Raw genomic sequence first — 71,254 nt, 5'->3', positions numbered from 1 at the left:
AGAACCGAGTATGTAGATTTATGGCAAGCATGATACACAGCTCCATCTGAAAAAAAACAAACCCAAACACGTAAAGAACATTAACGTAAAAACAAACAGAGCCATGCCAAATTTAAGAATGTTTACATTTTCATTCAGTTCTAAGTCTTAATCAGGGATTATAATCATAGTCAGATTTAGATTAACAAAACCCAAATACTGTCTGAATAGAAGTTCCCTTTACTACACAGGTTTCTAGTGCAATCAAAAAGTACAATATCTAGGTAGGTAAGGCCTACATTTACCTTTCCAATTGTATTGTTTTCCTAAGAAAAATCACAGTATGAACGAAATACCTATAGGTTTCACCATTAGAGCATATTATTTATATATGCAAAGAACATTACCTTATGACTTAGAGGGAAGATCATAATTTCATTCATAGCAGTATTTATTATAAAACACAAATTTGTACTTCGCTCGCAGCTGCTATATATGTTATACAAAACACAAAACGGTAACATCTTCGCTGCTGTAACACTACAGAACTTTACCCCTTGCCCCAGGTTCCTGTTGCTCCAAGGAAAGCAATTACAAGTAGTAACGAAGGACAACAGCATCTGCGACTGTCCTAAGTGGGCTGAGAGAAGGGATTATCTCCCTCAGCACCTGTTAGACCACATCTAGATAATATGGCCAGTTTGGAGCCCTTTAATAAAAGATTAACTAGAATGAGTTCAGCAAAGGCCGGCCAAGATGGTCAGGCACCGCAGCACCTGCCCTGTGGGGAGAGGCTGAGGGGCCAGAGCTGCCTCAGCCTGGAACAGAGACAATTTTGGGGAGATCAGCAGCAGCCCCCAGCGACTATGCATGAGGATGGGGGTTACTGAGGAGAGGGAGCCAGTATGTTCACAGCAGTGCACAGTGGGAGGACATGAAACGACACCTGTATGTTGAAACGAGAGGCTCTGACTGGATATGCAGAGGAACATTTTCCTCGTGAGGACAGCCAACCAGCGGGACTGGGGCCCAGGCAGGGCTGTGCAGTCTCTGGCCTTGGAGAGTTCAAAGACCCAGCTGGACAAAGCCCTGAGCAACCTGGTGTAATTGCAGAGCTGAGCCTGCTTTCAGCAGGAGTTTGGACCACAGACCACCCAAAGTCCCTTCCAACTGAGTTTTCCCATGGTTCCATTCCCATTTTTTCATAGAATCATTTAGGTTGGAAAAGACCTTTTAACATAAGGTGTTAAACAGTAACAGTTCCTTATATAGGAACCATACCATAGGCATCTTGCCTTCCACAACCATGTAGGTATGCATGCCTAAGGTGAGCCTGGGAGGTGTCTGCAGTTGACTTCTACTGGCAAACCCCCTCCTTTACTGCTGGAACCTGACAAAAATCCACATGTAAGTTTCTGAGCCCAGTGAAACCCCCCACAGTGGGGCCTGATGGGATCCACGTGTCCCAGTGGGGAAAACACATCTTTGGGTGTAAACTGGCAGGACTGATCGAGAGAGCTTTAAACTAGAACTGATGGGGCAGGGAGATACGACCAGGATTGCAGCAGGTAAGCCAAGGGTTGGCATGGCATCACCAGGGGGTGGCAATGCTAGTGGGAACATTGAGCACGGAGGGTTCAGGAGCATATCTGAAATGCTTGTACAGCAACACATGCAGTATGAGAAACAAATAGGATGAACTGGAAGTCTTGGTCACCTCCCAGAGCTACAGTATCATTGGTGCTAGTGAGACTTGGTTGAATGAGTCCCACGACTGGAGTGCTGGGATGGAGGCTACAGGCTGTTCAGGAGGGCTAGGCAGGGCAGGTGGAGGTGTCCCACTATACATAAGGGAGAGGTTTGGTTGCACAGCCCTTGCAGTTAGCGATGATGTGGTTGAGGGTTAGGGGAACAGAAAACAAAGGAGTTGTAGTGGGTGTCTACTACCAGTCGCCCAGCCAGGATGTAAGCACTGATGACTTATTCTATAAGCAATTAGGAAAAATTTCTGTATCGGTAGCCCTTGTCCTTATGGGAGATTTCAACTTCCCAAACATCAACTGGGAATATCATCCTGCTGTGATGAGCAGGTCTTGGAAATTCTTGAAGTTTGTAGGAGATAACTTATTGTCATAGCTACTCGGTGAGCCGACTAGGAAAGACGTCCTCCTAGACTTGGCATTTGTGAATACAGAAGGACTCGTGAGGGATGTGATGGTAGGTGACTGTCTTGGCCACAACAGTCATGAAATAATTGAGTTTTAAATTTTCAGTGAGAAAAAAAAGACAGCAGGGTTGCTCCCCTGGACTTCAGGAAAGTAAACTTTATGCTATTCAGGGAGCTGTTTACCTGAGTACCCTGGGAACTTGCTTTTAGGGGCTTAGGAGTCCACAAGTGCTGGTCAGTCTTTAAGAGCCACCCTTTAGAAGCACAGGAGCAGGCAGTTCCACTGTGTTGTAAATCAATCAAACAGGGCAGAAGACCAGCTTGGCTGAACAGGGATTCAGATTTCCAACTGAAATAGTCTATTCTATTCATCTACCACTTGAAGAACTGAATTACAATCACAAGAACTAAGTCATAGCACGTTCTGAGCCTTCTGTTTTCAAATAAGTCATAAAAAGGTTTCAGCTTTTTTCTGACATGTCATTTTGTGTAGACCATCTTTAGTTTTAATACAACTAGAATTCTTCTTGGCTGTTCATAATGAAGGGGGAGAGCATCCAGTGTGTCAAAACTAGGACAGCTGAAAGAACTAAGAAGAAACTTTTGTGTAGCTATTTTCCTCTCAGAAATATTTTACATGTAAAATTCTAAAATTTAAATCTAAATATAGCTAATATATTTAAATATGTATTTTATATCTAAAATTCTTAAATTTAGAATTTCTGTTAGCACTTCCATGATTCAGTTTTTCCAATTAAACCATTCTTAGTTATTAAGAAGTTGAGTTCTGGTAAAATATTACTGCAAATAGTTTGTATTTGTTCCCCCTACTTGCCCACTAACCTCTAAAATGTAACATGTCCATCATATTTTCTCAATTCCTGACTTTTCTACCACCTTTACTATCTCCCCTACATCTTTCTATTGACATCTAAAACACGGACCAAAAAAAAAATCTAAGAAATAACATTGCCTGTTTTCACTTGTTGTCTGTTTACGTTAAGTAATGAGATTTTACCGCAGCCTTTTCTCACCGCTGTTTGTAAGTCTGAAAAAAATAAATTTAAATCTTCAAATATAATCAGTGGTAAGGGAATTGGTATTTACGAGCTAATTAATAAATTAAAGGAGCATCATATGTGGGGCATGGAAGCATTAAAAGAAAACAAACAAACAAATCAGGATATGCTTTAGTTATTAGCAGAGAACATGAAATGTAAGACTTGATTCTGTTCAAATACAAATTCACTTCCATGCTTCCATTACTTTAAACAGTACAGGAAAGAGGCTCTGAAAGAACAAATTTTAATATAGGACTTCTACAATTTCATCACTACTTACTCTGCAGTGGGGCCTGCTTACAGGTTGCTACTGAACACATCCGAAGGAAACCGGACCACACACTTCTAAGCGATGTTGCCATGCTGATAGCAGACAGGAAACCAGTCCTGGACAAGGTAGAACTCAAATGGACACTGTATCCTTTTTTTCTGCAGAACACTCTCTGAAAAAAAACAGTTTTATAATTGTTCGGGGTATAAAAGACTGACAATTTAATTTCTTGAATATCTTAAAGACAAATAAAATTTGTGCAGTACAATCCTCATTATCTGTCAGTTGTTTACAAATGTAGACGTTAAGATACTGGCACCTGCCTCCTTAATAGTAAAATGTGGTACAAGACTATTTAGTGAAAGTACTCTTTGAAGGTATGTTATTAACTTTAAAAAAGTTTCCAAGCTTGGGTCTTCTCACAGTTTTTCTACTGGTACTCACCCACCTAAGTTCTGCATCCTTCCTTCTGCACACTCCACAGAAATATTGCTGAAACATGCTTTCAGAGTTCACGATGTAAATATCATCGCCCAGTATAAAAATAGAAATACTTATAAATAACATCTGCTGTAGTTAATAAACTGTCTAGACGCAATTGGTTTCATCCATCTGAAAACTATGAAACACCATTCAGAATACCTTAAATATTACCCCCTCTTCCTACGGCCCGTTTCGGAGGCCTACCTGGCGGTTCCCCTCCATCAGCCGGGCACGCTTTGTCACTAACTACAAAAACGAAGGGGGCAGCGCTGCAGATCGCGACCCTCAGGCGAGGCGGCCCTGCCCTCGCCGGCGGCCCGCGGAGACGAGCGCTTTCCCGACGCAGACACAACAGGCGGCCCCAGCAACCCCAGCCAGGAGGGGACCCCAGCCAGGAGGGGACCCCTGCCAGCCTGCCTGCCTGCCTCCAGCCGCGACGGCGCAGCAGTTACCTGTGCAGACGCCGCCGCCGCCGCGTCCCCTCAGCAGCCCGCCGACAGCCACAGCACCGGAACCAGCACGGAAGACGATTCCGGTTCCGCCGGCAGCTCACTCCGTGGCACGCCGGGAGGCGTAGTGCGGGCGGGCCGGCGGATGGGGCCTACCCCGGGCGGGGTGCCCTGCGGCCACCTCCCTCCCTCCCTCCCTGCCTAGCAGCGCCCCAGCCTCGGCAACAAACTCTGAGACGCTTCGAAACAGGGCTGCGGCGGTGGCGAGCTGCCCTTCGGCCGTAGGGGTGGCCGGCAGGGCTGGGTCAGGGGGGAGCGGGCAGACACCCACCGCTCGTCCCCGCCCTTGGTGCTCCCCGGCGGTCCCGGGGCGGGTTTCGGGGGGCTGCGAGCTGCTCGGGCACCCGCAGCGGGGGCAGGGGGGAGGGAAGGGGGCATTGGGGCACCCCGGCGTTGGCAGCAGCTGTTCCACCGGGGGAGAGGGCGCGAAATAGCCCGCAGTGGGCAGCAGCACCTGCCCGTCCGGGGGGGACGTTTCTGGGCACAGAATCTCAGAACGGGTCGGGTTGGAGGGGACCCTAAAGATCGTCTAGTTCCACCTCCCCTGCAAAATTGCCCGTCTAATCCTTATAGTGCGAAGGGACACTTCTAACATTACTGGTTATTTCACAAGCTTGTGAGCATAGCCCACTTGCTTTCCAGGTTAAATTACACAACGGCTGCAGCAGCTGGCTCAGTTCGGCCTGCCAAACCTTCACAGTACCTGCAATATCTTTTCATGGGGAAAGCTGGGGTTTATGCACACCAACTAGATTCTGCAACAACTGGTGCTGCTGATGCTTTTTTCTACTGAACTGGTTGCACATTTCGGGTATTTAAGGCATGCAGAGAACCCACCTGAATGCCCCAGGCATGCTGCTGCTCTGGGGCTACTTGCTTTGCTTCTTTTGGAGATTGAGTCATAAAGCATTTCAAAGACAATGGTATATTTATACAACATTGATAATACACAAGAAATAGAGACAGAAGTCAATTATCTGACCTGCTGCTCTAGTACCTGAAATGGCTCTAGCACCATAAGCTTTCACGTGCCCACAAAGCATCTCTAGGTCACATCCGCTGACTGTGTCTCAGTTCCTTTCACAGAATTACTCTTTTGGAGAGTCTTGGATAATTCCTCCTGAAAAGGCTGCAACCTCTGCTGGATATCTTCAAACTATAGCGTCTCTTCTGGTCATTGGCTTTGGTACAGCAATTTCATGTAGGTGTCAGTAGCAGCCTCACAATTTAAGCAATGTCTAACTTTGTTCTGTAGCTGCAGAGTAGGAGTTACACATAATTTGCAGAAGTGTAGCAGAAGTGTAGCCAGAGATCACTAATCAAGAGCTGATGATTTCCATTAGCACTGGCAAACGTTTCTTTTTGGATGTTTTTCCTGACAGTGGAAGATGGAAGAGATCCACCCTGGGTGTTCTTGCATTATTAGATTCAGTAAGCCATAGAGAGAGGGGGCAGAGCTGGGCCAAAATGTCTTACGTACTACTTGGAGAGATGCAACCAAGGTGGGAGACCACATCCCCATTACAAGAGTCCTCCACGTTTGTGGAGATCAGCTCTTTCCATCGTTCCCATCAAGTTTCTGCGTGCAGCTACAGAGGGGCCAGAGCTGGGCTCAAGCACCAAACAGGAACAACACAGTTGTACATATCTTCTGCTTGTGACTCCCACAAGGAAATCCTTGTACTAGAATGAGGTCAGCTCATGGATGAAGAACAGCCTTTTGAAGCTGAATACAAGCGAGATAGTGGTTATACTGATGGACAAGGAAAACACGTTGAGGATTTTAAGCTCAAGGACAGTGTTGACAAAAATAAATAAAAGGTTATAAACTGTCTGAAACAAGTGTGGTCTGGATATTGAAAGGAAGGACTGAAACTGCATTTAAGGAGCGAGCTTGAGAAATGTCTTGTCTATAGGCATAGTGAGGATAAACAGAGTTACTTTAAAGTGAGTCTTGCCGAGTTTACGACCAGGAGCAGATTGTGGCAATGGGGGAACTGCTGCTCGGGATTCCGGCCTTTCTCCCGGCGGGCTGCAGTGTGATACACCTGTATGCGAATGCTCCTTGCTGCGGTCCCTTAGCACAGAATGCTGTCACGTGTGCTACGTGTCTGTGTGTGAACCTGTGACACAAGCACATTAGGTCTTGTTCTAGTTTTCTAGGAAATATTAAGTAAAATGAAGGCTTCTCTGACCTACCTTGACTGTGCTCATGACTTAGTTGCCATAGCTTCTTTAAAAGATTGCCTAAACTCAGTGATGATGATGACTGTGGTTGACATCTCTGATTCTTAGCTGCCTTTTCAAAAGGATATTGTTCATCCACGCAAGAGACAAAAATCCTTTGCTGTCCAGTGGAAACCTTGAAATTAACTCCCTTCCCAGCTGGAGACCACTGCAAATCACACCTGCTGTTTTCTCCAGTGTAAGACACTTCCTTTTTTTTTTATAACTTATCTTCTCTATATTGAGCAGCATCTGTTAGAAAAATCAATTTTTAAAAACTCTCACTAGCCCCTTAGAAAATTGCCTTCTCCATAAAAAATACTAGATCTTGATATGCTTGAGTATATTAGTCATCAATGCAGTATAAGCCTTCTGTGGTGCTCCTACATTGCTGTTTCCTTTATCAATTTATTTGCTTTTATCAAGACAGTTTTTTTATTCTTCAGTGCCATATGTATTTTCTGAGGACTGCTTACAGACACATACAGGTATGCGTGCTCTCTCCTCAGACACAAGTTTGAAAAAGTAGAGTTTCTGATGTTACTGATGAATGTGACCAACAAGTCTTCTAATGGTGGGATTTTATAGGCTGGTGGTATTCAGTTGTGAACAGCTAAGGAGCTAATTCATCAATGACACTGTAAAGAACAGCAAAAGATCTTTCTGAAGTTGTTTGGGGTTTTGTTTGTTTTATAAATAAATGTTGTACCACCTGCCAGTCTGTACTGTTTGTTTTCAATTATTGTAATTTTTTTTCCATGTAGCAAATGCTACACGGGTCTCTGGGGGGGAAATTTCTGATTCCAGACAGGAGGGCAGCCACTGGGAGGATTACTGGTACCTGTTGCCTGGTGCTACCACATCTTTAGTCTTTTCTTTCACATCACTGCAACAGAGTATTGCTTGCAAAGCTCATCAGAAATTGCTAGCAATCTTCTGTTCCTTGTGTGAACTCACAGGGAACACTTGACAGCCCTCTGGAATCTTGATTCACAAAACAGCCTTCACTAGATTTTTCAGGTTTCCTCATTTTTGTATAATTAGTTTTAAATTAGAGGTAATCTGTGAGTATTTCTGTAATGATTTTATTCTGGAAATGTGTGCTTTTAAAACATCGCTGTAATGGCAAATCTTGTAACTTAAATCCTGATTCTAAAAGGTTGCAATTGAAGGTACTGCAGAACTTTAGTTTTATTTTTTAAAAACTAAACCACATCCCCTGTTAAGCTTCCAGGCTATTTTTAGACGGTTTCTATAAAAAGAATTTTTAGGAGACAGTAGATGAGGTCTGCCCCCTCCCTGACACATAATATTCTGCGAGTCTATTCTTAGAAGCATGTTCTGACGGATTACAACTTTCTGGTAGGGAGACGGGAATTGCTTAAGGACAGCTCAGAAGCGTGCCTACACACTTCTCCAGCATGTCTGGAGATGGGGTTATTAATAACTGCCAACCGCCTTGCTTGCTTCAGCAGGTTGTAGGCAGCAAAGAGGAGAGCTGCTCGCTCTGTATCGGCTCAACAGAAAGGAGGTTGTTCTCGCCATTAACTGCGGGGATACCGTGGAGGCACTAATGGCGATGAGTTGCAGACCTCTGTGAATTCGTGTCTTTGAAAACCTGGAAAGTTTTGTTTCTAGGTTGCTCTCTCACTGAAGAAAAACCATCATCTGTTTTTACTCAAAGAATCAGTTACAAACTTCTCCAGGAAATACTCTAACTAATAAAACAGTTGCCCTGTAACTAGTCAACAAATGCTGTGTAGTAATGAGGGTAGGACTACGCTGGTTGGCTCTGTTTTAGAAGAACAAATTTATAAATCAGAGCTGGCATGTGGATCGGCATGGGTTTTGTGTAGGTAGTTGCACACACGCACCCTGCCCCCCTTGTAAGAAATGGAAAACGGGGACTTGGCTGTTCTAGCTCCTTTGCTGCAGCAGCATATATAGGAAATTGTTTCTCAGTAAAATCATTCAGGCTGCTTATTAGCAAAATGAACATAATAAATATTTATTTTTTCATAGAAACCAATGTTTCAAAATCTTCCAGGAATAAGCATTCAGTTTCCTTTGTTTCCATTAAATTTGGAGTAGAAAAGGTACTACACAATCATACCTAGAAGTGGAACTGAATTTGTGAATGGATAGGTTTGCTTTATTGCAAAGATGGTTTCTTCACAATGGAGATGGACAAACTTTCATGCCTGAAATAGTGTATCTTAATCTTTGTAAGATTGTTCTATAAATTTAGGATACAAATTTCTAATGAGACAGTTTAGTTTAGTTATGGTCTTAATTCTCAAATCTTCTCAAGTTATGCTGTAGCCAGACAGATTTCTATGTTTTAAGTCAATCTGTAAACACCCAGAGTAAACACCAACGCCTACATCAATAGGCTATCTTCATTCTAGCAGATCTCACACCATCTCATCACTGGTCCATCCGGTTACTGGTAAGGAGTCAAGCCGTGACTGTAAATAACAGATGACAAAATTAAAGTGCCTGTAGTGGTCATATGCAGTCCTGTTGACTACTGTAGTTCAAGTAAGCCATATTATGCCTCTATTCAAGCAGCCACTTAATGAAAACAAAACAAAAAAATAATCAAAAGTTATTTGCCACAGTGAAGGCTCCTACTCACAGCATCCCATTCTGATGTCCTAAGTTGGTAAAACACATAGCTAGTGGGTTTTTTTTCTCCTCTCAGTACAATTTCACCCAGTACCGCCAGTTACAATCATGCAGAAATTGTCCAGTGCCTCTTACAATTAGTGCGAAGTGAAAAACACTGCACTTCCGTGCCTCAGTTTCCCCACTTGTACATAATCATAATAACTCTTGTAAAATATTCTGGGATTTACTGAAGAACATTTTTAATATAAAATCTAGATGTTACTGTGAGAATTCATTCTGTAAGCATCCGTACACACATCTGTTTTTTTGCAGACTTTCTACAATACTTGACAAAAATATAAAAATTCTTTTATGCAAAATAAAGCATCTGGGGTTTGAAATAGAGTTGTAATTGCAGTGAGACTTTTATAAGATTGCAAAGGGGGGTTAGGAGGAGGAAGTAAGATTAGTCAGCCACAAGCTCAGCTGGCCTGGATGCACCCACTCAGTGAGTAACTCAATGACAGCAAAAGCTGTCATAGGAAGATGGTCAGCAGCTGTGTTGAATTGTTCTGGGAGTATTAATTGCATAATTGCAATTATTTATTTACCTTTTCTGCCTGCAGTGACATTATAGAGCATTTGGTTGGTGAATAAGGTGGTTGCCTAACGTGTTCTCAGAACCGCTGTAATCTCAGTGATGATGTGATGGTTATGGATTTGTGGGAGGAGGATTGTGCTCTCCATCCTGGCCTTCATGTTGGTGTGGTGGGACAAGATCATATCAGCCAACAGAACAGGTCACTGTTGCTGGAAGGGGTAATCCTGCATCTGCCGCATCTCACTCTGCTTCCTGCTGCTTCTCTTGTGCCAGCTCTGATGCCTCGGTGAGCTGGTCAGAAAGGTAACTCAGCCAAAAAAACTTAAACCCATACCCCAATAGATATGTTCCAATGGAAGGAGGGGATCAGGAACTTAGGGCAGAGTGCAGGGAAAGGAAGCAGGAGCTCAGTGTTGCCTGCAGCTTCTCCAAAGGCATAAGAGGCATCTGAAGTTGGGTTAATAACGTGTGGATACTACAAGGGGCAACTTCACTCCCACTTCTGTCACCTTTTGTTGTCTCTGGTGCTTGCTAGACCCAGCTGTAAGCCAAATCAATTCACCAGTCCAGCAGAAGACCAGACTAAATGGCTGGTTTTGTGCCAAGTTAGTGAATCAAGCCCCAGGAGTGAACGGTGGGGGAAGTGCTGTGCGTGAGGAAGGAGAGTAGGAGTGAGATGGGAAGGGGAAGTAAGAAATCTTCTTTTTGACAGATTGACTCAGCCGTCTGGTATAACTTGACCTCAAATATGTGGCTTCACACTATCCCTAATGCAGTGAACAAGAGACAGTCCACTTCTCACGCACTCAGGTACAGGCTCCTGTCCCCCTTCTTGTGCCAGACCCGTGCAGCTGCGTGACTGCCTGTGGTTCACATCAGCTCGCTGCTCACCCAGGAACTCTTCACACTTTTAATCAGCTCGTCTTCTGTGAGATCATGATGTGAGCTGAGGGAGCAGTGGTGTGTGGCAGAGGAGGAGGGCAGGAGCCCTCTTTAGCAGCAATGCAAATACAAAGTGGCGTAACCCGGCCATGAAACTACACCTAAATAACCGCCGTGGAGGCAGGCCTCGCAGGAGCTGGGCTGTAGGATTTAAATGGGGACTATGGGTGACACCAGTCTGACTGAATGTTGTACCCAAATTTCCTCTGAAATGCAAATATAAATGTTGCTTTATAAAAGCCAACCAGCAGCAACTGTAGCATGACAAGATCGCTTTTCTAAAGTGAACCTGCGTTTTCAGGCACTCTGAATTCGGGAGCAAAGCATCAGGGAGCAGCACTGTTCCCTCAGGGCAGGTGAGCTGGGAGCCGAAGGCACCCTGACACAAAGCTGTAGAGTCAAAATAGCAGCTAACAAAGCCTTTGCTGATCTAAGGGCAGTACAACCATCCAGAGTCCTGTCTGATATCCTTCAACTGTTTATCAGCATATATCTGACAAAATACAGGCATATAATATTCCCAGGTTTCCTCACATTCTGCCTGAGGTGCAGGGTTTATTTCAGGATATGAACGGAGCAAACAGTAAGCAATAACAACTGCTAAGACAGCATCAGACAGAACTCCAGGCAATGAGTCTAATGAAAAAAATAGATTTAATTTAAACAAAAATATAAATCTAAATTACTTCCAAACACATTGCATCTAAATCTTACAGCCTAGCAAAAGAAAAATACCAGATAGAGTCAGGGAGGGCAGCTGTCTAAATAAGGATGCATGACTTCATTAATTACAATACTTGGGATGAAAGCAGAATGTTTTTTCCCATCAAACCTTTATTTTACCAAAAAAAAAAAAAAAAATGCTGAAACCCTCCACAAGTTTTGACAAAGTATACATGTAGCACTGTGGAAAGCTAGTTTTTTTGGATCCATTTTTTCTTCTCTACTTTTCTCCTCTCTGTCCCCCTCCCATGCTCTCCAAAAAACTTTTAGGTTTTCATCTAGGTGGTTTTAATGGCATTGTCTTATGTTTAATGGTATATGTGGCTTTGAAAAACTGTATGAATAAAGAGTCCCTGTGCCATACTTCTCAAAATATATAATCTAGCAGAGAAAAATAAATACATTTTAGCTACAGCCTTGAACTCCAGAGCACAAGTGCTGAAGTACTGTTCTACCCAGGGAAGCAGAAAGAAGAAGCATGCTAGGCTGGATCACCCGTGGTGCTTCTCCAAGGATGTCTTCCAAGACACATGCCAAATGGAGGATATGCACACAGAGCGGTGCAGGCTGCGGTCCAGAACCCAGTTACAGTGGCAATAATGGCTGAGTGGAAAATCCTGAAGGACAGGAGTAGACACTGGAAGGTCGTTGGGTTGGGGAAGGACCTGGAAGATGCAAGAATCTCCATGGGGTGTGGCTAGCTTGAGGAGACAAAGCTCCTCTGGCACTTAGGTGTCTTGTTCCAGCTCTGCTTCAGAGGATTAAGTTGCCTCCTTTGGGAATTTGAGAATACTATAAAAGAAGGACAATTTTTACTATAGCTTCTCCTGGAAGATATCCCTTGGCGCAGAGTGAGCACAAAGAAACAAAGTCTAAAGCCAGGGTTCTGGAGTAGCCAGTTTGGATGGCTTTTCCAGCACCTATAGGGATACTCAGGGATCTCTGCAGCAGTCCTTGTAGGAGCTAGAATGACTTAGGGGAACGACCTAAATCTTTGTAGATATGACAACAGAAAACAATGGTTTTGCTCACTGCCATCTCCTGAGCAAGGGGACTTCAAAAGCCTCTTCCTAAGAGGAGCCAGAAAGAGAGGTGTCATGAAAACTGCAGCTTTCCCAGCATGTGGCAGGCCACTTGCTGAGCAACAAAAACTGTCAAAACATAATAGTTTGCCAGACTGACTTGCTGCAGCTTCAGACCGAAGCAAGATTCCTGGTCTACAACACCTGAAAGAGGACATTGAATGCAACATTCATGAACGTTTGTTTGAGACAACTATGCTCCACTCTGTTGTTGCATCTCACAGACACAGGACAAGGTTCACAGAACAGAAGTTCCAGCCCTTTCAAGAAACTGAGTGGCATTTTACTCGCATTGAGCCTAAAAACATCTTTTAGCCGTGTTTTCTTCCACTTGTGCCAGTTCTTTAATGGACTGTATTCCGAGAGAAGGGTAAAATTAAAACAAACAAACAACAGAGTAGGAGAAGGCAGAAACAAAGAAAAAGAATTCTGCAAGCAGTGTAACAAAATGCATTGGTTTCCAATTACTTTGGTCTTGAGGATATGGCCCAGTGAAAGTTATTTGATGTCTAATAAAGTGTTGGAGTCATGGAGTCCTCCTCCTAGTGGGATTATCAGCAACATTTTTTTTCTTTTGTCTTCTTACTTTCATAATATTCACAAGGAATTGCTATCTTTCACGAGGAATTGCTTCACCTCTCCAGCTGTATCTTCATATTTGTTTGATGCTGGCAAGGGCATACGAGGGTTACTAGCATAGGACAGAAGGGTGAAAAGGCATCATTTGGTTTAAGGACCATTTCTGGTCTTGGTCCCTAAGCTGCCTATTGTATTATGTGAAATTTATATAACATGAAGAGAACAATTTTAAAAATAACCTAAATATTTGCATTTTTTCTACATATGTCAATATACCTGCTAACTCAAAATGAAGGCTCCCAGTTATTACTGGGTGTCATAGCAACATGATTACAAATATTTTCAGCTATTCACAAAGTTTCAAGATTATATGAATGGTAATTTCCTCTTTTCACTAACCTTCTATCCTGGTTTTTTTTTTTTCTTGACTCCCTAAGTAAAGTTCACTGTAACCCCATTCCTGAAAACGAATTAGATTCTCTGCCCCACCTGCACACTGCTCAGTGGTAAGCAGTTATTTATACACAGGTCTGCACTGCATTGTGGTCATCACTAGATGTTGTTAATTCATTTATACCAACCTCACTGCTCTCCCAAGTGACAGACAACTTGAGAAGGCATTACTGTATTTATGCCTTGTAAAATTTACTGCAAAGTAAGCCTTCATTTGTGAGGATCTGAGTTCTAGAAACGGGCACCAAATACGACCTGAAAATTCTTCCAATTGAACAAGGATTGCTTGAGAGTAATTTTAGTACCACACAGGTTCTAACTGCCGCGTATGACCCCAGGCCTGAGGTTTACATTTGCTCATACAAAGAACATCTCGAATACTCTACTTTTCATTTAGACTATTTGTTCCTGCAAAAGGGATGGGAAGCTGCGCTGTAGTCATTTGGAAAGGCTTTGCATCTCTGTGTGTGATCTCACCTATCTGAAACCCCCCCCCCTAAAAAACCCAAAGCAACTAACTAGTAAATCACCAAGGCTGCCACCACCAGAATTAAACAGTAAGACACTGTGCATCCTTAGGAGAACCCTAGCAGCCCAGATTATAATTGTTTATTCTAAGGTACCAGATGTGCTATACTTCATTATCTGTGAAGCTAGGGAAAAAGAGGCTGACATGCAGCTGATAAACACATTATCTTACAAGGGTTTTTCTCCACCTTAACAACTTTTTTTTCTAGAAATCAGCATTTCACCTTTTTTTAGGTTAGATGGCAAGTACTGTGAAGGTGCTGAGTACACAAAAGTATCTACTCAGTCTTGTTTAGTCGTAGCAACAGGTTGTAATAATTAAGTAAAAAGAAAAATCCGTGATTAAGGAATAGTTGTGTGTGTAACTAGCAAGACCAGATTTTGCTGAAGGACCACATCTAAACACGGACGTTTCACATGCTCATGTACGCAAATGAACTCACCCATCTCCTCTGTTTAATGAGGGGGTGTTATCGATGAATGCTTTAAGCCCCAATTCTGCAAACGTGTTTTCATGCACCTCTCTTGGTGCGCATCACTTCATTGTTGATTTGACTGACTTCAGACAAAGTTACATTCTGAAAGTTAGGAGAGGAATTGAGTGCTTAAGGGGCTGAGGATGGACACAAGAGTTCACAGAGATTTTGGGTTTTCATGAATTGGCATGAAGTTTGGCATTACCGGTGTCTTCAACAGCTGGGGATATCAAATAGTGTAGAACAACTCTGTACTTGGTAGTTGCCTTCTATAGTGCCAATGGCTTCCTGAGGAGGATAGAGAAGGAAAACTAGGTAAGTTTTTGAGAAGTATTGTAGGGAGGGTGAAGGAAGGAGGCACACCACTCTTCCAACACATGCTTCATGTTATCGTAACCATCATGTAATAGTATAAATGCTTAAATTTTAGGATACAGAACATGTTTGTAGTATCTGTGATAAGAGTGTTTCAGAAATTACACAGTCCAGATTTACCAGTGTCACTTTCCATTCTACCAGAGGGTATAGAAATTATGTAGATTATCTAGTTTTTAAACTAGAAGAAAAGACTTGACTGGGAATCGTATGTACACAGGCTCCTATTCCTGGCTGTGCTGCTAGCCTGCTTGGTAACCTATGGTGAATTACTTCATCTTTCTCTGCTTTTATTTCCCATCAACCACGGTGCGCAGTGCTAGATGTTTCTATTACTATGCAGCTGCAGTAGTGTCCTAGGATGCTTGTGTGATAATTGTATTCTAACTTCTACAATGTTTCTTTCTGCTAAAAACGAAGAAGGGTCACTAACCAGGTGTTACTAAGACAAAGATGTTCTCAGATCTTTGTGACAGGTTTAGCAACACTCACACTGCCTAAAATGAGGCAATGGTACCTGTTGTAGCACTGCGGTGCACAAGACGACAAGACACACCGATGACATCCTAATTCTGTCAGTGTTGCGTGATGACTCCCCACGCTTACTACAAATGGCCTGCCACTGCAGACAGCCGGAGACCATCACGCAGGGGGCGAATCAGAGGGACCGTAAGCAGCGCCGGCAGCTGGGCTCTGCCGGCTCGTACCGGGGTGGCCTGGGAGGCCGCTGCCCCCGGCCTTGCCTGCTTCTCCCGCAGGACTTGGAGAACTGACCGCCCCCCCCCGGGCCCGCAGGCTTGGTGCCCCGACCCGTTTTAGATTGGGGCAACCAGCCGGCCTACGAGGAGCGGCGGCGGGTTCGTCCCGCCACCCGCGGTCGGGGCCGTGCGGCCTCAGGCAAAAGGGGGTGCGGGCGGCGGCGCCCCCTGGCCCTCCCGCCGCCTCACGGCCCGTCCCCCCCTCGGTTCCCCCTCCCAACCCCCGGCACCCCCTCCGCCGCGCTTGTGCCCACGGCCAGCCCAGGGATCCCCGCTCAGCCGAGGCGGCCGCCCTGCCCCCGGAGCGCCCCGCAGCAGGGGCACCGGCTGCCGGCGAGTGACCGTCCGGGCGCAGCCTACATTGCCCGGCATCCCGCGCCGAGGGCGGTGCCACCGGAAACGTAGCGCGGGCTACTTCCGGCTGTGCGCGAGCCCCGAGCGGTAGGTGAGCCCGCGAGCCCGCATCCCGACGAGACAAGATGGCCGGGCTGCCCCGCAGGATCATCAAGGTACCCCCGCTCTCCCCGCCGCCGCGCCGTGCGCGGGGCTCGGGGGGCGGCCGGGCCGGGTCCCGCGCGGCGGGCAGGGAAGGGCTGGGCCGGGCGCCGCTTCCGGTGCTGGGGAGCAGGGCCGCGCGGGGGCAGGGCCGCTCCCAGGCCTGTTCCTTCCCCTGCCGGGCGGGGGGCGACCCGCTGCCGGGGGAGCGAGTGGGGGCGGAGGGCCATGCCGGGCCTGGCCTCCCCACCGCTTCCCGCCGGCGGCGGCTGTGCGGCCGCCCGCGGGGGTTCCCGGGCCTGGCGGCGGCGTGTGCGGGCGGCCGGGCGGGAGGGGCTGGGCCCTCCTGGCAGGCCGGGGGCGGCGGGCGGGAGCGGGCCCTCGCCTATCACGGTAACAGCCCGAGCGGCGGCGGCGCCTCACGGTCGCCGGTGCTGCCGTGCGTCGGGTGCCAGCGCATCCTTTCCGGGGCCCGGAGCTTGAAAGGCACCGCGCGCACCCCCCACCCCTTTCGGCCGGCGGTGCGGCTCCTCGGCTGGCCCCGGCTCCCCGGCGCAGCTTTCGCCGTGTTTGGGCCGGGGATCGCGGCAGGCGCGATGCTGCTCGGGTTTCTCCTCCTGTGCGGGAAGGGACAAAACACAGCGAGTACTTAAACGTGGGCTTGAGCTGTACGTCGGGGGCATCCGTACCGGTACGTGCTGGACCAGCCTGGTTACTTAGAACCGCGCTCTGCGCGGTCGGTCCGTACGGCATTGGCGTCTCTGTGCAGGCCGTTCAGTGTCTTGCTTTGACTTTGATTTGCCAAGCTTTGTAAGGGCTCTCAACTTTGGGGTACTTTCAACTGACACTCCGAGAGCAATTTCAGCTTAAGACTTGAATAATTTGGAGTCATTCAGCAGAGACACAGGTAGCTGCATTGCAATGCCCGTGAGTCTTTTTGATAGCTTGGTCCTGTAGCTAGTACGGATGTTTGTGCTGGGCTGCTATCTCCCCCTGATGTGCAGTGATGTAAATTGAAGCCCTCAGATTTGTGGCCACTCCCTTTACGAAAGTTACTGAGTGATTCTAGTAAGGTTTGTTAGCCTTCGTAGGAAATAACAGCACCCTTGTTACTTGTGGAAGTGAACAAATGTCACAAATGATTCATGACACTGTGAAGCTTTCTTGGTTGAGTACACAGTGTTGGCAACTGTTGTAAAACACCTGAACATAGAATATACTAATTAGTGGATGAAAAAAATAAAACTAGCTTTTCTCTAAGAAGCCAAACTATCTAATAGGTGACAGAGGAGACAAGGCAAAAATAAGGCGGGAGTGGTGTTTATCTTGTGTGAAACAGACTAAACCATGATTACTGCTCGAATTGTAAACAGTAAAAATAACAAAGACAAATCTGATGGAATGAGTTTGACACTCATCCAGCTGCCTTAGTGCACAGCATGTAAAGCTGAATATATTTCAGTTGTGAGAGGGAACACTGATTCATAATATGGTGGAGCTGGCATTCATCACAGATGTAGGAGCTCAGTCATAAGGCTGGTGTCCGTGTGAAATTTTTTCAATAGTTCTTGACAATTCCCCTGAATAAAATCAAGAAGCGCACCCACTTGTAAGCTGGTGCATAAATTTCCTTCTTGATGCATTTGGTTTTTTCATACTTTTCTATAAAAAACCTGGAGCAATTCACACGGCTCACTTCAAAGATGTGATGGCTTGGGAATGTTTCTTCTCCCGGAGAGGGGAGGTGGAAGGCAGCAGCAGAAAGACCTAGAAACTCCAGATTTCCTCTGGAGGATCCCCCTTAGAGTTTTTGGGATTATTATCTTTTGCAGGGTGGTGTGCACGGTGGATTGTGTCTTTCCATATGTGCATTATAAGTTGTCTGCAGCCAGTCTAGAGCTTTTAAATCTTGGATTGGTAGTGTTAGATGACCAACTCTTTAGCTTCTGCGCTGTGCATGCATTAGGTTGCCAGATGTACGTATGGTGCAGGACTTGAATCTGACTAGTTATTACAGATGCAAAACCATGCAAAGTCATATTGTGGAATATCGCAGCTGCAGAGGTGCAGACTTAGAGAGATGCCTGCTTGAATCTTCAGGAGTCTCAAGTGATAATTGTTTTGACCTTTTCTATCCTGCCAGTCTCAATGTTAAATTTGCTCTTGCTGGTTGCCTTAGGCAAGGAGGAAAGAGTGAACTCTGCTACTACTGAGAATTTGAAAGATCAGGAAAGGAAAGGGAAGAGAGAGAGAGGTAGGAAATAAAAGAGCTAAAGAAAGGTGAAATAAATCCAATAACAAGAAGATCCAATTTTCTTTATGCACAGTAGTAAATGTGATGATAAATAAATAGCTTTAGGTTACTGTTAGGAAAAAACCTTCTCCTTTTGGTCCACATGCTGTCTTTGTGTTGTCATCTGAGGGAGACCAGCGATGGCTGACTGGGGATAGGAGTGCATGTTTGGACTATAATGAAGAACAGAATCTAGCTGACTGCTCGAAATGCAGTTGGCGTTCCTCGTCTTGACCGACTGCTGGCAGATGGCCTGGTGCTCAGGTTGACTAGCGGCCCTGTACTCCTCAGCCTGCTTCTTCGCTATGTGCAGGCTGTCATCTGGCCCAGTAGGAGAGCAGTAGCTTTCCTTGTCTCAGCAGAGAGTTCTATTTATATTTCCAGTACTTTCCCAAATTCAATTAGAAGGTGACAGTATAGGTGTCGCAAAGCAGTTATTAGAGAAGATTCAGAATTACTCCTGGTTTGCAGTCCTCAGATTACATAGAAACACAGACTTTAAACAAGTGTATGTGGGTAATGATCTGTGAGCTCAAGAGATTACTTGCTTTAGAGTTATGACTTAGCGTAGCACATCATGCTTGGCGAGTTGAAAAATGATGATATAGTTTTGAATCTTTAAAGATAGAAGGTTTTCAAATTCTGATTATATCTTTTTTGAATAGAGAAGAGGTATTTTTATTTTCTTTGGTAGTCCAAAACCAGGGGCCCTCTGAGAATCACTTTGACAAGAAAATCTATTAATGTAAGATAAAATAAAAATGCAGTATGGCACATTTACATATATGTGTGGTTTTGATGCTGTGAACTTTTTTCCTACTGCACAGTATTAAAAAGTGAGCCTTTGCAATATACACCATAAATAAGCTCAGCGATTTTTACTTTCAAGCACTTATTATGCCAATTCTCTCCAGTGTTGCAAAGTCACGTAGCTCCAGTCGAGTAAGGAGTTGAATTGCATCTGATTTTTTTTTTTTTTTTTTTGCTGACATTCAAACCACCTCATTGCTGTGTCAAGTGCAGTTGGTATATCTGAATGGGATGAGCAATGCTGCCTCGTGTCATCCTTTCAAATCTTTTTTCTTCTTTCTGCTGTTTTCAGTGCTGCAATGATCTCATCATTCAGGATTTGATGTCCAGATTTGTGTTGACTGTGTGGCCAGTTGTTAGTAGCACTTCTGTTACAATCATTGCAGCTGCTCATATTGTGAAGTAACCATCTGAAGCAGTATTTGAGACTTCAAATTTTTTTTATTAATTTATCAGTGTTAAATTACTGAGGCTATGATTTCTTCCCATGCATGGTAGTGTGTTATTGTCTGAGATATTTCTTCCTTGCTGTTTACTGTGAGAAGCTATTTTCACATTGCTGCTAGTGAGCTCCTGCTTGCAGTATTTTTGAGAATCTGGGTAACATTTGGACTGCTGAGTTATAAAATGTTGCCTCAAAGTATAAAACTTCTGGAAGGTTTTATGGAGTTTGTCACACGTGTGGTGATGGGCACTTAGAGCATTCTATATTAGAGGTCAGTATAATCAGCTTTATATATATTTTTTTTAAATATAAATCAGGTATTTAGCCTGCAACTTATGAAACTTTGTATAAGTTCTTAAACAGTATTACTGGCAGTCAGCTTGAAGTTTCTCACTTTGTCTTGGAAGCTATGGGTTTCTGGGGCATGGAAATTTGTATCCACATGAAAGTTGCTATTACTTCTTGATTTCTCTGAGATTTCCAGCCATTTTTTTTTTATTTTCTGGATAAAAAAATTAAATAAAAAAGACTGGAGGTAAGCTTAATACCTTTTCATGGTATTTTGCATTTGTTTGGATGGTGGTTAGGCATAGAAAACATTACTTTTGGACAGTGCTGTTCCTTGGCATTTGTCAGAGAAGCTTTCTAAGTACTGATGCTAATGTTTTTTTATCACTCTGCACACAACTGTTTTATTCTGTACTTGTCTGTTACGTTTACACAGCTTTCAGTGTATCATCAAAATTTGTTCTATGTAATAGTACAAAACAAAACCTCATTTTGATAGTTAGGTGTGACTGGTGGGTTAATAGTGAGAATCAAGTGGCAAATTTTGCCATAGATGGCATTTGGACAAAAGCTCTGTATGAATTATTGTTTGCTTTAATGACACTTCGATAGTTAACTCTGCACTGTGTATTAATGCAAGGCTCTAATGCAAATATGCTCTGTCAGTATAACTACAGGAATGGTTTACACTATTAGCTTAGTGAATTTTAGTTACGGCTCACTTTACTATAGCTGGAGATGCACCGTGCAAAGCTTGATCTGTGCTAGTACATACGTAATCCTCTAGGAATTTGCATAGGATCTCGGCTTCACAGTTTCAAAGTCCTGTAATCTGCTGTGGAAAATTTGAGAATGAGGTCATTCTTAGTGGAGAGTGATGCTGACCTTAAAAACACCCCTCTTCACGTTACGGTTGTTTGGTAACAAGGTCTTCTTCCAAGAGTGGGTAGATTCTGGATTTTTTTTTTTTTTTCTTGGAAGGTGCTGTTACCTGCAGTATATTTACCTTCGTCTCACTGTAAGTGACTTTGCAGTAGTTAAAGTTATTTGGTGGCAATGAGAACTGGAGAACCAGAAGTGCATGAGGGAAGATAGCAAGCAATCCAGAATTCACGTTGCTTACTTAACAGAGATGTAACTTCAAGTTGCCGGACAACTGTCCATAGATTGAGTACTAGTTAATGGTTTCTAAATCTACTGTTCCACTGTTGGTTCTTTTTTTTTACAGCCAATGCCTTTGACATGTTGACATGCAGAACATTTTCTAGCTTTTTTTTGGGGGGGAGGGGGGTAGATACAGTTGGGGCTGGTGATGAGGTCGAGGAACCTGCAAGGTGGTGAAAGCATTAGTGTACAGAGACGTTTGCCCAGTAATGAGTCCAGGAAGTGGAGGCTTGTGGGATGCAGACGCTCAGGGGTTATATGGCAAGTTAGAGAAGAATTCATGTGGAGGCCAGCTACTGGAAACCACAAGTGCAGCCTTCTATTTATGATGTTTGACATTTGCTTTACAGTTTAATGGGCATTATTGCTAATTCTTTTTTTCTAAAAGGCAGACTTAATTTTCAGAAGACTTACTCCAATGTAGTTGTTTTACAGTGATACAATTTTAATCTAAACATACTGGAATCTCTCTGACAATATGACATCTGCTTAGGTAACCAATGTATTTTCAGTAGTGCTGGTTATAGCCAGTTCTTTACACAATTGTACCTAATGAATTGATAGACCATGGAAGAATTTCTGCCAAAATGTGATATGCTGTTATAAAAAGTTTTTGAATTAAGTCTTTGTGGTTTTCTGAGTCAGCTTTATCCTTATACGTAGAAGACAGTTTTGACTGATAAACTTCACTTTCTCCTACTGCCTCCCCCTCAAAAATCAAAGCAAACACATGCATGTGGTTTACCTTCTTGTGTGCAATTTATCAGTTCTTGGTGAAGGAGATCAGTGTGATCTTCCCCTTAGCCCACTCTGACAGAACAGGAAAGAATTGTCATTTGGCAAGTAATTACAACTTGTCTGCGTGCCAATATGCTGCTTTAAGTTTTACCCTATGCAGCTAAACCCTTTAGTTTCTATTTCATACCCTGAAATTAATCCAAACTATTAGATGTAGTTGGAAGATAATGGCACCAGCAGCTGACAAGGTTTTCCTGCAATCAGAATAAAAATATGAAACAAATGTATGCTGTATGTAGCATGAATAGAAATGCTGAAGTTGATGGTGTACTTCTGTGGTGTTTGCAGATAGCCAGCACCAGGTGGAAAAGTTACCACCTAGTTAAGTTAGATTAACCAGAAGTTCTCAAGGTGATTAGCCTGTAGTTCGTGTATAGCAGCCTCACTATATAAACAGATTTAGTCTGGCCCATGCTGGCACAAAAGTTCTTGTGCCACTGCAGTATATTTGGACTGATTTGGCTCAGAACTCTGCAGTAAAGGTTAATTCTTAAGCCAAATCAGTTCTGTGATCTCTTGTTTGACTTTGCAAATGCTTGGACTGATGAAGGGGGTGCACGGAAGGGTGACTGTACAAATTAGTGCTGCTGCTGAGAAGTTAGAGCTTCCCACTCATGCAAACCCTTGCATTTTGAGGAAAGGAAAAGGTGGAGGTAGTTACAGATGTGAGTGAAATTGATGCAAAAGGACTGAGAACCAGGCTGAAATGGTGGAGAGAAAAGCTGTTTGACTCAATTGTAAACTCAACCGCTGAAGCCAGTGAAGACTGAGATAGAGGACTTGCACTAATTTTTAGTCATTGAGAGTGGAACTTAGGTGTAACTCTTTTTTTTTTTTTTTTTTAAAATCTCTTCTGTGTTTTTATTGGTAGTGACTTTTCATCTGCTTTAGAAATCTTCCTGGAGGACTTGACAGCAAATGTCTGATCTCTCCTAGGAAGCAAATATTGAAGAGACTGATGAGCAATCAGTTAAACTGAAAGATATCTCTCTTTCCTCATCACATCTTCTCACACATAAATTGGTATGCGTGGTACCCTCCAAGTCATAAGTGTTATCATTTCAACTATAGCAGAAAATGGAGCTAGTGGCTTTCATTTTAAGTCTGTCATCTCTTCTTGAAAAACTAATTTGCAATATCATCTGCGGAGTCTGAAACTGTCTGCCACATCCTCACTAAAAGTGCTTCTGGATACAGCAGTTCAGACACGTTTCAGATTAAAAGTTACCTTGTGTTTTATGCTGTAGTGGGTTGATGTTGGCCAGATGCCCACCCAACCACTCTTTCACTCTGCCTTACTCAACCAGGCAGAGGGAGAAAATAAGATGGAAAAGCTCATGAGTCAAGACAAAGACAGGGAAATCACTTACAGTTACCATCACAGGCAAAACAGACTCTACTTGGGGAAAAATTAATTAATTAATTTATTGCCAAGTAAAAAGAGTCAGATGGTGAGACACAAAGACAAAACAACACCTTTGCCCCCCTTTTCCCACACTCATTTTCACTCCTGACTCTTCTACCTGCCCTATCCCTGATGGTTGAGAGGATGGGGAATGGGGGTTTGTGGTCAGTCTGTAACAGCTCATCTTTGCTGTTCCCTCTTCCTCACACTTTTCCCATGCTCCATCGTGGTCCTCTCCATGGGCTGCAGTGTGAATGTCTGCTTCGCTCCTGTCCTCCATGGGCTACAGGGAGTCTCTGCTTCAGTGCCTGGAGCACCTCTTCACCCTCATTTTCTGACCTTGGTGTTCACTCTAGTTTTGCTCACACTTCCTGCCCCCCCCCCCCCCCCCATTCTCTGATGTTTACTATCCTGTCTTAAATACATTTTCCCAGATGTGCCACCAGCTTGGCTGATAGGCTCAGTTGTGTCTTGCCATAGGTCTGTTGGAGCTGGCTGTGTCTGGGTAGGGCAGCCCTTGGCCTCTTCCCACAGAGGTCACCCCTGGAGCTCCCCTGCTGCCAATACCTTGACACCTACACCCTATGCATATGCCTAGATGGTTTTGCAGTTAAACTAGACCATACCAAATACAAGTTTTATATCCCAAAGAAGTGAGGCAAGCTGATGTGTGTTTCTTTCAATCTGTGTGCCTCTTCTGTTTTACCAATAACTTTCATTTAGGCCATCTTGGAACTGTTGATGCAATGTTGCATCCTATTGTTCCTTTTATAAGTGGTCAAGGCTACCAAAGAAGTTTGGTTTATAGCCAGCTGTTTGGAGACCCTTGCTTGTAGCATCTATGGAAGAAATGTATCAACAGATGTACAGATTTAATTCATTCATACTGGTGCAAGATGCTTTTACCCACAGCCAATGCCAACTGTTCATCAGTTTCTGTTGGAAGTTACAGTCTTCTAATAGATGGCATAGAGTTTATATGCTGTCAGTCAACATTTTTCAGGTTAAAGATCTCGTTAAGAGAGCCCAGCTCACTTTTCTTGAGTTGAATTGGGAGTGCTGACAGGGTTTACTTTGCAAGGTGGTGATTTCTGGCAAGTGGGCAGCAATAAGCACTGGAAGTTGAGCTGTGAGTTGTAATTCCTTTTGCAGATTCAGTCTTATTAAGACAAAGATACTCATCCATCATCTGTCTTCTGATCAGAATAAAGCCACCTAGGGTTAGCTGAACCTACAGGTATCAGTGGATATTATCTACATTTTTTCACTGTCTGAATTAGTACCTTACCTTGGCCTGACAAAGTTGTAGGGCTGTAACCTCCATTTTAGTAGATGATGCGGAAAGTAAATCAGTTGACTACTGCATAGAGAATTGAACTAGTAAATGTGCTGCTGAAAATACAGGGAAAGGATCATTCCTCTGAGACTTTGCATAAAGATGTGGTATTGTGTCATTTTAAACATTTAGCAGCTCTAAGACCTGCAGTATTTTCTCTTTGCATAATAGGCCTTATTAACGTTTTCTGTTTGGAAGTTTCAGAATAATTTTAGCACAGCTATGTTGACCTCTGAAAGCCTTAATGTTGTTTTCTCTTTTTAAGGTACTAGTATAAAGCTGCTAGTCATAAGGATGCTTTCCTGTCATCTCAACACTATAAAAGGTTACTAGATAACTGTTTGTAACAAGTAAGAAGATACACAGAATCTTTGGTGTTTAAGACTTTTATAGATGGATGAAGACTTTAATTTAGCAGTTTACTATCTGTTACTGAAATTAGCCCTGTTGGTAGTTAAGCTTCTTCCTTTGGTATGAGGAGGTAACCTCTGTGTTTCCTTTTTAGGTTGGTTACGGAATGGTAATCTGTTACGCTAGTATCTTGCTGTGATTAACGTTGCAGCCTCAACTCTTCAAACCAGCCCTTTCACCAAAAGGAGCAGTCTGTTCTCCCGTCCTTCTGACAGCATGTGTTTGCACCCTCCTTTTTGTTGGCACAGCTGTTTGTGTGGACATTTGGTGAACTGCCTCAGGGACTCTTCTCTCTTACATGATTTTTTTTTTTTTCCTTCCACAGCAGCTACATGCTATGTTTCACCATGAGGTGAAGAGGCAGCTATACAGGCAAAAGTGAAGGTGCATAATAGGCTAACGTGGAAATGCAGCACAGCTTTTTTTTCTTCCTTTTCCAAGTAGCTGCTCATTTATCAGCTTAAAATATTCAGGCTTTGTAAGATGTTGGGATTTCTATAAGCTCCCTTTGTTCTAGTGCATTTTATGAACTTCACCAGATGATTTCACAGCTTATATTAAAGGACTGTGTAGAGCAGAAGACCGTGTTAGATTATGTCAAAAAGTTTATTCCTTCAATTGTAACATCTCACTAAAGACTACTGTATTTAACTTGTGGATTAATATGCAGAATTTTTTGCTGTATAGGAGTAATTATTGAATATGAAATAAGAAAACTAGGGTATCAGGACATTAAGCATGCGGACAGCTGAATTAAGCAAAGCAAATTTGGCTGAAGACATTGAACTTGGATTTCTTCTTTGAGCTATGCTTTACTGACTTTGCAAGCAAGCTTCTTTCCTAAATTCTAGTGGCCTTTGTAAAATTTCCTGCATTTTGTAGGTGCTAGATATTGATTTGTTTTTAACTTTTTTAGCCAACATCCCTTGGCAGGCAGTGTGAAATTTGTGGTGATTAACTATTGTCATAGTACAGGTAATGGAATTGCAATTATTTTTCTAAGAATATAGTACTCCTTTCTAAAAAGCAATGAAAAAGCTTTAAAAATTGTCTAATCCCATGCAACAATATCTTCCTTCACCACTGGAGTGGTCTCAGTCAGACAGATGAAGGTTTAGAGATTTCAGTTCAGCTGCAGAGGTTCTGCTATGTAAAAAATAATGTTCTGGGCTTTTTCTGCAAATAGTTGCATACATGAGTTTTCTGATTGTAGTTATTTGCCACTATGCCACTGTTTGATCCTGCCTTAATCTGTTGATAGCAAGTAAGGTTTCTGAAATAGCAGTTTGTTTTCCAGAAATGTAGCATACAGAAATCTTTTCTTGGTTGTTTTGACTGAGGCCTTGGCAACTTCAGGCTTTCATAAACACTTTTGCAAGACTGGAAGTGATTAAAATAGCAGTGTATTTCTAATGGATTCCTTCTTTGTATACTTATTCATATCTCCCTGTGCTCTAACAATTGATTTTCATGCATGTCTGTATGGAAACATCTTGTGGGTTGTTCAGTTCACTTCTTTAAAGATGGGCTTTGTCTTGTTCTGGGTGTATGAACCAGGAGAATCCTGGTGGTTGTGTCTGCTTTTCAGTAACTTTTTTTTTCTTCCACTGAAAGCAGGATAACCAACCAAAAGCTTGAAGATTGAAACATACCCCCCTGCAAATGGATCTTTCATGTTAGTGTGGCATCTCTCAGCCTTGGCAACCCAAAAAACCCTCACCTCCACCTCCTGGTCTGTTGGTCTCTTCTAAAGATCACAGCACTTTCTTCCTGAGGCTTCTTGTCCTCACAGGTTACTTAAGAACAGGTTGAGGGTTTCTCCCCCCGCCCCATCGGGTACAATTAGTCTTCAATTTAATGTCTTCATAGAAGAATAGCTATGCAGAATGTCAGCTACACCATCTGTCCCATCCGTTTCATCTGTCACTCTACTTCAGGCCACCTGTGTTAATAAGAAAGCTTTGCTTTTGCTTGTCAAAACACCTTCAATATTTCTGTGTTTTTTAACCACTTAATTAAAAGTAAGAAAGATAAAATTGGGGGGGTATAAGCAGTTGTGAATGACAATGTGATGGGTTTTTTTTTTAGTACTGACTGGCATGTATCTTCATTTTGGATTTATTAATTTTCTTTAGTCAATGGAAATTATGACATTAACTTGGAATTGGAAACTGGAATAAAAGCAGGAGCAAGACGAGATCTCAATCTAAAACCATTGCAGAGTATGACAAATAGAAGTAACTGCCTATGGCAGCATGGGATACTTCATTAAATGCTTTAGAGATCAAAAATATGTCATTAAATCTCTTCTGTGAAACTTACTGCAGTATGCTAGAGGAGAGCCAATAAGAAACACTATAAAGTGCTGTTCTGGAACACTTATTTAGATGGAAATTTGTATTCCTGTGAAGATAAAATTAACTGCTATATTGTGAGCATCAGAACTGCAAAACCTAGTTTTCTGTAAATTTGTCCTTTATCCTCTTTAATATTTGGGTGTCCCAGCTCTCTTTATCCTTATTGGCAGGTTTTTTTTGGTATGCAAGAATAGTACATACTTGGTTGGAATAAACTGGCCAAACAGCATGTAATTTCAGAGTTCTTCATACCTTTCTCTTTGGTAGCACTGAGCTTGGTTTCTGTCTTAGCCACTGGCAGCTTACAAAACATAAAAGTTAGAATAGGACAAGGGGTTCGAAGGCAATTTTGGGGAGAAAAGGCGAAAGTAACAGATTGCATAAAACTCACTTCCTCAGCTAAAAATGTGTTAGAAAGACTTTGCCTTAAAGGACCCTGGAAAATGAAGTATTGCATATGCTTGATCTTCCTGATTAAACTTAACTTCTCACCTTTTTTAACTAATTAGAAGCAATTTATTTATTTAAACACATTTGAGAGACTATTTTTCACCAGGGTGACCATCCTCGGGGGGGGGGGGGAAGTATTATAAAATTACAAAATAAGATCAACATGTAGTTAAACACTTCCTTGTTTGTAGCTTGAGTCCACATCTTGTGACTCTCTTGTGGGTGACTATCTATAGAGTGCTTTTGGGTTTTTTTTGGTAATGTACACTTAAAAATCTTTAAGCAGCTCAGTTTCCTGACCTGCTGCATGGTGTTGCCCTGTATAGTGACAACTGTTTGTCTCGAATATGACTTATTTCCTCAAGTCTTATGGGAAATCAAATTGATTTTAGTATCAGCATGTCTTTAACTGGCCATCTTACTGTAAAATGTGGAAGTCAAGTCCCTGATAGCACCTTAGAACTGGACCTACTTGTATGTTTAAGCATTTTATATGCTTAGACTTTTTTGATGAATTTCTCCCTTTCTGTTCTTCAAATATATTGAAGATATTATAAATCTATTCATAATTTAAGGGTAAAAGCCTTATTTACTGTCAGAAATTAGCAGGTGGTGTTGATGTATTTAAGTACAAACATTTCACGTTCTTTTAATCAATGGCATCTTTCTTGTGTTTTTCATAGTCTAACAGGCTTGTCTGTGTTACACTGTTTTTAAAAGATGCCTTTTCTGAACCAAAGATGCTTCTCAGCTTTTGCATGAAACAGTAGCGATGTATGTTCACAGGAGTCAGGACCTATCATATTTGTGTGTGTCAGATGTTTAGCTTGGTGCTTGCTTTCAGTGTGATGGCTGCATCAGAGCCTGGCAGGTATGAAAGATGAGTGTCAACCAATTCTCTCTCACAGATTTCTTGCAAGTATTCCTCCTCATCTCTGTTTGAAAACAGCTTCAATTATGCTGATAGTGGAGAAGCTCCATGCACAGTGCAGGAAGTGAGGCATGCTTGCTTAAAGCATTTTTCATCTAATATTAATGTTCCACAGGGGGCCTGTATAATTTCTGAGTAGCCTCAGCACTAGTGTAGCTGCATACAGCATAAATCCTTTTCTTTGCACTGCCCTTTTCTGTGGTGTTTTATAGCAAGATAACTGTGGCCGCATAATGGAGAGGCATAAAGGGCTATCTGAACACGATGACATACTAGCAGTGGTATAGTCCCTTCAGTATAATGCAGTACCTCAATTAAAATAATTGTTTTTCTCATACATGGGCTCTCTTATTGTTTATTGACAAGTGGTTTTTAGTGGCAGAATGTGTAGCTCGCAGCCAAACATTGCTCCCTCAGTTATGCTGGCAGGTAGAAGTGCTGATGCTGCTGCCAGGGAACTGCTGATTCTGGGTTATTTTAAGTCAGGATTGGCTGCCCAATACGGGTACAGTCAGCATACTGGTGTAACTAGGGAGGCAGTCTGAGGACCAGAATGACTGAGTAGGGGCTAGGGACTGCTGAGATCAGCCCACCTATTAAAAATGTTATCCTTATTAAAAAAAAAAAAAAAAAGTAGTCTTAAATTTGAGCATGCCCATAAGAACCAAAATCAATTTGCCTACTAGCGTGTATCTGGCGAAGTCCAAGTGGTAGCAGCTGTGAAAAAATTTTAAAAATTGAGTCTTTTTGTTAAGTTAGTTCTTTTTTTAATTTCAAGTTAGCTTGCTGTATTAGTTTGTATTTGGCATAAGACATGGTTTCCTCTGCCAAAACTGTCAAACTGTAATAAGTATATGGTCCTTCATAGGTGGAAATCCAAAATTGTCCCATTTATCTGTGGCAGCACTTATACCAAAAACTTGCTGAAAGAAATGGAGAATGTCTTATGCATTTACAGGGATAATCTCTAGTTTCTTACTCACTGACTTTCATACCACTGAACTAAAGCCTTAAGCATTTGTTATAATTGCTTTTTTTACAGAATTACTGTACAAGTAAATAGCCAACAGAATACAAATTCTGAGCACATTATAAATGTATGTGTATCGTTTAAAAAATACTTGCAGAAGTGAGTGTAGACAGCTCTGAGAAGTTTGGATGGCCTTCCAGTAAGATGTGTAAGTGGTGTTGGCAGCAAATGCCTGTGTAGATAAGTAGGCAATGTGTAGTCACAACAAGGAATTAGACCAGATAAATTTATTTTTATGTTTGAGTATTACATAGTAATAACTTCAATATTATGATTTGTAGGACCTTGACAATTTTGAGATGAATAACTGGATTTTTGGCATTAATTATTGTGACTTCACTTCTTTAGCAAAAAAATAATCAAATATAAAATATAAAATGAGATATTATTTAATTACCTCAAGACAACCATATCACTTAAATGTTGTGTAAATTTATTTCTACAAAATACTAGTATTGTAACAGTCCAGCTATGTTTGAAGAACGTATTGAGTCAAGTAGAGATAATCTATTTTGTGCTTTTATGATACACAGAATAAATATGCTGTAGAACTAGCATAATAAATTAATACTACACCTACAAGTTACCATTTTTCATCAGTAGAAACAGGATAATTTTTCTTTGTGAAAGTCAGCACAGGTGGTGAAAAAATTAACTGTACATAGTAAAAACAAGCTAGAGGAAAAGCAGGAAATGGGGCTAAAATTGCCTGAGGAAATGAGGCTTCTGCAGGACTTCTTGTCCCTGCCTAATATCCTTTTGCCTGTTTTAGCCTTGGGCCCTGTTTTATAAGGAGGAGCAGAATGGTGTCTGTAAGACCTGTGAAGGCTGGTGGCAGAGGAGAAGGAAAGATGTGCAGGACTTGGTCTGTCCGCTCTCGGTGCGTTGGTGGGATGCACGGTCAGCATGTGGGCAGCTCTTAGCTATGGGCGCGGCATGGTGCCTGAGGTAGGAATACTGCACCCAGCTCCGGGGTCCCTAGTACAAAAAAGAAAAGGCATGGAGCTGTTGGAGAGAGTCCAGAGGAGGGCCATGAAGATGATCCAAGGGCTGGAGCACCTCTCCCATGAAGACAGGCTGAGACAGTTGGGGTTGTTTAGCCTGGAGAAGAGAAGGCTCTGGGGAGAACTAATTATGGCCTTCCAGTACCTAAAGAGGGCCTACAGGAAAGCTGGAGAGGGAGTGTTCATCAGGGAGTGTAGTGATAGGACAAGGAGTAATGGGCTTGAACTAAAAGAGGGTAGATTTAGATTAGATGTTAGGAAAAAATTCTTCACTGTGAGGGTGGTGAGGCACTGCAACAGGTTTCCCAGAGAGGTTGTGGAGGCCCCATCCCTGGAAGTGTTCAAGGCCAGGTTGGATGGGGCTTTGGGCAACCTGGTCTAGTGGAGGGTGTCCCTGCCCGTGGCAGATGATCTAGATGGAACTAGATGATCTTTGAGGTCCCTTCCAACCCAAACCATTCTACAATTGATGCTGTAGGCAGAGGAACTGGACAACAAAGAATACAGATTGCTGTAGGAAACCAGGCTTCTCTGATTTTGCTGCTTAAAGAACAACTTGCCTGTCTCCTACTGTTTGTTAGGGTGACTTTAAACTTGGTTATATGTGGGCTGAAAGTGCTCACACCAAAGCTATTTATGTGTATATATGTCTAAATATATAAAACATCCTTACAAACACCTTTAGTGTGGCAGCAGAGTAAGTACTTTGAAGTTGAATCTGATTCTGGTAAAAATGTTCATCTTAAACAAGTCCACCTTTGTTAGAGTAAACCTTGAATGCTTTCTGTGAGTGGTTAACCCCTTTGGCTTTTCACTTAAGGGATTTTCTTTCTATTTAAGATAGAATGGGAAATGCTTTTGGTATTTCATTGTGGTATTCTTTAAAGTGCTTTTAAGTATATTGAAAAAAAATAACAGCTTGGCAGTAGTTTAATCAAAAGTTAAATTTGAGGGCAGCTTAATTGTTATGTATTACCTTGCACTATAGAAGCACATGCTATTACAGCAGTTGAGGGATCTGAAATGAGATGCACACCAGTTTACCACATCCTCATCTGCTTTCTGCAGGTGTTCTTTGACTTCAAGATACTTGTTGTGGATGTAGGCAAATAGCTCATCATGAATACTTACTGTTTTTAAAATAGTTTGTACAAGTCATGTTTATTTTAACTGGGTTGTATTTGTTATATTGCCTCTTCTTCTTCTTCTAGGAAACCCAGCGTTTACTGGCAGAGCCAGTCCCTGGGATAAAAGCGGAGCCAGATGAAAGCAACGCACGTTATTTTCACGTGGTCATTGCAGGTCCACAGGATTCCCCCTTTGAGGGTGGGACATTTAAACTTGAACTATTCCTTCCGGAAGAATACCCAATGGCAGCTCCTAAAGTACGTTTCATGACCAAAATTTATCATCCTAACGTAGACAAGCTGGGAAGAATATGTTTAGATATTTTGAAAGGTAAGTGCTACCTTGTTTTCTTTCTTTTGATCTTGTTAAGTTCAGAAACTTGTAAATTGACCCTAAAAAGAGATTTCACTTGTTTAAAGAATGCCTTGCTTATTCCTTAATCTGGGAGAGGAAAAGTTGCTATTTCTGTAGACTCTGGCAAATATGGTGTTTCATACTCCTGTAAATGTCTCTTCAGATAAATGGTCCCCAGCTTTGCAGATTCGTACAGTTCTGCTATCAATCCAGGCTTTGTTAAGCGCTCCCAATCCAGATGATCCACTAGCAAATGATGTAGCTGAGCAGTGGAAGACCAATGAAGCCCAAGCCATAGAAACAGGTGATGTATCTTACACTTTTTTTCTCTCCTAGTTTTAGGAAGTAGCTGATTACTAATTGGTTGGGGGATGCAAATCCTGACCTCTTGTTTTATGTCTGCAACTTGCAGAAACAATTATTACATACAGTCATAGTACAAGTACCCTGAATGTGCCTGCAGTAGTCTGTCTTCAAGTCTGTGAGGCTTGCCAGAAGAAAAGCTTTCTCGATCTGTTTTGAGTTTTCACGTTCCTAAATTGCAAGCGTGTTTAATTTGGACTTGTTGTAAAATAAAGGTATGCACCACTGCTTTTCCTCAAAGCTTAAGGAACAGATTATCTGATTTCACAAAGTACATCTCTTCCATACCCACTTCTGTTGCAGGCTGTAATGGATTGAAGGAATTACTGCATTATGCCTCTTCACTTCTGGATCCACTGCAGTTAGACCACTTATAAAATATACAAAAGTTGACAGTTGCTGGAGTTCAAAATTGCACTTAGAATCTCAGGACTGATACATCTTATGTACTTGCAGCAGTAGTGTAAAAGCCATCTTTAAAAATAAGTATTTAAAATGACTTTACTAAAGCCTGAAAAATACATCTTTTCTTAAATGTGTTTCTTTTTCTTTACAGCCAGAGCATGGACTAGGCTATATGCCATGAATAATATTTAAATGTGCTTTGAACATCAAGTGTGCATCACTTCTCCTGTTCTGCCAAGACCTCTTCCTTTTTTGTTTGCATTTAATGGACACAGTCTTAGAAACGTTACAGAATAAAAGCCCAGACATCTTCAGTCCTTTGGTGATTAAATGCACATTAGCAAATCTGTGTCTTGTCCTAATTCACTATTGTACCGCATGAGCAGAGGCTAGAAGTATCATCGGATTGTTGTGAAATTGTTTGAAAGCAGCAGCACATCTCTGCTTTTAATCATTTTTCCCATCATGGTTTAAGTATAAGCACTGTGAATGAAGGTAGGCAGGGTTAGCTGCGGGGCTTTTTGTTTTAATTTTGTGGGCTCCTCCTCCCTTTTTTATGGTGATGCTAATTGCATTGGTAAAAGCAGCTAACCAGTTATACTGTAGAATATACCCTCTAGCCCAGTCTAACTTAGACGCTGTAGATGGACAAGCTTCATTGTTTGAACAAAAAATGGGAACATTAAACATCCATCACTTTCACTAATAATATTGTGATTCTGCTGTCAAGTGTAGAAAAAATCCCTCCAAGAAAAAGCTTGTGACCATTTTGTATGGCTTGTCTGGAAAATCTCCTGTAAATCTTATGTTTTAGTAAAATATTTTTTGTTATTCTACTTTGCCTTTGTACAGTTTATTTTGCTGTGTTTTCATTTCTCCAATGTGACAATCGTATTTAAAAAAACTGAAACCAGAATTGACAATTTGTCTTCACCATTCTGACAGATTAAACAGTAAAGAGGTGGAATTCACAAGATTTTTTTTTTCTTCTTCTGTTTGCTTGTTTTTTTATTAGCTTGTGTTATGTGGGTGACCTTACCTGGCCAATTTCCTATGAACTTGTATTTGGAGTGACTTTTAGAAACAAATCTCTGATGTAACCACTGTAAACGTAATTTTAGTAATGCATTGATAAGCATTTTCATGGAAATAACACTACTCAAGTAGGAGGATGAGCACAAATGACAGCACTAATGAGTATCTGCATAACTTCTCTTTGTTGATTGTCATCAGATGTTAGGCTATACAGGTTTCAAACATCTTTAATTCCTGCCCTCTATTAACATGAAATACTGGTGTGTAAAACCACTGTTACAGCCAGCTTGTGTATCAACTGATGTTTGCTTAACCACTTATGGCTAGCGCCTTGTACCACTGGTTTTCTCTACAAGCCTTATTAAGCTACTTGCTTGAGCAACCAGTCTGCTTAAATAGCGACAAAGCTTCTTTATTGGAGGGAAGGAAAATGATTCAAAACTTCCTTCTCATCCTTGTTTTTTGTGTATACATCTTGTCTGGGAGTTGAGCATCTTTTCTGGGAACCCATCTTACTGCTTCCCTTAATTTCTTGTGTCCCTATTCTCTTCCTTTCCTCAAGCTCTCTCCCTTTTATATATATATATATATATATATATATACACACACACACACACACACACACAAAAAAAAAAGAGGCAAGCTTAAAAGCTTTTGGGGAGGCCAACCTGAAGTGTATCAATGACAGCTTGTAGTGGTTGCAGTAGGGTGTGTTTTGTCCTGCAATTTGGGGGTATGGTTATGTCATCTATTGGTATTCTCCCTCTTTCACCTCTTCTTACTCTAGTGTCATCTGAAATTTCAATAGAATGTGGTGTATTTACTGTGCTCTTCTGTAAGATGAAGAATATCTATTAAAACTACGTTTTCCAGCAGACAGTGCTTTCAGTGGTTAGTAACAGTGTTGTCCCTCAAAGTACTCTTTGTGACATGGTTGAAGCTTGGTTCAGAATTCAACTTTTTCACCAGACTGAGCTATAAAAAAACCCCACCTGTGTTAAAAGTAGTTTCTGTGTTGAATGTAAGCCAAAGTTGCGTTGTGACAACTGTTCTTCAGCGTGGGTGAATACCATTTGCCTTGCCTTCTCCTTACAAGTGCATTTGGGTTTACCTGGCACACATCCCCTGTGCGCTGTTAATTAACATCGGCTGCTTTTGGAGCAGGCAGCTAAGAATACGTGAGCTGTTCGGTAGACCCTGGATTCACGTCAGCTACCTCTTAAAGCTTTACCTTACACTACACATATGGCTTTCCTCAGCTCTGCCTGTACTCCAGGGAAGAGTGGCACCCCCAGAGGACAGCCAGCCCCACCTGAGCACCCCCTTTGAGAGTGGCTTTCCCCTCCTTTGGTAGAGAACCAGGACCTGAACTGGCACTTCCACAATTTAACTTCAGACTAGGGGTGATGAATCCAGACCCAAGGTCATTTAGCAGATGGCTAAGTATTTGTATGTTCAGGGCTTAAAACTCAGCTAGAGTGGGCAGCTAATTGCAGGATGTAATTAAAATGAAGTTCTTGATGGAATATTGTTAATATATTAATAGAAAAAAAAATCCTCTGCCTCCATTTGCTAGTGACTGGATAAAGTGGATTATAGAACCATTTGAGTACACAGTAGCCAGTATGTGTCTAAGGTTCTTTTTTTTTTTTAACTCCACAAATTTGAGATTTTATTCAAGTCCATGTCTGAGTTTGAACGTACGAGTCCATAGTGGTGGTATGTCTGAAATTAATGCTGTAAAAAGATAGGTAAAAAACTATTTCCAAATGATATTGTAATGAAGGAAACTTTAAATAGGCTTCCTAAAAACTAAAATTTGTTTGTCGTGAGGTCTATTCAGGCATACTTTCATCCTTTTAAAGTTGATGATATATATCAAATAATATGTATTTAACTTTTAAACCTTATTTAAGAGCCCTGTATAAAGCCAAGCTGGAAATTCCATTCTGTCTTATGCTGAGGAATGTGTGAAACTTCTAGCCTAAATTCTTTTGAGGCCGGTTAGATACAACTTTTTCCCTAGTTAAGCAGGTGTATAGGCACAGCCATTATCTGAAACTTGGAGCTACTTCTGTTACATCTACCATTCCAGCTGGTTAGCAAATGCAGCTATCTTTTAGGGAGTGTTTTATCTCCATTTTTAGTGGATGCCTGTTGGATAAATTTACAGTAAAGTTAAAATAAGTGGGTTTCCTCTATCATTACTGGTGCTGTGTCAAACGTCCTGAAATCCTGAGCAAGAGTGGTGACGTGGCATTTTACATGTTAAGTGTCTGGATAGCAACTGTGTAGCTATGGAACCTGGCTTATCCCACGGGCTCTAAACCCACACATATCAAATACTTTTGCCATAGTTCCCTTTAGATCAACAGGAGGAAGTGTAAGGCTTTTATTTTTGCATAACCATCCAGGTGTGGTCTCCTAACATGTAGCCATGTTCTGTCATGGGTGTGAAGTGTGTTATCGCTGCAGGTTGGTGGAACAGGTTTTGTATCTTAGCTGACTTTAGTCTAAACCAAGTGAAAAGTTGCTTCTATAGCTTTCAAGAATGCGTATTTCCAACACAGGTTATTGTGGTACATCTTAATGGACTAGTAACATAAAAAATTGTGACATCTCAAATTGTGTACATTCCTTCTTGGCATTTTCTTTTTTTGAGGGTTAAAGTAAAATGTCTGGTAGGTTTTGTCAATAACATGTCTTGACTGTAATGTGACACTGAAATAAAAGGAAGAGTTATTATTCATCATATAGACACTGAGCTTCATTTAACGGTAGTGGGCTGCATGCAATGCACTTTCCTAACAGTTCTTAACATCTGTTAAAATAAGATAAACATTGATAACTTCTCTCAACTCATCTTCCACTTTGCTGCGGTGCTTTTTTTTTTTTTCCCCTCTGTATGGGAGAAAAGAGCAATGCCTCTGTCCTAAAGCCATGGGAGGGGACTGCTCTGCTACAGAAGCTCAGATTTTTTTTTTTTTTTTTGGTCTGCCTGTGTTTAAATCTGCCTGCTTTAGTACTTAGACTTTCCTACTTCAGTGCAGTTTGGGCAATTTCTAGTGCCATCACATTGATGGACGTATTAAGCTTTGCTAAACCATGTTACATTATGAGCATGAGCATGACACAAAGTTAATAATTACATGTCTGCTGTGATGGATTTCCTACTGTGTTTTGCAACCTTTCCTGTCAAAGTGTGCAGGAAGATTTTAAAGCAAATACCTAATTATTACATTGCACTGAAGTATACTAGAAAAGTGGCATCAAGCAGTGTAACTGCTTTATATCTGTGGTGGTTGCTTTTGTAAACTCCCCTCAACACTTAGGATAAGGGGTTAGGTGTGAGCAAATAGACTATTCTCTCTGTCTGTAGGGCAGAAAAGGAAGGATAAAACTTGCTCTGATTTCAAAGGTGGTAATGGCATGTGTCAGCTGGACACTACCCACTGGATGACCTGTGCTAGAAAAGAGAATTATACCATAACTACTCTGGGTAGCTCAGTGTGTTGCTGGGGAGTTGTCACCACTATCAGCCCATCACTGAGACACTGAACACTCAAGAATCCTCCTCAGGATAGAGAGCACTGGGCATACAGTACCTGCGGCTTCTGTACATCCCTCCGCCTGAGCCTTCCCAGGTAAAGAGATTGATGCAAGTATGGCATGTAACAGAAAGAATTTTATTATTTTTTTAAAAAGGAAAATGCAAATTATTTCCCATGGGAAACTCATCTCTGCCTGGACTACTTGTTGCAAAATTGTGTTTCATATACTGTGGTGTAGGCTGGGTGCTCATCTTCAGACCTACTGCAAAGGAGTGGCTTTGGTTCAGGCCTGATCTGCACCTCCCTGCCTGACAGGTCCCCAAGTTCAGACGTCCGTGATTTCTGTGGGCAGCCTTGTGAGGTCAGTTACGCATCTGAAAAAGTTCTTGTGCCATGTTCAGTTGGTGCTTGCTGTAGCAGGTGTTATCATCTCGGCCCAAATACCTGCTGTACCTTCAGAAGTACTCCTGCTGTGGTCGTCCCATCAGCTACTCATTACTGTCACAGTAAAACTGAAGGTGTAGGAAGGAAGCGGTTAGGAGAGCTAAGCAGTTGAATGGCAGCAAAAAGGCCCTCAGGACAAGGGCCCGGTTCCAGACTGTCTGGATGGAAAAGGCGCCAGGCAAGCCCCAGGGTCAGTGCGTGGGGTGATGGCCTTTGGCCCGTAGCACGCATTGCTGGATGTGTGCTGTCCGGCCATCGGAACTGGTGGTAACAAAGGAGGGAAAGCTATTGGGAACCAGTGCTACTGCTGTTCAGTGTGGGCCATCAGGCAAACAAACAGCAGCTGATGGTATCACAGGCTCACTCAGCGGTCTCCATCCTTCCTGAACTAGCTCTTTGAACAGCACTTCCTGCTTATTTAGGGACAGAAAATTGTCTGAGAGCATTGTTTGGGGTGGTGCGTAGCCCACAGCACTCAGATTGCCACAAGCAAAGGGAGGTGCCTGCTGCTGCCGAGTTTGCAGGTTAAGAAGCAATACCATTCCTTGCGTGGAGCACTGTCCTAACATGGACACAGCGCTGGCTTCATCCCTTGTAGCTGAGCAGGCAGTGCATAGCTTAATGCCACAGCAGTGTTGAGGCCAGGATAGTGTTGAAAGTAAGAGGGTTAAGTTCAAGAAAACCCACCCAAGCACATTCAACTTAAAGCTTGAAGATTCTTGTCATCTTCTGAATCTTGGAAAAGTCAAATCATTTTGCCTTTCCCTGTGTGTTGTGCTTTGACCCATGCTCTACCCCTACTTGTGTGCCTCAACTTCACATGAGGCATGGGAGATGATACTCTGATGGGAGCCTGGCACAACTACTGGAAAACTGTCTTAAATCTGGAGAGGAGCAGGATGTGTGGTAACTACTTGTCAGAAGTCAGAGAGGGGGAATGCAGTAACCGCTCCCTGTCAAAACAATGCAAAAGGAAGCAGGTTCACAAAGCAAGGCAAGAGGAGGTGGGCCTGTAGCAGCAGTGCTCTCCAGGCTGGGCTGGGCACTGGAGACTTGGGTGTTCTAAGGCAGGGTCAAGTTCAAGGAAAAGAAATCCATTCCTCCAGAGTACAAAGAAACCATGCGTGACTGGGGAGGATCCTGAGCCACAGTGGTAGACAGGGGGACACCTGAGGCAAATATTTACTGCCCTGTAGTTACTAACTCCTCCAGGCACTGTTAGAGGTGAGGCACTGTGCTAGATGGACACTTGGTCTGATCCAAGGCAGCTGCTCACACTCTTACTGTACAGATCTTAAATGCACATCTATGCTGCAACTGGCAGGCACGAGGAGAGCAAAAGGCAGTAGAGAGTTAGGAAACTCCTCGGTGTGGGCAAGTTAATGGGAGAGAGCTGCAAAGGGAGCTAGGATGGCCCTGATAGAATAAGCTCTTCAGAGGGCTCTTCCACAGAGCTTGATAAAGCTAGAGCACAAGGATGAGGCAAGAAGTAGGAAATATGAAACTAAATATATTTGAGATGAGATTGAAAACTCCTGCATAAACACTTCTTTTGCAGTATTTGCAATGGAATGACTACATCATCCACAGGACTAATTTAGATTTTATTCTGGTATTTCTCAAATATAAAAAGTCAAAATTCTTACATCAATCTTTAAAGAAAATCCATGCATGCAGGTCAAAATGTTTACAACTTAATTTGCCCCCCACCCCTTCCCTTGTTTTCATTTCACAAGCCATGTTGGTAAGTAAACCAAGTGTTTGCCTTTTTTTTTTTCCACAGCACATTGTTAACAGACCAAGGCTAGGCTAAGTCAGGGGTGCAGTAAGCACCAAAATAAGATTTTTCGCTTTAACAGCCTCTCTGCAATACCTCAGTACTTCTTGCAGTGTTTAAAAGCACATCTGTTTCACTTAATTCTTGCTCCACATAATTTTAAACTTTAAGGCTATTTCCATTTGATGCCACCATAATCTAACTCAGGACAATCTCAAAACCTAACAGCCAGGAAAAAGCAGCGGTACAAACTAAACCTTTTGAAAACTGCAGATGACAACCTGTCTCTTCCCTTTCTCCTCTGGAGAATCACATCTGGATACACTGTGCAGAACTTATGGTGTGAGAAAAATCCCAAATCTGCTCTGTATCAAATAGGTTTGGCCCATCTAAAGAGAGATGCATGTAAAACCAAAAACACTTCTACATTTAAATTGATGGGTAGTAGAAAAAACTGTAGTCTTCCTATTCTGATTTTTATACAGACCCCTTCTGTTGAAGTTTAGCATCAGATTTCATTAGGACTGAAGCTGTACCACTGCCACTTTCCTACAGTTGCTCCATGTAGCATAACTGAAGTTGTTGCTCAGTTCACCTTTATAATTCACAGAACATTTATCTTACTTATCAAACTAAGCCACAGAGCTTCACTCTGAAGGTTGCATAGAGACTGAAGAGATTTATACAACAAATGCTGTTTAAAAAAAAAAATCTGTCTGGCACTACTGAACAGCTCAAATGTGTGTGACCAAAAAATAACCAAAATATTTATAGGCAATCAACTCTGAGTTTGTTAGCAACAGCAATACTGTACATTTTTACATTATTATCAAATACATAATTCAAGAGTTACAAAATAAGATCATGCATTACCAGTAAATCTCATACAAGCTTGGATTGGTTTCATTCCAAGAATCTAAAACGGAGACAGAAGCATTTTTTATGAATAAGAACTCAGACTCTGGATTCTTGTTTTAGCTGTCACAGATTCTATATAATCTTGTTACAAGAAAGCCTGTACACGTTTGCTCAATTTAAAGTGTTAAAATGACTACTGAACAAAAAAGCGAGCATCAAAGTGATCAAAAAAGGGAGCTAAATGATTCACTCTTATAAAGGCAGCTTTAGAGCCAGAGGTACCCTTACACACTGTGGGTATGGTTTTAACCAAGATTAGACATTCTTCAACATGCTCAACTCCACCTTCTTCTGTTTTGCCTGGCAAAACCAGTGCTTTTGATAGATCACTCCATTTGAAGAAGGGAGCTGAGCAAACGGTGTCCCATTCTGGATTAAGTTCAGCGTAAATTACGCGTATGTGTTTGTGCACTACTGAGACACTGACACTCCTTCCCCAGCCCCCCCCCCCCCCCTCCTGCCTGTAGGATGGATAAGCTGGTGGCAAGAGTACTTCCAACTTTAGGTGCACCTGAATAGAGCTCTGTGTTCTTTCCAGTTCTGGAAGTGACCTGGAAGAAGAGATACAGGGATGGAAAAGCAGCATCCCACCCAACATTTCAGAAGTCTTCAGCTTTGTGGCTCATGCCTCTTGTCAGTAGTATTTATGTCTCTTCAAAGAGAGCAGCATTCAGAGATCAGATCATCTGTCTCGCTAGTTTCATTGCATTTACATATGGCACAAGATTGGTTTTCTAAGGAGTAACTTGTGGCAACAACATTTTTTTCCTAAAAAAGTGTAACAGCACAAAAAAGTTTAATTTATAGCAGCATTTTACACAATTTGTGTTAAAAAAGTAGAAGTTAACCATTTGTGTATTGAGTAACAAAAGGTTTAAATTACATTTATTTTCCATTTTACACTCACTATTTACTAGTTGGACTATTTACAACAGTTCAAATGCTGTGTAAGAGAATGAGCTTTACCCAGAATAAGCTTCACATGTGAGGTAATGGTCTACCTCAACCTCTGTTTTGGCTGGCTACAGAGGAGGTACAGTTGGGTTTAGATCCTAGAAAAAAATTCAGAATTAGGATGTTCATATGAATTAGACTGTGTTCTTGTAGAAGAAACCATACACACACGTGTACACACAGAGAGAGAGTAATCCTATGGTAAAAACATTAAGACCAACAGTGGATTTAATTTTCATCTTTTTGGCTGAGAAAGAGGAGAAAATTAACAACAGAGAAGCTGTCAGCTGTACCTCATTTATTCCAACTAAGTTTTTATCAAGAGGCCAGCTTTTAATTCAAGAAGCTAAAGCAATTAACATCAAAATAGTTAAGATTGAAGAATTTAACTTAATTGTGTTTTCAGCACAACTTGTGAATAAGACAAAGGAATATTATTTCTCTGAGCATCAACCCACCTGTCTCCAAGCCCAGGAGGTACCACTACTAGCTCCTGCTGGGCAAGGCACCAGCAACACATGCTTGTTAATGGACACCTCTGTAACATAAGGGTGCCCCTTGGGTAAGTCTGACTTTCCTCTACACGTTTTTAAATGACAACGGACTACACGAGATGCTTCTCATTGAGGATCAGAAGTTTTTGGAAACTGCAGTGTAATTACAGCATGAACAAAACATGTATCAAAATGCTAAATGGAAAAACAAAATGGAGGAAGAGAGATCTACAATGATTTTCATGTAAGTCTTCTGATAGTTCCATCAGCCGACCAAGTAATGAAACAAAAGTATAATGGATGGTTTTGGTAGTTGCAAGACAAAGTTGTTGTTCTTGCTCTAGTTATACATTACATGAAGATTGCATAGGACAAGGCAACCTTTTGGATAACTGAGGCAAGCAGTGCTTAGTGTCGGTATCCTTTGCTCTCGACAGGCTGAATGTGGTTTAGTGCGTTGTTGTAGTCACACTTACGCATCTCTGCCTTCACCACACCCATTTACTCACACAGTGCCATCTTAAGATCTTAGCGGTCCATCTGTAGATACCAAGTAAGAGTTTTATATAAGACTATTTGCTCACATTTTTTTTCTACGCAAGTACTCTTGTGGAACTACTGGCTAAAACTGACAAGTCTTAAATAAGCTGAACACCACTGAGATGCATATTTTATTTTAGCAGATATGGAAATTTATATACTCAAGTTTCTTTTTTTTAAAAAATGGCCTTTTAAGGCATTTTAAAAAAATCCATATATGGCTTTGGTTTGTTGAAATACTATTTTACATTGTTAAAAAGGAAAAACATGTTCAAATAAATTTGACGTTACAACACATTCACATATTTCACTTAGAACTGACAGTTATACAGATGCCTACGTGTGATCACAGATGTCTCCCCTTGTGATGACATGAATAAAAAGGTAATCCGAATGCTTATCTCACAGTAGAGGGCAACCCAGAAGTCTGTGCAGAAGTGACATATAAGGAGTTACTATCTGGAAGAGGGGGAACCACAGAGTTTCCATTAGTGGGTGAACAGCTCAGTTTCAGTTTTTCCAAGTACTCTGCATGAACAGGCTTGTGACACTGAAGGACCTTGATTGCATCTTCCACTTTAAACCATTCTCTTTTCCTTCCTGAATAAGTATAATCCACAAAGAAAAAGAGAGTTACAAATTTGTAACAGTACCATTTCATGCTATCTGATCATTCACTTTTTCTCACTTCTTTTACTGTAGAAGTTGTAAGGCAAAAGATACAGAGTGAAGAGACATTGAAAGAACTGAACACAAGAGATTCAGTCAATTTACTGAAATGAAGTTCCTAATAAAGCCTTTCAGACAACTCTCTTGAAGCAGATACTGGGCAGATACTGATTGGGCAGAAGCTCATATGACTGCTCATATGCTCCAAAAGCCACATCTAGCCCTTACAGAAAAGGATAATATTATTTAAATGACTTAATACCACCTTCCTACATTGTCATGCCTAGCACAGACCCAATCTGAAGAATGAACATGCATGCATGAACTTCCAGAAGAATGGGTTGGTCTGATTTAGAAAGCAGCGTTCCATACTTAAAACATACCCACGCATGGAGTTACTCAGGGTAGTCATAAGTTTTCAAAAATAATTTATCTTATACCAGAGATATGTTTAGATAAGTTCTAAGACTTATCTTAGTAAGACAGTCCTAAGAGCATCTTTGTTACAAAGTCCTTTAAAATTAGAGGCCTCTGAAAATACTTATAAGCCAAGGTTAACAATAGTATTGTTAGAAGTGGGTGCAATTAAGAAGGTACGCTCCTCACAATGTGACAGTATCAGAAACAAAACGTTCTCTCTCCACCTGAAACACTGAGCAGTTTAGAAACTACCCTTACGGTTACATGCCATTTGCCGAGAGATTAATAGTGCTAAGTTTATGAATGTTAATGCTCCTAAAGTGCCACCTCCTGAAAAGGGCAAAGCATCAACATAGGATGTCATTTTTTTATATCAACTGATAGTTAACTCAGATTTCAGCTGGACAAATACACTGAATGCACTAAGGGTTTGTTTTTTGTTTTTTTAAACTTAAGGACAAAACCCAGTTAATATGTTTACTTAATTAAATCTTAAGTGGAAGATCCATGCAACATCATGAAGTATGTTAGTGTAACTAAACTGCATGACATTGGTATCTGTATGACATAGATGTATATATAGGAATAGATACCTGTTAAGGTCAGCACTGTCCCTACTGAAAAATAAGGCTAAGGTGAAATTAAATACTAGTGATTGTTTTTTTATCCCAGGAGAATCAGGGAAAACTTTCTAAGATTTTATTCAAAGACACTTTCGAAAACACCCTAGGGTATCCGACAGCTAAACATTCTACTTTTTAAGGAAAAAATAACTAATCAGTATAATATTTGACCTAAAAACAAAATTAAGAGCTGTATCACCAACTAACAATGAAGTTTATTCCATAAACTTAGAATACCCTAATTAATATGAGTAACACAGTATGTTGGAAGCAACCCTAGTTATATGTGTACAAAAGCAAAGGACAGCATCATGATGCGTGGTGATTACAGTTTAGGGAACAGAATTATTGCTTCAGAAATTGCTTCAGAAAATGAAAGAAGTTTGCTTAATACATTTTAAGTGTAGCACACTAATACAGAGAATGGGTTTACCTATATTAACTGAATCCTCCCAGTCTTCCAGTATTTCTGTCACAGTAAGAACATAAACGTATGTCCTATGCTTCCGATCCTGGTTCTGCTTGAATATTAGAAGTAGAGGTTTTAATTCACAGAAAACAACTAATCAGGAAAACCCCCAAAAATAAAACTTACAGACTTACCACAACTATATGATTAGACATTACTTACCCTTAAAGACACTTGCCAGCAAAACCTGCCTTTTATTCTTACTGAATAAACATCTGTACCGAGTAGGCCCAAAAGGATGGAAAATATGAAGTTTTATTTGAAACAGCAGCTATTCTATTTTTACTAGGCTCATTAAAAAAAAGCAAATTTGAACATCTTGAAGTTGGAACTAAACTACGTTCTTGGTCATCCAGTTTAATATTAGCAGTTGTCCACTAGTACTGCCCATTACTATCTCTTCCATATGTTGTAAGGTACCACAGCAGAGTGCCTTTGCTAAAACTGTTTCCACAATTCATGTTCCTAGATGAAAGGTTATTGAAAAACCTTTGCTAGATGGAACCACTGCATCATGCGGCCAGGTCATCTATGCAATGCTGGCTATAAAGTTTCATTCAGTGAGACAAATTAAGTAGACTACGCAATCATGACAAATGCAAAAATCATTACCATCTGTTCACTCGACAGGTTGGCCATGATAGCAGCACTAACCACCTATTTAGAAAACACGCACTTTTTGAACAAGGTAAGGCAGAGACTGACAGAGATAATCTGCTTGAGGCAGGGTCGCTGTGCCACAGCCAATCCATGCAAGGTCTATGTAAGCACGACTCCCTGCTAGCTCCAAAGCAGGCTAGCAGTGCACTCTTAAAGGTGCTACCCTGTTAGCCAAACCATATTGCCCCTTGGAAAAGAACTGAGCTCCTAGAAAACCAGGACCATCTAATGATTACAACTATATTAAGAACCAAGAGATGGTATGCCCTAGCTCCCCTTACAGATGACTTTATCCTTGGTGCCAACAACCATTCCTTGTGGCTTCACTACAAGCTTAGTATAGTTTTAAACTGTTGTGCTTTACCAGGAAATAAAAATACTCCAAGACAGTTGTTTGTCACTATTACTGTTGAAGGGAATAAGTACATCTATAAAAGACGACAGCATTTGTAGCTGCAGTTCTAGAATGCAAGGACTCAGCAGCAGTATTTCACAATGGGAACACCTTCAGTACTGTATCAAATAGTCATATATGACAAAGTAATATTCTGCACAGGAAATCCCTACTGGGAATACACTGCCTCTGAAAGCTTGGCTTTGCAATTTAGCTGTGAAGGAAGACTCAGACCTATCTACTAGACTAAGGGACTTCCACTCTCACCCCTCATACAGCACAACTTAATAATGTTGGATGTATTAAGATCTGAGGACTCATGCCTACATTTCTCCAGTCTATTCCTGTCTAAAACCTGTACAGAAGTCTATGGCAACACAACACTGAAAAGAGTTGTATCTAGTACACATCCCTATGCTCTAGTTCAGAATCTGACATTTACACTAAGAAACAGATGTTTTGAACTATGTAGTATTGCTAAAGGTTAGATTTATCTGTAATCCAAAGCATTAGCTTTTTTAGTGAATTAAAGCCATAATGAGATACTCCATATACAGACCAATCAATTTGGGTGTGTGAAAGTTCACAAGTTACTTCAGCAAAATCTAATCAGAGAGGAACAGTCAAAATAGTGCCCCAAAAAAGGCATGTATGATACTTTAGGAATCCTAGACCTATCAATGTAGGTTTCACTTTTTAAATTTTTTTTTTTTTTAAAAAACCCCAAACTTCTAGATGTTGTCCAAGTACTATTTTAATCTTTCCAGGGAAGTTCCAAGTACTTTGAAACCTTCCGATTCACATCTTCACGTGTCATGTAACAACTAAAGGAAATCACCTGTCTAATGTGGAACTTCCAGCAGCACTGCAAAATTATAGGCAGGTTATACTTAAGAACTTAAAGTCTGATGTTGTAGTTTATGAACTCTCACAAAAAAGAACATTGTTTTTAAAGGGTAAAAGAAATAGCTCACCTCAAATATCCCAAGCAGTCTGCCTAGCTTTCCCTTTACTCCAGCCTACAAAACAAACAGGAAAAAGTGTTAACATGTGCTTTTTATAATTTCAAAAACTAAAATATCAGTACCGGCTTCCTACATCAGCCTACTCCTCCTTATTAGGGTTATTTAAGCAGGTATCTCAACATGAGTTTTAGACAGTGCTGCATTGCTTCTGGAGTTTCTTGTGTTTGACTACTTAGAGTATTAGAGCACAAAAGCTTGTCCTAATGAGTGCATCAAAGAATGCACAAATCTTTCAAGTTTTCCATCCAGACCAAAATACTCTTTTACTTACCATGTTCTTTGTGTACTAAATTTATTAAAGACAAAAGTGACATCCAATATTGAAATAATCCAGGGAAGTAGAAAGGACAAGACATAATTTAAAGTAGTATAATAATACATCTAGAGAAGGAATCATTAAAACTCCATTGCTACTGTACATAGAAACTTAAGTCCAAGTCTTCAAAATACAATAACAAATTAAACTGTAGGCTACGGGGTGGATCTTGCAGGATAATGACTTCATGTATGCTAGTTTTCATACAGAAGTGTAGCTTTTGGCATGTAAGCTTGAAACTAAATTTATATCCCAAATTCTTTACAAACAGTTTTGAATTCTTTCTAGTTAGTAACCTTACAATAGGCTTTGAATTCAGAGTTTTACTCCAACTTTTTAAAACAAACCCTATGCGCCTCCGCCTGCACTTAGTAATTTTTATTAATACAGTTAAGGTGGTCAATTCTACTAAGACTCTAGGGTTTGTTTTTCCAGAAGTAATATATAATGTCTCTTCCAACAGAAGTGGTTTATGATCATCCATTTATTCTAAACAAATTTGAGTCCATATGCCTGAGACATAAAAGCATATGTAGTCTACTGGTAGACAAAGCCACATTTAGATTTTTTTTGTCTTGTTGTATAACTGATATTTAAAATAGGGCTTCTTAGCACTAAGATGACATTTTCTAGCCTTCAGTCTTTGTTTCCAGCTTTAACCAAGGAAAGTTACTGATGTGTTATGTGTCTTTTATATAAAGGACCATATGGATCTTAATTACATTTTAATGAGTAACTCTGACAGACAACCGGGCAGGCTTTAGCAATAAGTCTAATCAAGATCTTACAAGTGAATGTTTTCTGTATCTGTCTTTTTACAGAAAGCAGATGGATTGTGTTAGTTATTAAGCAGTTTTGATGAAGGAAGTCTGATCACAGCCCCTGTAACTCAACAAGCATTTTGCTTATCTAGAGCAAGAGTTAGACCTAAAGTTAATGTAAAACTACACACAACGTTCTTCTGGTTGTCTGCTGTGACGACAGAGATACCTGTTAAGAGCTCATGAAGCTGAAGTATGTAACCTGCTGGATAAGTGATTAGGCAGCATACTAATTATGTAAAGTGAAAGACCCTTATTTTGGTCTGAAAGGGTCAGCTATGACAATTGGCACCGAAGACTGCTTGTGCTTTACACTGGGTAATGAAAAGCATTTATAAGCCTAAAGGAACACATGCTGAAGAATGTTTAACTGATCAGTCCTAATATCCTCAACATTACAATATCTTTAAAAAAAAAGAAGCAGAACCTAAAAGGCTGCAAACTTATGCTTTTGTCACCATTTTTGCCTTTCTTCTCATGCAGCAATATCTAGGAATCACTACATCCTTTAAGATTTCTATTTCATGGCAAACTGAACAACTAAAAAAGCAATTTTCCATCATCCTATTCCATGTTGTTACATTAAAAGTAACAACAGCAATCTGTGGGATTAGTCTTTTTTAATACTTCAGGTGTCCAAATGTGCAGTTTTAGCTGCACAAGTTTTGTAATTTCTTCATTTCTTCTCTGAAGTTGCAGCAAAGAACAAGACTGTTTAATATCCTTAAAGATATGACTTAACAGCATGACAGAGAGCCCAGTACAGACTCTGCAGATTTCTCAAACATTAAGAAAAGCTTTTCGAAGTACCAAGGAACTGCTCTAAAGGAGACTAAGCTCTACCAGAGGGAGGAAAAAAATGACTCCCCCTCACCCCAAACCCAGACAACCATGCCCAACCAACATCCCCTCCTCATAAAATCTTGAAAGTTTTTTTTTTTTTTTTCCACTCTTTAAGAAGTTCTAGCCAAGCCCTTATTTACATCACAAACATTTCTTAAAGGCAGGCCTGTGGCAACAGGACTGTTGAACAAATCTGACCATGAAGAGATCATAGAATCATAAAATCACAGAATGGTTTGGGTTGGAAGGGACCTCGAAGATCATCTAGTTCCAACCCCCCTGCCATGGGCAGGGACACCCTCCACTAGACCACGTTGCCCAAAGCCCCATCCGACCTGGCCTTGAACACTTCCAGGGAGGGGGCCTCCACAACCTCTCTAGGCAACCTGTTCCAGTGCCTCACCACCCTCACAGTGAAGAAGTTCTAATATCTAATCTAAATCGACCCTCCTTCAGCTTAAACCCATTACCCCTTGTCCTATCACTACCTGGTAAACAGTCCCTCACCATTTTTCCTGTAGGCCCCCCTTCAGGTACCGGAAGGCTGCAATTAGATCGCCCCAGAGCCACCTTTTCTCCAGGCTGAACAACCCCAACTCTCTCAGCCTGTCTTCATAGGAGAGATTCTCCAGCCCTTTGATGGTCTTCCTGGCCCTCCTCTGGACTCGCTCCAACAGCTCCATGTCTTTCTTGTACTGAGGACCCCAGAGCTGGACACAGTACTCCAGGTGGGGTCTCACAAGAGCAGAGTAGAGGGGCAGGATCACCTCCCTCGACCTGCTGGTCACGCCTCTTTTGATGCAGCCCAGGACACGGTTGGCTTTCTGGGCTGCAAGTGCACACTGCCGGCTCTTGTTGAGCTTCTCATCAATCAATACCCCCAAGTCCTTCTCCTCAGGGCTGCTCTCAGTCCATTCCTTGCCCAGTCTATAGTTGTGCTTGGGATTGCACCAACCCATATGCAGGACCTTGCACTTGGCCTTGTTGAACTTCACATGGTTCACGCAGGCCCACCTCTCAAGGTCCCTCTGGACGGCATCCCTTCCCTCCAGTGTGTTGACCACACCACACAGCTTGGTGTTGTCAGCAAACTTGCTGAGTGTGCACTCAGATGCAGGAGGGCTTCTCTGAGCTGTTAGCGTGAGTCTCACAATTAAACCAATATCCAACACATGGCACACACACCATGACCGGGTAAGTTTACCAATACTGAATAACTTTCATAGAGAAGTTTTTTCAACTTATTAGTACCCCATGGTTGCAATGTGACTTTATCATCAATATTACTCTAAGTGGAGTTAACAGCTTCTCTGTTCTCCCTTCAAGCACATCAGTGGTTTAAACAAATAGTCTTAGCTGAGTAATTGTGAATGAAACAATTAGAAGCACTCCATTACATGAAGTATAAAATTTCCCCAAAGCTTATAATGGAGCTTTTGTGCAACCAGCTGTTGCTATGTAAATGTGATTACTGTCATTGATGTCTAGTTACTCTCTAGGCAAAGATACGTGTTTCCAAAATGTAGCATCATTCCTGCAGACAGTAGCGCCTTTTCAAATATCTATACCCAAAAGTATAAAAAGGTGGTAACTAGAGTGTCATGACTTTTCTTTGAAAGTAATATATTCAAATGAATCATCTTCATAGTTTAAAAAGTACCATTAAACCAATTGTGATTTTTTTTAAAAGTGCTTTTGCTAACAAAAGTATTTCCTCCAGGTACTTACCTTAGTGTAGTTCTTTCAAAATGTGTCAAAACTAAGTGCTAGAGGACCAAGAAATACTTCAGCTTTTTCCCCCTAGGAAGTCAAATAAACTTCCCACTTTCCTAATTGTAAGCTTCTAATCCAATACACTGGTTACGTTCTAGACTTTGAACCATTTTGTCTCTAATAAAAATATCTTTCTTCCTTTGGCCATTATGTGTCCATGACTATTAAAACACAGTTCTTTAAGTAACCAAAGTCCTATAGGCTACAATAAGCAAGTGAGACAGTCTAAACTTTGGGAGAAAAGCCTGAAAAAACAGCCTTTCTTTGGCAGACAAGCTGTTGAATTAGAGTGCTACACCCCTCCAGAATGATTCCCTAAGGAAGTCTATGAGTACTATGTAGATAAGGTCTCCAATCTGAATTTATGCATATATTTTAGTATTAGTCTGAATCCAATCACAAGAGGGAAAAACTGTCCACTTCATCCCATAATCTTTCTGGCCTGGAGGTCATTCACTGTTGGCAGCTGTAGACTTGCTGCAGTCTTAGATCTGCAGCCAGACTTGCCTTTTGTTTCCTGTAGATGGAGCAAGAGCCATGCTGCAGTTTAATTTTCAGGCTAGCAGTCTACCAGGGCAGATAGTTGCTCAAAATCTTAAAAGATTTAAGCGTTATTTTTAACTGTGGGATAACACTTTAATGGCTATGCTTCTGAAGGCATAGTGCAAGACTATTCCTGCCCCTTCTAGCATACTTTTATAAAAACCCAAAGGGTTTCATTGTACCTGCCACAATCTTTCAGCTTAAAGGGTGTCTTATTTGTTTATTTTTTTAAATTTCTACCTAGTCTGTAACACCCAATCATTTTTCAAATATTAGATGGTCACTGGAACGGATCCCTGTATTTCCTGTGAGAGAACTTAGATAATATTACTGCCATTTTCACTGTTGCAGCAGATTAACCTTCAGGATCAGCCTCCTCTTCTCAGAAGCTATATTCACACAGGTCTTGGAGAAATAAGACTATATAGAAAAGACTACAAAAAAAAAAGCTAAGTACAAAACAAGAGTCTCATTTTTTTGGCAAAAAGGAGGAAGAAAAGGGAGTGGGAGGGTTCTCCTTCCACTTAAGAAGCTGGACATCATCAGCTTGCTACTCATTATTTGGTGTCATATTTCTCTTTGAACATCACATGTGCAAATAACTTATTTCCATCTTTCATGCTACCCCATTAAAGACTAAGCTCCAAATTCATTAACAGAATAGCTCCTCATTTATAGGAGGTTTAATACCTTTCTGGGATTGCTTTATACTGTAACTTCATTTTGGTATTCTACTTTCAGGTTTGTAAAAACTTACTATACCTCAGGAACTTGACAGGTTATCTTAATTACTGTAACCTGTGAAATGGCAGACTAATTTAAATCAAATTAGTAGAAGTAAAAACCCAAATCACTACCAAGAGCAGAACTTATGGATAAAAAAAAATAATCTAGAGTCATGCACACAGACTATGGAACAATTGCAGTGCATATAGATTTGACTACAGAGATCTTTGCTTGGGTTAAAGCAAAGATTTGAAATACACAACTGTTGGTGGGAAATGAGGGATAGTTAGAGGTAGTGGGCTGTCATATTGTGAGCTATTAGCACTCCTACCATTAAGAAATGCCCTTATAACTCCCACTATCAATTTCTCCATTTTAAGAAATTAATGGAAACCAATGCTTAATTTGTGCATGACCCAATACTGAAGAAACACAGTTCAAACCAGTGCCACAGTGTGCCTCCTTTGAAGTTTATTCATTCACAAAACTCTTTAACAGTTCACTTCACTGTACTGTAACCAGCTTGCCAGGTGACATTGACCTTGGTACAAAAATAGAAAGGACATCCATCTCTAGAAAGGTTAGTATGAATTTTCATGACTCAAGGCAAAACCCTGAATAAGACTCTGGCTTTTCTTTAAAAATGGTGCTTTGCAGCCTCGTGGCAGCACACAAGATTCAGCCTGTAGCTTAAGAATAGTTTACTTTAAGGCATGAGCTTTTAATGCTCATCAGCTACACAAGCTATCAAACCCCACAAACCTGAAGCTGTAGAACAAATGTGAACTAATTATTTTTGCTTATTAAAGCCCCTAGTCTTTGAAAAATCTTTATGCATTTGCAAGCACAGCTCAGAGCTGAACATGGCTGGCAGTTTGTGTCTTACTCCAGAACATCACAAAAAAAAAAAAGCAGAGCCACTGTAGTAAAAGCGAATAAAAACTAGTTTAACTTCTGAGCAAAAAGTCCCTGTGTTAGCAACACTCAAGGGCTTTATATTTGCTGGATTCTCTTCTTTACCTTTAGAAACAGTTTTTCTTGTGGTGTATAAACACTGATGATGTTAACATTTTTCAAGTCATTTACAACATGCAGCTCTCCTATCATGAAGCCTCTTACTGAAATTTTGATAACACATATATTCTAAGCAGCTACAGAACAGTTTAACATACAATACACTGAAAGGTAATCAAAGCATTTGCCTAAACCACATGTTTACATGTAGCTGGCATTAAGATTCACTTTGTGCAATAGCACTTAACAAAACATGATCAAGAGAGCGCTCTGTCCATGACTGAAGGAAGCTGACCTCTGTCTTCAGGATTCAAAACAGCCTGGGGTTGCTGAATACAACAATTCTTGGCCAGAACCACCATGATGTATGGGAAAGTCTTTTTCTTTCTCAGGGCAAAGCAATGAGGGCAAGAACAAAACTAAGCTATGGAAGGACTGCTTCACAGCAGGTACTCCTAGTTTTCACTGTCTGATTAGCTTTTTTTTTTTTCGGCCTGCTAGTGTGAAAGCATGTCCAAAGGGAAACAGATCATTCATAAGTAACTAATATTTTGGTATCTGTACGAACCAGAGAAGTTCAGTGTCTGAGCAGTGTGCGCACTCTGACTGGGCTTTTACATTAACAGAGAAATTTGTACAAAGTTTATACTATGTGATGTATCATCCAGTAATAGTCTATACCCATTCCTTAGCTATCCCAGCTTAACCCTTCCCCCACACTCATGGTTCATGCACTGCAGAGCTCCAGCAAAGCCAGCACTTGGAAGTGCTCCTCAGAATATTCTCAGAGCAGAACCATGTGTAGTAGAAAACTAGTTATCGGCCCCCAGATCACAACTCTCACTGCTATACTACTTTGCTAGGAATTCAGCCTGACAGCTTTGTGTGAAGCACTGCATTCCCTGCAAGCTGAGAAGCTAGACCATTCAGGCAGCTTTGAATAGCCGATCAAACCCCCACAGCAACTTTGATGATGACTAACTGCATCAGGTCTCTTCAAGATGATCCATTCTTCATCAACAAAGAAAAAACCCAAGCATATGACTATATGAGTTCAGTTAGCTCTAGTTTGACATGGAGATGAGATTTTACTATCCCTCATCTTGGACTGTGCCTTAGGTCAGATCAGTTATTAAAACTACCAGCGTTCGCAAGAACACTGAGCCAGTGACTCTGTGCTTTTTAATCCCACCCATCAACTCGTGACAGTTGGAAGTGCCAGGACTTTCTCCAGATGTGCTACTACTGCCTAGAAGACCAAATCTTTGCTGATTCATTGCTAGAATACTCTATCTTTGCTCCTTTCAAATGGCCTGCTTTGTGGCTGCCTCCTTTACTATTAGAAATACACAAGCACTTATCTGAGTGTATCTTGTGCATCTCGAAATTGGCTCGCCCAGCAAAATGGGACACAAAGTCTGGAATAACTTTACATCAGTGAGGCTTATTTATGCTTGAACTTTGCTGCATGAAGACTGCTAAGAGCATCGAATACTGAACTAGTCTGTTCCCCATGTAAGAGGGGAAAAGGGTCACTGAACCACAGTTCACAGAAAAGCTCATCTTGATACCAAATCACAGGCAGCATTTGATGAAAAGTTGCATCTACATCAAGCTCCCAAGCCTCTACAACCGAGCAAAACCAGTCTTAAGGGTAAGCAAGCCAAACCATCAGCTACCAGAAAAAAAAAATCCTTATACACACTAATTAGCAACAACACTAGTGTGTTTGTGAACAGCAGTCGTCAAACTGGGATGAGAAAACTGTTTAAGACTAGCAGAAATCCTGTAGTTCACTCAACTGCCAGGATGCACCCACTTTCTGCAAAACCTTCTACCTTCTATTTAAGAAGTCTGATATAAAGAATTAAGAGTTGGTCTGTGGCCACTTATGCATTACATAATTTCTAGCTAAATCAAGTGATTCTGATTTTTCTTGAAGTTTTATTTGGCTTAGAGTCCTGTCAAGTAACATTTTAAACAGTTTGCCTGGGAAAAATTAGTAACAAGTTTAAATTTCAAATTAAAAATTCTGTGCTTTAAGTACCATACTAGAGTGGGAAACTGCATTAATTCATCAAGACTTAAAGCTCTATTTTGCCTAGGGGTAGGGGCAGAGATAGAAAGGCAGACTATACCTATTGTGCTCTCTTTACAGGTAAACAGCCTTAAATGTACTTAACAAGGTCTTTTTATCGTTGAATTCTCAACTGCTCAGATATATCAGTTTCTAATTCGTTTAGTTTGGAATCTCCTCAAGGGTCTGTTTATTTCTCTTTCTTATGTAGCTACACATTAATGGTTAGTTCACCTTCAGTCTGCTCTAGAAGAGCTGTGAGTCAAACAATTTCCGCACAAACACAGAAACACTACACTACTATAATATATTATTTGGCATAAAGTCACAGTTCCACTTGCATTAAGCGTTTATAAAGGCAGACAGAAATTTAGCTATGAAATGAAAGCGTGCCGGGAAGCAAGCTAATTAGTTCACCTCACCACACTATACCCCAAATTCTAATACACAGAACTGCAGTTCTTTGAATTTCAACACCATGGAAGTCTCAGTCAAATCCTGTATAAAGGAGGGAAGAGTTCCCTCTTTCTTCTTGATTCCCATCAGCAGAAAGAAGCTGGATTTTTTTTTGTTTTCGTTACCTCTTCATACACCTCTCTGACAGCTGCTCCCCCCGGCTCTTCTTCTGGTTCCATTCCTCCACCTGGTACAATCCACTGATCTGGGTATCGGCTACTGCTTACCAACAGCACCTATAAATAATTGCAAATTACTGTTAAATATAGCTCACTAGTCAGGAATCTTGGTACTATCTACTTTTTCAGCAATGCACTTAATCACCTAGCCAGATGGATTACAGACTTTAGAAATGAAACCTAACAGGCAAGCAGGAGCTGCAAGAAGTAAAAAAAGTGAAATTCTTAATATCCAGTATTTTTAATACAACTAAGTCAAGACAATGTCATTGTAATCTCCTTGCACAAACACTTTCATCAGATACTTAGACATTATGTGGAAAGTACACAATACAATATGCACCAGAATGAAAACACACAACAAAAACCTGATAACAATAGTCTTAGGGTTATATAGACAGCAAAGCTTGAAAATTAAGACATTTTCATCATACAGCAGTTAAACTAATTCTTCTAAATGGCATCTTTTGGCTAAAAAAGTGGACTTCTGAAAATATTTCTAATTTTTAGTCTTAGATAAGTCTCTTTTCAGTAACTGAAATGTTACGCTAGCATAGCATGCTTACAATTTTGTGTAACTAAATTATAAGGAGAGTTCTTCATTTGCCCTCATCCAATTTGGTTTCTTCTAACATTTCTGTAAGAGGAAAACTGCAACACATTGAATTTTAAATTATTTTTAAATCTAACAACAATTTTTTCCAAGACACTTTCATTTCACTTAATTTGACTCTGTAGCCTGGTCATACCATTGATACATATCAATTTAAACTCCACTGTCTATAGGACCTGTTCTTCATAATTTTCAGAGCTGAGAAGATTTTAGCCACCTGTCCAACAAAATAGGATGCCTCATATTTGGAGTAATTTGCAGTAGAAGTCAATGAAAGTAAGATCTTGATTCAGAACCACATGGAAATAACCAGCATAACTTGTATTTGAAACACATCCTGATTAGTAAGACATAATCATCTGTGCAGTAACATGCTTCATATTCTAGGCAATACTTATATAAGCCCTACCCTGAAGTCAAAGGACAACTGTAGAGATCAAAGGGACAGGGTCAGTGCTTGAACCTTTAAAAGCAATTAAAAGACTAACACCAAGAACCTCAGTCTAAAGGTTAAAGTATTGACTGGTGCCAGATGACTGAAGTCCTCACCAACTACCTTCACGGTCTCTAAACTCACCTCCTGTTTGATTGAGTAGGAAAACGATTCCCTGAAAAGGGCAACAGGGAAATGCTTATCACTTAAACCATGTCCCTTTGGCACTCACGGAAACAGTGTAGGTTCACCTACAGAAACCGGGGAGTGTCATTAAGATGACTGCGTACCTTTGTAAATGCAACAATGCATGTGCATACTGAAGTGCACCTAGAAGAGCCTTATCTAACGGATATTTTCTTGTTGTAATGTTTATTTGATTTGCGGTCAAGATTTGTCCTACTCTGAAGGATTCTCCACTGTACGAATTTCCCCATAATTTTTCCTATGCTAAATAAGGATTACAGCAGAGACTTCATTTAGTACAGAATCATTCTTAGCAGCTGATCTAAATGTTCACATTTTCAGTCAACTCAAATATTTCATTCAGCTATCTAAAACCCTTAAATAGTCAAAGGCAACAAGGTTAGATGCAAATGCGACTCAACTTGATCCTTACAACCAAAGGTTTTAGTTTCCTAGGATCCTCTGACATTAACAAAAGATTCCCAGAGGATACATAGCTCTACTAAACATAGTTTTAAAAAAAAAGTTTTTGAACACATAGGTGGAGCATCTATATCACTACAAAAAACCACCATGTCAGCAATGCTTAAAGAGCAGTTATAAAAAATTCAAGTTACGAATTCACTTGTGGGATCCCAGACATAAGCATTACACATAATTTTCTGCTGATGAAACTAGCACTCACTGCAGTCATGTGGAAGCTAGCAACAATGATGAACAAAAGGATGATTATATCACATTAAAATCATTCCCAGCTTGATAGAATAGTTTTAATCAGTATTCATTGTTTAGTTAAAGCTAAACATAAAACTCTTAATTGCTAAGGGATAAATCAGGTTGCTGGTTCTGGCAGTGTAGCATAAAGCCAGGAATTTTTTATGCCTTTAATATATATAGTAGTTGACTACCACTAACCTGATCAATAGTCTATCGAGCCGGGTTTGTATATCTATTAGCTTTAAATTACCCTTTCAAAAAGCAGAAACAAATACATCTAGCAAGTAATCAACAGTAAAATACATCAACTTTGGTAGATAGGCTTTACAGCTATACATACAATAAACTCCCAAGCATTACAGCCTAGGAGTTCATTGTGGCAACTATCCACAAACCCCGGAACTGCAGCATTTGCTAAAGCACCTTTCCCTCTACGGTTTGTTCTCCTGTGATCCCACTGAGCACACTGAGGTACATCCCTGGTACTATCAGATGCACAATTTTTTCCTCCCAATAAGAGCAACATTTGAAGCTGCTACAGCGTGAAACATCCATCCTAGGGTATGCTAGCAAAAGTGCACTCAGTGGTAATGAATTTCTACAAAAGTTGAGAGGTGATAGCCAGCAATTATAGGTAAGGCTTAAAAGCACTCCAGACAGATTATTTCAGTTATGGTAGCAAGCAATTGTGCACTCGCTTCCACATTTTTGGATGTTTTACTTCCATGTAGTGGATGTATTTTTCAGTTATTTCTATCTCACAGTACCTGAATGACTAGGCTGTAAATATTCAGATTACTTAAAAATGAAGACACCAAAAAGCCATGGTTGGTTGACGCTGCACTCACGTGCCAAGAGGAGCAAAATCAGCAGCAAAACCCCATGAATTCATCCTCCCTTAAGATAAGCAAATCAGGAGACTAGAGATCTAGACTGCCTGGACATCCAGTCTTTTCTGAGGACATTCATGTTCACGCAGATTACAGCAGTCTACCGAAAAACAAGACTGCAGAATCTCTCACACGTATGTTTTTTCTAGCCTATGCACACCAAATTTTACATCATAACCTCATTAAGCTCAGAAGAAAACTGAAGTACTTCCTATGCAGAGAAATCTGTACCCCATAGCTCTGAATGCAGAGAAAGGAATGAGATTTCTTGTGCTGTATTATCTGGTAGTGATCCCTGCCTTTCCCATGTCTCTGAAAAAGCCTTACTATTGATGACTCACGTTCAAAAGATTTCTAAAGTACAGAATAATGGCATCATATCTACCTGCTTAGTTATACTGTTGAGTTTATCCTACTCCAAAGACTAAGGTAAAGCTATTATTTTCCATAATACTGCCAAGTGAGGAAGCAAAGCTGCAAAATTCAGCTAAGAAGAAAAATTCTTCCATGAAGCCTTACTAGCCAAGTTTTTACCTTGTTTTCAAGTCCAGGAATAGCAATGACCTTTGAGTGCAGTGAGGAAGAGAAACTGCTAGCCAGCCTACTTGTAATAAGCACCTATCGATATGCTTAACCAAGATACGGTTAACCAAAAACCCAAAGGTAATTACAGGGCATGTGGCATCATGGGACTGGCTCACTATAAATGCTAAGCCTGCAGACAAACAACTAAAAATTTCTAGAGAAAGATGCCAAAGTTTTGGCTGTTTCGTGTTCTCAAGTCAAACGAAACTTGTGAAACAGTTAGCAGCCATATATTCCAGAAGACTAAAATGGCAACACCTCAGAGTAATACAAGTTACAAACAAAAGCTATTCCTCCTTATATCTATATATATATTTTTTTTCATATCAAGCACTCAAAGAGGTACAAAATTATTTAAGGTTATACAAAATTGATTTATATCTTCCTTAACTGTGGGACATTACAGCTTACAAAAGTAATTGTATTAAAATCATCTTGCATTTTAAAAAATAATCAAGTCTAAAACTTCCTAAACAGAGCAACCCCCCATAGCTGGATTCTTTGACTTCAGAGTAAAGTCATCCACAACTTGAAGTAATGAAGCAACAGCAGCAAAAGCCACTATAAACCAACTGCAAGATGGGATTTTTTCTATAGTGGATCTATTACTCGTGAAGAAAAACATACTTACAGTTGAAAAGGTACCACTCCAGTTCCACAGAAATTGTCAGATGTCTTTGTAAGTGATCTCCTCCCAGTCTAATCACATCTATTCCTCTCTTCCCCACTGCACACCCCATTTTCTCCCCTTTCATCATCCCCATTAATCCACCAGCTATGTCCAACTAGCTGTTTGAATTACCTGCCTCTTCTTAATAGTAAAACTGGCAGTTAAAAGGAACAATTTCCAAGAGGAAGGAAATAACGCTTCGCCCTCAAAAGACTGCTCAATACATCTGGCTCAGTTGCAAAGAACACCGCATTGCTCAGGAGTACCACTAAACGCTGCGCAGAGAAGGAAAGGAGAAGGCAGGTCCTTGGAAGATGAAGGATTTAGCTCCCAAGCTCTATGAAGGTGAGTACATGCAAACAATCTCAGAAGCTTTAAACTGGTCAGAGTATAGGAGATTGCAAGGGCAGCAAGAGGTACCTCTCAGGTACAAAACAAAGTGTCAAAATGCTGTTAGAGAGAACAGATGTACTGTATGTTCTCACAGGTGTCAGAAACGTTAAGAGGCAAAAAAAAACAACAACCCAACCCTATTCTGAGAGAACAGGATGCACTTTGATGGAAGTTAATATAGTCTAACCTAGCACACCCAACATGGATACCTTCAGCCCACATGGTTTGTCTGCCAAAGTTACAAGCACTTGAAAGAGTCATAAATGTGGTTTACTCCACATACAGACAAAAGGGTCAGTCAAGCCCTATGATTTGTTTGAAAATGGCCATAAGTAGTACATGGTCTGGGAAGAACATGAGCAGGAAATATTTCACTATTCCCTAACACTTCCAACTTCCAATTGTTTTCAACTTAGGAGCTTCCTGAAAAGTACTGGGAAACTACTTTGAATGCCACAACAAAGGAACATTACCAAGAAGCAAGGAAAAGCATCTCTTACAAATCCTATCAGGCCACTAAAATAGCCAACTGGACCATATTTGCAGGATTCACAGCATGAATTGTTAGGCAAAAGCACACATTTCAACCTGCTACTGTAATTAGAGATTTCCTTTATCTAACACTTTTTGCTATTTTAAGAACTTCTATCTCATTTCAGTAGTTCTGAAACAGTTTCTCAGTTCCCCGTTACGTTACCGTGGTCTCTGTGTCCTAGAATGCCATTGTCTCTTTTTGGATTCCAGAAAGTTGAAAAACTCAATGGAGCAATACAACTTGCCATAGCAATGCCACACAGGTAGCATTTAGTAAGGAACATCCTTTTGTCTTCCTAAAAATATTCTCAGTAGAGTGATTGCTTATAATCCTAATTCTTCACTGCAATCACTTCCAAAATTACTTTTCTTAACCTGGAGATGTAATGTGCACAAAGTTATTGTAAGTAGTAAAGCAGTAAAAAACCTTGGGATCAGACTTGACAGCATTTTAAAAGCTAATTAAAGTCAAAGCTGCAACATCTTTACTTTCTCCCTTACACTGGCACAACTAGTTCAGGAAGCTGGTCTGGCTGAAAATTGGTTTATACTGTTAAAGCTTAGTTTTCAGCCTGCACACGCTCAATGTGGATCAGCACACAGCCATACAAGGGTCAGCACCACACAAAGCGGGGCAGAAAGGCATGACTGCAGCTACCCCATTTCATATTGGCCTAAGTCAATGCAAGAGCCTCTAGCAAAGTATTTTACAGACAATAGACTGAAAAGCAGTTCCCAGCTATGAAGGAGGTTAAAAAGATTTAGTCTCAACCAACAGGAGCTGGCAGAGCAGAAGAGAAATGGCCTAACAACTAGCTGTACATTAATCCTAATGCTCATTAATTTGAGCACAGCATTTTGAAAGCAACCCAGAAAACAGGGTTCTGTCTATACTGTATATTAAATAAAGTCTGAAATATCCTCTCCCAACTTTACTTAAAGATCAAATTTCAAAGCAGCATCACAATACTTGGACAATCAGTGCAACTCCACCAGCATTCTGAAGATGAATGATAAAGATATATATCCATACATTTTTATAATACTTCAAAATCAGGTCTGCAAATGGCTTTTCCTTTCAGATCTTCTGATTTTAAGGCTATATGGCAATAGGAAAAAAACCACATTAGCCTTTTTCAGAAGTTTTGCTTTAACTTGCAATTAATTATTCTATTATTCTATAAATTCTATTATATTCTAACTTGCAATTAATAATTCTATTATTCTATCAATTTTATTTCACAGGAAATTCACATATTTGGCTAACACGTTATAATGATTCAGAATTCGAGTACCTTCCTCTGGCTATTTAAAGTACTTTGTTTTGTTCTTTGGCTAAAGTGTTCGTATCAGGAACAGACAGCACTGTACTACTATGGTACGTCAGTCTGAACACATTTCCTCACGTCAACAAGCACTCAAGTCACCTGTAACATTAGATCTCCCCCCCAAGCTTTGGCACGCTTTGGAGAATCAGCTCTGACAGGTCTCATGGTGCAACGAAGGGTGCAGATCTTGCACCCAGCCATGTGGCAAAAAGAGATTCCTGGCTGCAAAAAACCCTGCCAACAAAGAACCACCACCCCCAAGTGTCTGTAAAAAGTTTTAATTCTCACGCTGGGTCAGTTCCCCAATACGCTTTACAATACATCGTCCTTCTCTTCTGCTTGCCAATACAGACCAAGGGAAAAAACACCTAAGGTAGTAGGGGAAGAGCTAAAACTCGTATTGCTGCCCATTTCTTTGTAACTTGAAACCGCAGCCTAATCTTGAGCAGGAGAACTGGGCTTTACTGGTTACTCAGCAACATAATCTGTTTGACTAAGGGATCAGCTTCCAAGCACTTGTCAGAAACAAGAGCTCCAAGTCTTTGAGAATCATTCAGCTGCAGGTAAAGACATGACAAGGTTACTTCAGAAGTACCAGTTACCTTTTAGCTTTTTTTTTTCCTTCGAGATCCTTGGAAAAATACCCTACATCTTTGAAGACAAAATTTGTTTTAAAATATTTACATTTACAGGACTAGTTCCACTGCAGTGCTTAAGCACTATGTCAGATTGTAGTGTTTTATGAAATCAGTGGCTGGTCAAAGCCAAACATATCTTTCTTCAAGTTGGAGTAACTGCAGAAAGCCACCTAATTAAAAATAAGCTCTTTAAGTGTTCTACAAACAAGACTGGAAAAAAAAAAATACACATCAACTTATGGTCCGTGAATATCTATGCGGTCGCATATGTACGAAAGATGTTTAAGAAAATACGGCTACAAATCCTAGCTAGAGATATATATACATATATGTGTGTGTATATATGCATATATATTTCTAACTAGGATTTGTATATCTTTCTGAAGAAGTGTGCCACACTGCTATTTCTCAGAAACTGCTTAGAAGTTTTGAGCACTACTAAGTTAACCGGGGCAATTCAAACAGAAATTTAACCACCAGTTTAAATCCTCGAAGTAAACTTAGGATGGTGCAAGTAAGCTATAAAGGGTATTTTCTCAAGTATCTAAACACTTACAAACATTACTAGTTCAAAAAAGACAGCATCTTCTAAACAGGACAAAACACATTTTGTTGCAGGTCACCTTAGCCCAACGTCAAGACAGGTACAGCCATATTTCCTTCTCCCCTCAGCCCATTTTGAGCCACTATCCATCCCATTAAACGCATTCATATGGCATAGACAAGTAATACCATGGGTACTGGAAAAAAAATAATCAAGATTTCACAACCAAAAAAACCCCCAAACAGCTCATGGTTGACTGATTTCAGTTCTCTGAAGAGGCATGAGCAAAGACTGCAGCTTCCTGCCACGGTGGACAGCTGAATTCCTAAAACTTCACCAAACTTGCAGGCTTCCACTGCTGGCAAGCGGCTGGAGTTTGTGAAGAAGTTCCCCACATGAAGGCAAGGTGCATACGCAATGCCTGCAGAAAGCTGTTTTCCTGTGGAAGTAGGGATAACAAGGCACTTGTGTTTTTTAAGTTGGTTACTTGATATAAATCCCATCACAGCAACCTAACATTAAATTATTTTTATTAACATTAACACAAGCTTAAACCACTGCAGAACTGCATACGAGCCTGCAGCAGTACACCATAAGCAGATGCTGTTTCTGTAGACACATCATGACGAGCCATTTTGGAAGCTATTTATAGGGCTTGATTTTTAGAGCTACACTCCTTCCTACACCACACACATGATGTCCAAATATCAAGAAAATGCTGAGGAAAAACTAAGGCAGCAATCACGCTATATCAATTGTTCCTCCTGTCTGTCAACAGGGCAGAGACATGAGACAGAACAAGTAATATCCACAGCACACCTGAACCGCATACTGAAACGCGTATTCTCTAGTATTTTAACATATGCCTATATTCTATTAGGCAATCATAGAGGTTACTTAGCTTGCTCTATCATACATCGCTTTGGAAAGCACGCCAGCCTTAAATATGATGCCACAGTCATACTCCAAGCATACACTATCTGTGTGTTTACACCTGAGAGCTTACACTGAAGGATAACGAAACCAAATGACAAATGCAAAGTCAAGTATGGAAGATCTTCATCACTGCACAAGTTTATTTACAATAATTCCTAGGACACCCCATTTTGCCAGGGTAGCCAGGTGATATTTCTGGGCCCTGGTTTTATAGATCTGGTCACATTACAACAGGTCTTTCTGGTTTTCAGATGATTTAGACCAATGCAAATAAAATCAACATTTTACTTTTTCCTTTACTATCCTTAAATAAAACCATTGCTAACATGAAGCAACAGCTGTAAGAAACTGAAGAACACTACTATTTTTTTAAAATAATAAAACAGTCATCACCAGAACAAAGTAGATTAAACAAGGGTTTCTTAAATCTTTACATTCTACAGCCCAAGAAATAAAATTCTCTTAGTCAGACCAAAAAGGAGATATAATACTAGGACCCTATAATTTTTAATTCAAAATTAAGAGGCAATAATTGACATGCAAGTATATGCTCTACTACGGGAAAAACTAAGATAAAATTTTAAAAGTCAACATTTTCTGTAAGTGTGTGACAATGCAGTTATCCTCACTACTGTCTCAATAGTAACAGGAAACCCTTCCCATCTATTTTTGTCTCATGTACAAGGCTGAACAACAAAAAAGGCAAAATTAAAAACTGAAAAGCTTGAATACTTTTTTTTGCATATGAAACTATTTTTTAGATCTGCCACTAGCAACTGCTGGCTGAACATTAAAGTAGGGCTTTCAATACATTCAATTACATAAAGCAGTGTTATAGATGCCAAAATAATTAGAACACATTCAAGTTTTATATTCAAAGTACTGAAAAATAACTGCTCATTTCTTTGTATAATAGATAGTTGATGGAAGAAAAATTAAATTAGCTTTTAAGATTGTTTTAGTTAAAATGACTAGGAAAAAATATGTTTATTACTATTTGCTTTGTTTTAAACGTCTGCCTCATTCTCTGCTTCAAGAGGTAAGAATTTCCTTGCCTACCTTCTGGCCATACCCTGAGACAGCAGCATTTTATTTAAACCCAGTGTTTGCACAGTACTGAATGCATAAGCAATTCCAGCCCGTGGAAGCAGTCGGTCCTCACAGTACCAAGAGGTTCTCCTGTGGGCTTATCCTAAAGCTGCCATCCACATCTCCTACTTGCTCAAGAGCAACTCGCACTTCCTCATACACAAATGTGCCAGCCCATCCCAATCTGCTGAATACCATCAGCTTTTTGTACACACCTAACAGCTTCTTGCTTCTTCAAAGCAAAAAGCCTGCAGCCCCCACGCATTTCATGCCCACATAGCTGTGTTTCATTTTTCATGGGATTTCTCCTGCTTCATTTCCAGCATTTTTTTTCCTTCAAAGGGCAGACAGTGCCTGCAATTACTGCTTCATTTCCATTAAGAATGACAGTAGGAGCCAGCACTTAAGCTCATATCCAGCCATCTTGCTCTCTCTTCAGTCCAAATGACAGCATTGAGAGACCAAAACAGGCAACACTTTAATGAAAGTAGTCTAAGAGAGCTTCTTCTAAAACACTGCAGAAAAAATCCAAAGCTACTGGCCACACTACTTGGCTATCTGGGCTTCCTCCAGGAATTTTTTTTTTTTTTTTTAAAATCATACAATATCACAGCATGAAGGCTACAAAATCTAAGCCAAAATGGGCTATATAGCAGTAAATTGGCACATGTGAAGTCACTTTAAGATGAAGAAAGAAACAGGAAGGATTTTTGCAGTGATGCATCTGGACAACCATCAGTCATCTCACAAGCAAATGCTTTCAGCTGCAATACCAGCTCTCAAGACAAAGCAGAAGCTTTTGACAGGTTGCGAGACTTCAGGCAAGCCCAGTTTCCAGCCCGTAACACCCAAGAGAACTGACTCAACAATTTTAAGTCTGGCAGCAAAGACTGTTGGTAAGTCTAATTGGGCAGGGTGCCGTAGCTGGAGAGTAGTTCAGCAGCTGTATTTCAAACTGTTTGCAGGGACCACCAGACTGAATTTTGCCTCACCAATATTCTAGAGTCCATCTATGTTTCAAATCATGAAATTAAGAAGTGAACCGAAAATGAGTGGATATACAATATGGTTTTGACAAAAACATCCTTTGCTACCAGTCTTTTTCAATTGACATGTTGCCTCACTGTCCATAAAACTCAGCTGTAACATGGGTTTTTAACAAAGCTAGAAAGGTAACGTAACAAGTGCAATACGGATAGGAAACAGACTAATCCATAATGTGCAGATTTTGCTAGAAGATGATTAACAATAGAGATATTAAATGTTTTAGTGACTGGCCTGATTCTCATTGGTGATGATCACACAAAACTGTTTCTGAAATTTTTAAGTCTCCAAATTAAGAGGCAGTGTCCATAAGTCATGATATCAACAGGAGTTCTCATGCTGAAGTTGCAGAAGAAGGATCGCATTTGGTTAAGAAGAACACATTGCGAATCTAACGCGCAGGACACTTAAGAGTTTCTGGTACAAGTAGAGAGTTCATGAAGTGGGAACAAGTTAGAGACTGAAATACACGACTAATCACAAGATGACTATGTGATAGCTTTACAATCATGATAAAGACAGATCCTATCACAATGGTTTTTTTTTTTTCTAGTATGACTAGAGAAATATTAGTAACCTTTTACACAACACAGTGAGGTTCCATGTAAAGGAACTACAACTGTCACCCACATTCAGAAAATATGGCTGTCAAACTGAAGGAGGTGAAAGAGCTACCACGATAATCAGAAAAAGAAAACTGGTTTTAGGAGACAAGGCTGTAAGACTTCAAGATCATCAGAAAAGTACTAAGAAAGGAATGACTGCTGTCTACAGATATGCCAGAAAGTAAAGTGCAAGAAAGAAGAAAAAAGCGAAAGCACAGGCACAACTGGGTATGGACTGACCTTTCAGAAAGTCAGAATGGAAGTAGGAAGACAGGTTAATTCTAAGATTTGTATTGGAAGATTGCTGCAGATACTCATTCCTCCAGATAGAAACTAACCAGCTGAAAAGCAGAATGCAATCTATTGAAAGAGTCTTGCAGACAGAATCTCCAGTAAAAAAAAAAAAGAGGAGATTTTGATTTCTTGCTTTAAGACTCCTAAAAAGAAATGTATTGCTGAAGATTGCTTTCAGTTTTCTGTTCTATTGTCTCTCCTCCAATGTCTAGCAACTCTTTGCTTATGGGGTACTAACTCTGTAGGTTAAAATAATTATGAAAGCTAATTTTCCCCCTCAATAGTTTCTATAGGAGTCTGCTGTTCCCCTCGTCTCCCTCCAGTCACCTAGGTACTGCCTTTGTGCTCCTCCACAGCAGAAGTTACCATGCACTTAAAGATCTCTGGAGATGTAGGTCAGCTGAAAATGCTGAAAAACCCTAGAGAATTGGAAAGGAAACGCTGAAGACATCTACGTGAAGTTTGAAATAGACCTACACAGAAACATATTAAGACAACAGTGTTCAAGAACAACAGAAGAAAGCCTCATCCAGCCAATCTGGGGAACATGGCTGGTGATACAAGCTTATCACAGGCATCACACTTGGTTGTCAGGCACCAAACTTCTACAGAATAGGTTATGTATTGATACCGATGGAGCTGAAACTTGGGAAACAGCTAAGCAAGTTCAAGATGTTGCCATTGCTTTTCTGGAAATAACTTATCAGAAAGTGATTTGAACTGTTTCCACAGTTTAAGCTGTTTCCACAGCTTAATCTATGTCCCAAATCCGACTTGGTGTTATCCCATTCATTTCATCCTCAAGTGTGTCTATTTGCACAATGCCAAAGCCCAGCCTCATGCCAGCCATGCAGGTGCTCCATCCACCATATCTCAAATCACTCCAGTACAATAAATGTCAGCATTCATCCTTCTCACACAGCCCAGCAAAGCTGCTACTATCATCCTTACTCTCAGAGGGCGTTCTTATGCACAAACAATTTTTGAAGCAGCCAGTGGTCTCATTTGCATGCAAAATCCAAAGAGAATATAAGAAGTTACAGCAGGAAATTAAGAACGAGTGGAAATTACTGACAAAGGTGATCCCAACCATGAATTTCTAACTAAAGTTGATGCAAGAAAGCTGTCACAGTGAATCAGGTCTTTGAACTCCAAACAAGTTTGAGCTGGAGTAGCATCAAAGATAAATACCAAAGACATGCAAATGAGGAAGCACGCTGGACTATCAGAGGTGCTGCTGAAACGAAAGAAAAGCTAAACTAATAGCAAGAACTAGCAAGATTCCTGCTGGGCACCCCTCTCCTTTACAGGATTAGGAAGAGCTGACCAGTGTGATTCCAAGGCTGTATTTGTAACACGCAGGGAATGGCATATACCAGAACACCATGCAAAATTTTTGCCTAAACCCAAGGGTCCGTATTTTGAGATCAGGCCTCTCCCTACTGCATCATATTGCTTATTAGATGTTAAACTATAAAAAAAGAAATTTGCCATATCGACAGTTTAGATAGGACACTAGGTTCTTCCAGCATATAGATAAAGGGGGAGAAAGAACCCCAAGCTGTAAACTATTAAACAACAAAATAAAAAAGAAAATCAGGAAAGGGTACGCTTCCAGGCTGAGACAGTCTATAAACGCATTGTGCAATGAAACCATCAGCAAAGTTTCCAGATAACGGCCAGTGCAAGTGACCTTGGCTAGGCATACAGGACAGCTTTGTTGCCACCTCCCGATTCTGCTGCAACACAAAACCCCGGCTGAGCGCTATCCTCTACAACCAAAACCGCAACACCCCCCTTCCCGCCCCCGAGCTACCTTGACCAAGTATTTTTAAGCACCGTTTTACTCTCTCGGTTGGAAACACCCACCAAGGCGCAGGTTTTCCAAAAGCAAGATTTGTTTATTTATTTATTTTTAAATCCCCTCGAAGTACGGCAGGGGGCTCGTTTTACGGGCAACACCAGCCCTGCCCTCGATGCGCCATTATACATTAACCGATTTCGTGCGCGTTGCGGGCACACAAAGGATAACCCAGGAGTTTCAGCCGGTGCCCGATTCCACCCCGGGAGCTGCCCCCCCCCCCCCCGTGGGCACCGCCCGCCGCCGCGGCCGGGCACAAAGGAGGGCGCCGCGCACGTGGGCCCGCGCCCCGCCGCACCGCGCCGCCCCAAAATGGTGGGCGATAGGCGCGCCGTGCCGCGGAGCCGCCGCGACTGCCCCGCCCCCGCGGCCGGACCGCCGCTCCCAGCGCAGGTTGCGGGCCGGGGGTCCGCACAGCTCAGCGGCATCGGCCCTCCCCCGGCTCGGCGGGGGGGGGGGGGGAAGAAGAGCACCGGCACGGCTGCGTGCCCGCGCGTGCACGGGGCTTGTCCCGCGTGAGGGGCCCGCGCCCCCCGGTCAGACAAAGGGACGCGGCACCGGCGGGCCCAGCGGGTGACGGCGGAACGGGAGCCCCGGGTCGGGTCGGGCCCGGCGCCCCCCGTCCCACGTGCTCAGCGGGCTCACCTCATCCTCCCGCTCGCTGCGGAAGCAGAGGCACGCCGCCCGCTTCTTGTAGCCCTCCCGGTCGTACGTCCGCGTCTGGTTCGGCTTAAATTTCATCATAGAGGCGGTGACACACCGGCTGCCGCCAGCTGCCGCCACGGCTCCGCTCTCCGAGCGCCGCCGCGCCCCCGGGACGCCGGCGCGGGGCCCCCGCTCGACAGCGGGGCAGGAGGAAGGCTGGTCCCAGCTGCCAAGCTCCTGTCACAGCAGCGCCACGCCGCTGCTGCCACCGCCCCAGGAGCCACGCCGCGCCATGGAGGCTCCCTCGCCTCGCCGCCCCGCTCGGTTCAGGCCCAGCCTGGCCCGGCCCGGCCCGGCTCGCCCCTGAGCCGCCGCCGCCGCCCCGCGCCCGAGCGCCGCGGCGGCCGCCCCTGCGCCCACTATTTAACTGTAACGCACATTCCTGCGCCCGCGCGCGCCGCGCTGCAACGCGCAGGCGCCGGGCGCGGCAGCGGGCGGGGGGGGGTGAGGAGGCGGGCCGCAGCAGCGACGGCGGCGGGCGGGGCCTGGGGAGCGGGAGGGAGCGGAGGTAAAAGGCCGGTCACGGCGCGGCGGCGGGCGTGCTTAGTCACTGGTGGGGCCCCGCCGCGTGTGGGGGGCTGTGCCCGCCGGTGAAGGCCCTGGTGTGAGGCGGGGCGAGGCTCTGTTCGCCCTGTCCACCGCTCCCCGCCCGCCTTCACAGCGGCGTGGGCTGACAGGATCTGTCCCGTCCCGGGCCGCGGAGGGGCTGCCGGGTGGGGGGTCGGGGTTCGCCCCTGCTGTCCCACGGGCTGCGGTTGCCCCGCCGAGCTGCCCCACGAGACCCGCTGTCTCCGTGGGGCGGGAGCGGGCGCGGCGCCCGGCCGCGGGCGGTCCCTCCGGGTCCGCGGGGCTACCGCAGGCGCCGCTCCAGCGGCGCTGGGCCTGTGTCCAGCACGGCTCTCCGAGCGCGGAAGGGATGCGGTCTCTGCTGGCAGCCTCCGTGGCAGGGAGCCCGGCGTAGGTGTGCGAGGCAGGGCGGCTTTCCCTCCTGCGGGCCCTATAGATGGAGGATGCGCCTGGCTCAAGTGTCGTAGTAAGAGCGTAGCTTTGCCAATGTAAGCTAAACCGTTTTTGAAATAACTTGGTTTTAGGAGATAGAGGCGTATGCAGGCTGGAAAAGCAAGGAGCACATGCTATATTTTTTTTTGTTTGTTTGCGTAATAGTGTTATTGGGGAGC

At 41.6% G+C, this 71,254-nt stretch overlaps 3 protein-coding genes and 1 long non-coding RNA gene across 8 annotated transcripts in view; 1 reads left to right on the top strand and 3 right to left on the bottom strand.

The window, feature by feature from the left end:
- Positions 1-4,473, bottom strand: part of MRPL42 (mitochondrial ribosomal protein L42) — an 8,210-nt gene extending 3,737 nt beyond the window's left edge. Inside the window, exons 1-3 of one of the 2 annotated variants that reach the window (XM_075748589.1) lie at positions 4,166-4,473; positions 3,488-3,650; positions 1-46 (exon numbers count right to left, since the gene is read on the bottom strand). The exon at positions 1-46 is cut by the window's left edge and continues 18 nt beyond it. In XM_075748589.1, the coding sequence (XP_075604704.1) occupies positions 1-46; positions 3,488-3,650; positions 4,166-4,183 (227 nt within the window). In that variant the 5' untranslated portion in view covers positions 4,184-4,473. Of the gene's footprint in view, positions 47-3,487; positions 3,651-3,922; positions 3,995-4,165 lie in introns of those variants that run through there. The other variant, XM_075748578.1, reaches the window with a different exon arrangement.
- Positions 4,474-11,693: 7,220 nt separating this feature from the next.
- On the bottom strand, positions 11,694-16,172 carry LOC142601037 (uncharacterized). The gene is made up of 2 exons (XR_012834595.1): positions 14,658-16,172; positions 11,694-13,345 (listed from the first exon to the last, which is right to left on the bottom strand). It is a non-coding gene; the product is annotated as an uncharacterized LOC142601037 (long non-coding RNA).
- Positions 16,173-16,179: 7 nt separating this feature from the next.
- Positions 16,180-34,126, top strand: UBE2N (ubiquitin conjugating enzyme E2 N). The gene is made up of 4 exons (XM_075748680.1): positions 16,180-16,332; positions 32,252-32,498; positions 32,686-32,826; positions 33,442-34,126. The coding sequence occupies exons 1-4, from the start codon at positions 16,303-16,305 to the stop codon at positions 33,480-33,482; spliced, it is 459 nt and encodes a 152-aa protein (XP_075604795.1). The 5' UTR covers positions 16,180-16,302; the 3' UTR covers positions 33,483-34,126.
- A 5,779-nt stretch (positions 34,127-39,905) lies between these two features.
- Positions 39,906-70,480, bottom strand: NUDT4 (nudix hydrolase 4). Of its 4 annotated transcripts, none has more exons than XM_075748659.1 (6): positions 70,017-70,477; positions 56,157-56,209; positions 55,958-56,068; positions 47,213-47,257; positions 45,149-45,233; positions 39,906-43,603 (listed from the first exon to the last, which is right to left on the bottom strand). In XM_075748659.1, exons 3-6 carry the CDS (start codon positions 56,009-56,011, stop codon positions 43,401-43,403), a joined length of 387 nt encoding a protein of 128 aa, XP_075604774.1. In that variant the 5' UTR covers positions 56,012-56,068; positions 56,157-56,209; positions 70,017-70,477; the 3' UTR covers positions 39,906-43,400. The 4 variants fall into 4 exon arrangements, with proteins under 4 accessions (XP_075604774.1, XP_075604747.1, XP_075604756.1 ...); XM_075748650.1 differs by having other exon boundaries at positions 43,122-43,603; positions 45,149-45,236; positions 70,017-70,364; XM_075748632.1 differs by lacking the exon at positions 56,157-56,209 and having other exon boundaries at positions 45,149-45,236; positions 70,017-70,480.
- Between the last annotated feature and the right edge of the window lie 774 nt (positions 70,481-71,254).

This window comes from Balearica regulorum, chromosome 1, assembly GCF_011004875.1.
Source record: "Balearica regulorum gibbericeps isolate bBalReg1 chromosome 1, bBalReg1.pri, whole genome shotgun sequence".
Lineage (NCBI taxonomy): Eukaryota > Metazoa > Chordata > Aves > Gruiformes > Gruidae > Balearica > Balearica regulorum.
The sequence above is the reverse complement of the archived record's forward strand: the minus strand, read 5'-3'. Positions and strand labels throughout refer to the sequence as shown.

Bases quoted from the DNA above. Each gene is read 5' to 3' on its own strand.
- UBE2N (XM_075748680.1), top strand. From the start codon at position 16,303: ATGGCCGGGCTGCCCCGCAGGATCATCAAG. The intron at 16,333-32,251 runs GTACCCCCGCTC...TTCTTCTTCTAG, and splicing joins TGCCCCGCAGGATCATCAAG to GAAACCCAGCGTTTACTGGC. The intron at 32,827-33,441 runs GTGATGTATCTT...TTTTCTTTACAG, and splicing joins AGCCCAAGCCATAGAAACAG to CCAGAGCATGGACTAGGCTA.
- NUDT4 (XM_075748632.1), bottom strand. From the start codon at position 70,115: ATGATGAAATTTAAGCCGAACCAGACGCGGACGTACGACCGGGAGGGC. The intron at 45,237-47,212 runs GTGAGCTATTTC...CTAATATTCAAG, and splicing joins GACTGCTTGGGATATTTGAG to CAGAACCAGGATCGGAAGCA. The intron at 43,604-45,148 runs GTAAACCCATTC...ATACTTATTCAG, and splicing joins GGAGGATTCAGTTAATATAG to GAAGGAAAAGAGAATGGTTT.